This window comes from Gadus macrocephalus, chromosome 14, assembly GCF_031168955.1.
Source record: "Gadus macrocephalus chromosome 14, ASM3116895v1".
NCBI classification, from domain to species: Eukaryota; Metazoa; Chordata; class Actinopteri; order Gadiformes; family Gadidae; genus Gadus; species Gadus macrocephalus.
The window spans coordinates 22,478,795-22,543,445 of record NC_082395.1 but is presented as its reverse complement, the minus strand read 5'-3'; the positions used below and the strand labels follow the sequence as shown (position 1 = coordinate 22,543,445).

The following is a 64,651-nucleotide window of genomic DNA, read 5'->3' as shown; positions in this document are numbered from 1 at the left end:
CAAGAATCAGACCAATGTTATCTGTAGTGGATGCAGAGACACTGATTCATGCGTTTGTCTCGTCAAGACTTGACTATTGCAATGCACTGTTCTCGGGATTTCCGAACTCTACTACAAAGAGTCTACAGCTGGTACACAATGCGGCAGCTAGATTGCTGACCGGAACGAGAAAGTTTGATCATATTACACCTATTATCGCCTCTCTACACTGGCTACCAATAACTTTCAGATCAGACTTTAAGGTGCTATTGCTAACCTATAAAGCCTTGCATGGACTATCTCCATCGTACCTGAAGGACCTGATCATTCCTTATAGTCCTTCTCGGTCTCTCCGGTCTTCGGGAGCCGGCCTTCTTTCATTGCCGAAGGTTAAAAAGAAATCGGCTGGACAGAGAGCGTTTGCCTATCGAGCCCCCTTTCTATGGAATAGGCTGCCATCAGCGATCAGGGAAGCTGACTCTGTGGAGCTATTCAAGGGGAAGCTCAAAACGCATCTCTACAATCTTGCATTTGGAGTGTGAATACAACAGATGCGTAGTGAAGACTACTCTGTTTGCTTGTGCTTTTGTTATAACATTATACATTCCCACTATGTACTTTTTCCGTTCTAATTCACTATTCTGTCTGTTCTAGCGTGTTGCGGGTGCTGGACTGGATGCCTGGACTCTCCTCATGGATAACCAGCCAGAACCCCATCACCATTGTTTTTTATATGTTGTGCATGTATTTACCTGTGTGTCAATTGTGGCACCCATTGCACTCCTGACCATCCCTGGAAGAAGGGATCCCCTACACTGCGTTTCTTCTCAAGATTTCTTCCTTGCTGATTCAAGGGAGTTTTTTCTTGCCCGTGTGGGGGCATGGGTAAAGGGGGGTGTCACAAATATTTGGCCTGTTAAGCCCTTTGAGACAGTTTCTCAGTGAGTGCTGGTCTCCGCCAGGGCTGTGCCTTGTCACCAATCCTGTTTGTGATATACATGGACAGGATATCGAGGCGTAGTCGTGGTGGGGAGGGGTTGCAGTTCGGTGGTCTGAGGATCTCGTCACTGCTTTTTGCAGATGATGTGGTCCTCATTGGATCATCGGCCTGTGACCTTCAGCACTCACTGGATCGGCTGGCGGCCGAGTGTGAATCGGCTGGGATGAGGATCAGCACCGCTAAATCTGAGGCCATGACTCTTAGCAGGAAACCGGTGGATTGCTTACTCCGGGTAGGAAATGAGTCCTTAGCCCAAGTGAAGGAGTTCAAGTACCTCGGGGTCTTGTTCGCGAGTGAGGGTACTATGGAGCGTGAGATTGGCCGGAGAATCGGAGCAGCGGGGGCGGTATTGCGTTCGCTTTACCGCACCGTTGTAACGAAAAGAGAGCTGAGCCGCAAGGCAAAGCTCTCGATCTACCGGTCGATCTTCGTTCCTATCCTCACCTATGGTCATGAGGGCTGGGTGATGACCGAAAGGACGAGATCGCGGGTACAAGCGGCCGAGATGAGTTTTCTCAGAAGGGTGGCTGGCGTCTCCCTTAGGGATAGGGTGAGAAGCTCAGCCATCCGTGAGGAACTCGGATTAGAGCCGCTGCTCCTTTACTTAGAAAGGAGTCAGCTGAGGTGGTTCGGGCATCTGGTAAGGATGCCCACTGGGCGCCTTCCTTGGGAGGTGTTTCAGGCACGTCCAGTGGGGAGGAGACCTCGGGGAAGACCCAGGACTAGGTGGAGAGATTATATCTCAACACTGGCCTGGGAACGCCTCGGGATCCCCCCGTCAGAGCTGGTCAATGTGGCCCGGGAAAGGGACGTCTGGGGCCCCCTGCTTGAGCTGCTCCCCCCGCGACCCGACCCCGGATAAGCGGATGAGGATGAGGATGAGGATGAGGATGAGGATGAAGCCCTTTGAGACTGTAATGGTGATTAAGGGCTATACAAATAAAATTGAATTGAATTGAATTGAATTGGGGGACCACGACATGGAGGAGAAAGGGATTGTTGGCGGCGAATGTCTCCCGCTTGAGCCCCGCTGAGGGACCACCGCCGGAGGCGGAGGTGCCTAAGCGCTGCCCGGAAACAATCCCATTCTCCTCCTTGTCGCGGTTCAGTCTACTTCACATTGATGTGGACGTTGAAGAACCAGGAACGTCGGAGAACCCAACGCGGTCGTTTGAGATTCATAATATCGGCTCACACAGCTTTTGGCCGTGATAATGTATATTATATGATATAGATATCTATCTAGGCTTAATGATAATATTTAGATATAGAGCTCCAGGACTCCCATGTGTTCTAGAATATTAACAGAACACGGCTAATGGCTGTGTGCGCCTCGCCATTGCGATACATCCACTGTAAACAGAGCGCGTGGTACCGTGGCTGCAAGCTGCTCAGGGCCACACCCCCACCCTCCTCCTTGACCCGCCTCGCTCCTCCTCATTTGCATTATAGCTACAGACACCAAAACAGCACATTTGGGGGAAGCTCAATGTGCGACTGGCTCGGAGTGGCTGTAACTCTGCACCACGGCTGAATTTCGGGAACGTCTTTGAATACTGTGTTAGTTGCCCACTAATACCTATATTAAAGAATACATAAAATAGCATGTCATGGGAACTTTAACATACTTAACATACTTAAAAACAAACAATTAATGAAAACAATGATATTGATTGATACACACTTTCGGATTTTTCTAATGATTAATGAAGAGAATGTGAAACATATATAATGCAATCTGAATTAAATTGAATCAGAGAGAATCCACTTAATCCTGCAACAGGGATGTCTTTTGCTCCATGCTTTGAACTTGTTGACCCTGACACTCTCAGGGGTGTAGCTCAGAATTTTCAGGGCTTCCTGTCCAAGGCTAAGATGGACTGCTGGTCCAACACTAACATATGTTATCATTGTCTGGATGGACCCTCTCAGACTACTTCCCAGGCTGTCTAAAAGGTGTGGTAATGGTCTGCCATTACAGGGCTGATTCTAGAAGTAAGCTACATAGTTTAGGTTTATAGTTGAGTACATTCATTCTTTCTAACTTACTTTTATTCTGACAGTGTGGTGCAGTTTATCAATGATGGCTGACGAATCCTTAATTAAAAAATGCCATAATTCAAATGTAGACTTCAACCTGGTTTCAGACAAAGAGTTTGACAAGTTGTACTAAATGCACCTGTGTGTTACCGGGCCTTTCTGATAATTATACAGAATTGAAGGGTGTCATTTTCACTCCATATTCGCTATTTAGCTTGAAAAAGTACCCCAAAAAAAGAAAGAAAGCAACCGAATAGTTGTGAATTATGTGGAAATGATGAGACTAGCGGCAGGCTGTCGTCATTCAGAGTCCCCCTGGGCGGGTGTGAAACCATATCAATCAAATGTGTGTGTCTTGATCTGATAATGGATCGGATTAAGCCCAAAGTGGAATTACAATGTCAGAGAAATTGGCGTGTTCAAACAGTCGTAAATGGCATTGACCCAGACGGGTCCCTCTTCAGTTCAGCTCTCTGCTGGGATCTCTCAGGGGAAGACATGATATGAATATGAAAGCCCTTCAGATCCAATCTGCATGGATCCCTTCTGCTCCACAGAAAGGAGAGGACAAAAAGGCCCCCGGCTTTGCCCCCGACCTCAATATGACCCAGTGTGGATTGTTACACAGGAACGCTTTACCTTCTTAAAATCATACCCCTCAAACAGACATCTGGAAGAGAATCATCCATGGGCACGCAAGCACACACACACACACACATGCACACACACACACACACACCACACACACACACACACACACACACACACATGCACACACACACACACACACACACACACACACACACACACACACACACACACACACACACACACACACACAGACACACACACACACACACACACACACACACACACACAGACAAATGCACACACACACCCACACCCACCACACTACCGCACACACAGAATTACTCATAAACACACACACGCACGCACACACATGTAACACTTTACACACACAGACACAAACACACACACACACACACACTCACACACACACACACACACACACACACACACACACACACACACACACACACACACACACACACACACACACACACATACACACACACACACCAGCACACACACACACATGCAGATAAATGCACGCACACACACCAACACCCACCACATACCCGCACACACACACACCACATAACCGCACACATACATCAACTTCGCATATACAAATACACACACACACACAACCACACATGCACACCACACATATAACACCATACACACATAAAGACATACCTGAACACACATAAACGTATTCAATACCCCCACACAAACACACATACACACACCACACGCCCGCACAATCACATCAAATGATCATATCAGAATCAGAATCAGAATCTCTTTATTGTCATTGCACAAAGTGCAACGAAATTGGGGAAGAGGCTCAAAAAGGCTGTTACACACATAAAGTCCTCATACACACACACAGACACACACGTCCCAAAGACGTGAGAGCAGCGATAACAATGAGGAGAAAACAAAGGTCTGTGTGCAAACGGTAGCGGCTGAGGGCTGACGTGAGGCTGCTCGCTGGAGGAGCCGTACCCTTGTGCAGACCCTCACTGTTCCCCCAAACCATCACACAGGAAACCCAGCACAATCACATTCCACCAGGAATAAAACAAAACCAGAGAGAATCAACAAGGTGTCTTCTGGTGTGACGAGGAAGCGGGAACAATGAGATTACGGAGCCGCCCTGAACTCGGTCTAGGCACCGGGATCCACCCTGGAGGAGACCAGGGGTGCATCCACAGTCTGCCAGTGGAGGTGTGTGTGAGGGAGCGCGAGAGAGAGAGAGAGAGAGAGAGAGAGAGAGAGAGAGAGAGAGAGAGAGAGAGAGAGAGAGAGAGAGAGAGAGATGGATTGTGTGTATGTGTGTGTGTGTGTGTGTGTGTGTGTGTGTGTGTGTGTGTGTGTGTGTGTGTGTGTGTGTGTGTGTGTGTGTGTGTGTGTGTGTGTGTGTGTGTGTGTGTGTGTGTGTGTGTGTGTGTGTTATGTCTAATTGGGGTTCTGAGGAGTGAAAGAGATATGTCCAGTATCGGCAATAAATCCCATAGCAGGCTCCAGGTTTGGCCTGGTGTGATGCATACCCCTAACAGTTTATTCAGGAACTCTGTTCAGGTCATTAATCTACGAGCTACAACACGGCCTTCATGTCTCACTTCGAATGGCCTTACTCATCAGGTGTTCAGGAAAGCACTACAGGGCCACCAACTGATGTTATTCAATCCAAAACATGAACTTTATTTCAGGTGGAAATTAAATCTTCCCCTTATGCTGTGTTCTAGGCTCATTCACTCGAATTAAGTCGTATCAAAATTCAATATTTAAATTGCACAACGATCTCACAGGTGTTATCTTTATTTTGGTAACAGGGTTACATATTACAGCCCTTGCAGTTGTGGAGATATGCTCTATTTACTTTGGGTTTGTTATTTTCCGAAAGAAACTCAAAAATATGCCTGGTGATATTATTAGTGTTGTAGAAGCTATGTTTACATTGAATACTACTGACCTCAGTACGGTGCATCTTACTTTCCTCCCTGACCCACCACCGGTAGTTACAGACCTCCTATCTGAACAAGGTGGCTTTCACCACGGGTAAACATGTATTTTGCGACTACATGCTTAACGGTGAGATGTTGTGTTAGTTAGTATTGTGTGTTGAGCTATTAAAGAAAATGTCTAAAGGAAAAGCCAAAGGTCAAAGCATGAACGTTCAGCGTGTCTTTCACTTTCGGAGCGCTATTCAGAACACATGCTCATCATGTTTGGGTTAGCGCAGCTCGCTCTGAAATGGAAGCAGTTGATCAGAGCATCAATTAGAAGCACCGGCTGTCGGGGCTGACCTTTACCTCCTGACTCCACCGTGAGTCCCGCTATCCGATTAACACACTCACACAGATACACACTCACACACACATCCAGGCACAAAAACGTATGCATGCACACGCACACGCACACAAGGACTCACCCATGCATTAGGTGCACACGCTCACACACACAAATAAAACACAAATGCGCACACACAACGACTTGCACAAGCACAAATGTGTACCCACACACACACACACACACACACACAAACACACACACATTTGTCTGAGGTCCGTGCATGGTCCTGCTCAGCCATGGACGCTGCTCGCTGGTTCTCTCGCTCTTTGGACCTGTGGAGAGAAAATGTGATTAGGGATCGTATCGCCCACAATCCTCAGAGACAGGATCACCCCCAGGCAGGACGCAATGGATACAGCAAGACAGAGGAGGAGGCGAGAGAGAGATAGTGTAGAGAGAGGGAGGGAGGGAGAGAGCGAGCGAGTGAGAGAGAGAGAGAGTGGGAGAGAGAGGGAGGGAGAGAGAGAGAGATAGAGAGAGAGAGCGAGAGAGAGAGAGAGAGAGGGAGAGAGAGAGAGAGAGAGAGAGAGAGAGAGAGAGAGAGAGGGAGAGAGAGAGAGAGAGAGAGAGAGCGAGAGAGAGAGAGAGAGAGAGAGAGAGAGAGATAGAGAGAGAGAGGGAAAGGAGAGAGAGATAGAGAGCGATAGAGAGAGACGGGAAGTGAGAGAGAGAGAGAGTGGGAGAGAGAGAGAGAGAGAGAGAGGGAAAGAGAGAGAGAGGTATAGCAAGATTGGGATATGGGAGAGAGAGAGAGAGAGAGAGAGAGAGAGAGGGAGACACATCAGACAGACAGACAGACAGACAGACAGACAGACAGACAGACAGACAGACAGAGAGAGAGAGAGAGAGAGAGGGAAACACATCAGACAGACAGACAGACAGACAGACAGAAAGACAGACAGACAGACAGACAGACAGACAGACAGGTAGGGGCAGCGGAGGAGAGACAGATCTGCGGTGGGTGAGCGAGGATAAACAAGGGCTGCCGCGGCGGTGTGGCCCTAATTGATTCTTTGCCATCTCATCAATTGTGATTAACATTAAAGCGGGCCCCGCACGTTGTTAAAGGTTAAAACAAATTGAAGGTGGACATTACAGCTGGTAATAGCTGTCTAACAGCAGGCTTTTAATGAAGCGCCCCAGTCTGCATCATTCATCTGGAGGACCGGCAGCCCGCGTACTGTAGCTGTGTGTGCGTGTGTGTATGTGTGTGTGTGTGTGTGTGTGTGTTTGTATGTGTGTGGTTGCGTGTTTGTGTATGTGTGTTTGTGTATGTATGTGTATATGCGTGTGTGTATGCATGTTTGTGTATGTGTTGGGGGACGCGTGTGTGTACTTTTTAGACTTTGGTGCGAGTTCATGCACTCAGACTTCATGGCAGTTGCTGGGTCAACGACCAGCTAAACACAAGATGATGGATGCAGAGTAAGTAGTAGGCCTGTTCACCTTGCATCGGGACATTGAATCATAACAAAGGGTTTCCAATGATGATTCCAATGATGCCAGTTATGATAATGAGCACATTCCAACTCAACTGATATATGCGTCCAAAATAGTTCGACATATCTAAAAGTAATTCCAAAGTTAATATTTTATATGTTTCAAGCTTGATTCTGTATGATTCAGTGTGATAGAAAACCAGATGCACATATAGCTATAACATAGAATTCTAAATATAACATAAACAACCCTTACCCCATACAATATCAGTGGTTTTATGAAGGCCTTTAAGAGCAATGATTACATCATGCTTTTATTACCGAAGGATGGTTAGTTGTTGAACTGTAATTCTTACATATCTATATCATGCAAGACTTTGTGTGATAATGAATAATCACACCACATTCCAATACTTTGATGAAAAGGAGAGATATCTGGGGGTATTTTATAGGGAGTGGAAAGTGGGGAGTAAAACTGGGAGAAGTATGAAAATATGTTTGCAGTGAAATTTGTTTTCCGAACAAAACAAAATAATAGAGACCAGGACTTTGACAAAGAGCATTTTATTGCGGTTAGAAAAACTACAAAAAAAAACGACATTGGCCCGACAGTTATCTTAGGGGTCCTCTTTAAGTGTGTTACAGATACAAATGACCTGCTAAACTCTAATTTACACAGGAGTGTGAAAATTCCACGATCGATCTTTTCTTACCGGCAAGAAATAGATCAGGGACATGAGAGGATGCATGGGCATCAACCAATGCTCATATATACAAATGTTCGACAACTATGATCCACGCACAAACATATGCACTCAGACACAGATGACTGGCGACACCTGGTGGCGGTTTACAGAACTGAAGATGGAGGGGGCTTTCATTTATGCATACATTTCAAGCCTCATTAAAACCAATTACAAACTCGCCCAAACTCCTGTAACAAGTTTCCCCCTGCGGTGACACATACACAAGAGGAGAGAGCTAAAAATGGTCTGCTTGTTTTTCATTGCAGAAAGCAAACTTTTGCTGTGTTAACAAAAAAATAAAAGAATCACATAATTGCCTTGCAACCCGCTAAATTAATAGCAATGCTGCGAGTTAATCTAAAACCAGAGCCCCGTGGAACATGCAAAACAAGCAGCTCTGCCTTTTTGCTCACAAATTGCCCTATTTTCAGACGCTGTTCTGCGTTTGTAGCTGTAAAGCCAGCGCGCACTTCTGCTGCCTCAGCGAATAACTCCTCGGTAGAAATGCAAATAGAAACACATGCAAAACAAAACCTTTAGCTAATTATACAGCCGTCTAACAAGGTCTGTCTCCCTGAGCACGGGAAGAGGAACGAAGCGCAGAGTTCACAGCGTGTGCGCTCTCTCCCTCTGCAGATGTAGCATTAACAAGGTCCCCAGCGGGGCTGTGCCTGATTGGCTATACCTTAATAAAGCACATGCTAATTAATCCGCTGCTTAAAAAGAAGAGGATGCTTACATACATACAAATATTTGGCAATGTTTTTTTTGTTTTATTTGTCTCTCTCGGTTATCTACACAGGATTGTAGCGTCCACCAAGCTTTAGCGGTGAATGTCATAGATGCAAACCAACGACAGTGGCTGAAGTGGTATATTAATATGTAAATATATGAACAGTATATATTATGTATACGTAGATATATATTGTGCTGGTGAAGTTTAAAAAGAAAAGATGGACTTGAACAGGGAAGATGTGGAGATGGACTCATTGTGACCGACACGTAACGTGAGGTGTAGTGCACTAGACACATCGCTGTGTGAACACACACACACACACACACACACACACACACACACACACGCACACACGCACACACACACACACACACACACACACACACACACACACACACACACACACACACACCCTCAGGACACCCCTAGCCTGAATGTAGCATGATAGCATGAATACATGCTATCATGATAGCATGAATACATGCTATCATCATCATTATTATTATTATTGTGTCACCTCTACCACCCTCTCCCCATTGAAGTGGTGTTCTCTTAGTGAGGGAGAAATAAAAACCCCACGAGGAGCCCTATGGAGAGCTGCTCGTTGGGCAGTGGCTCGGACTAATCTCTCAAAGGCACTACAAAAACAAATGAGGATACAGAGACTCTCGCTCTGGAAACACTTAAGAAAGAGCAGCGCGTGACATCCCCCCAGGATGTGCGAGCGACCGTCCACTTGGCCTCTTTGTGTTCACACCATCCCAGTCGTCCCGAAACGTTTTTACAAAAGCTAAAATGTCAAGAATGAATTAGTGCAAAGGGACCGGTTTGGTGTGTGTGTGTTTGGGTGTGTGTGTGTGGGGGGGGTATGTGCGTCTGTGCGTGTAAATGTGCATGTCTGCGTGTGACTCGTCGGTGAGCGATGTCACGCGTTGGGTTCTCCAGAGTCCCAGAGTTTCCGAGCTCAGTCGTCCTTCTTGTCCGAGGCGCTGTCGGAGCCCTGGTCGGCCGGGCCGGGCCCCTGGAGGAGGGCCTCCTCCAGGGGCCACTCGGGCCCCTCGTCCCCGGAGACCTTCAGGGCCTGGTAGCGCTGCAGCTCCAGGTAGGTGGTGAACAGCTTGGCGTACTCCGGGTGTGTCAGGGCGAACGCCTCGAACTCCGCTGGCAGGGACACAAACACGATGTTGTGGTAAATGGACTGCATTTATACAGCGCTTTACTGACCAGTGACCCCTAAAAGCGCTTTACACTAATGCAAACATTCACCCATTTGTGCACATATGAACACGGTTAACCATGCAAACCGACAGCCAGCTCGTCTGGTACTTTTTTTATTTTACTCTAAATCTAATTAAACAGCCTTAGTGAGAGACTAAACTGAGAGAGAGACTAGACTGTATTAAGAACCCATTAGATAAACCGTTCTCACTTTAGTTACGACCGTACTTTACATCAACCAAGACTCCAGATATAGCCTCCTATTGTCTTACAGAATTATAATCCCGGCCCAGCTCTCTTTACCCTAAACCTCTCATCCGTACTGTATAACATACAAACAAGGTTTTAAATCATACACAACTACTGACTGAGTCTATGATACAAACATCAAATGAAACCCAGAATGGCCACAATCTCATCTCCGATGGCCGGCATCCGTCAGCCCGGAGCGGGATGGAGGATCCTCCACCCGATCTGATAAGCGGACCCCACCCGGCCAGAAGCAGGCCTGCACTGACCGAACGTGATGAATCCCGAGGCGTCGGCGTCGATCTCTTTGAAGAGCTTTGTCATGTTCAGGTCGGACACGCCCAGCGCCGAACGCAGCAGCGCTGAGAACTCCAGCCGCGTGATTCGCTGGTCCTCGTCCGTGTCGAACAGCTGGGATTGGAGGAGGACAAGGAGGAAGGGAAGGGTGTTGGGATTATAAAGCATGGAGGGGGGTCCTATGTCACACTGCTCACAGACACAGAGGGGGAGAGAGAGAGAGGCAGAGAGAGAGAAGGGCAGAGAGGGGAGAGAGATAGAGAGGGAGAGATAGAGAAAGAGAGAGAAAGAGAGAGAGAGAGAGAGAGAGAGAGAGAGAGAGAGAGAGAGAGAGAGAGAGGGAGAGAGATAGAGAGGGAGAGAGAGAGAGAGAGATAGAGAGGGAGAGAGATAGAGAGAGAGAGAGAGAGAGAGAGAGAGAGAGAGAGAGAGAGAGAGAGAGAGAGAGAGAGAGAGAGAGAGGGAGAGAGATAGAGAGAGAGAGGGGAGAGAGGAGAGAGAGAGAGAGGGAGAGAGAGAGGAGAGAGAGAGAGGAGAGAGAGAGAGAGAGAGAGAGAGAGAGAGAGAGAGAGAGAGAGAGAGAGAGACAGAGAGGGAGAGAGATATAGAGGGAGAGAGAGAGAGAGAGAGAGAGAGAGAGAGAGAGAGAGAGAGAGAGATGACAGAGATGAGTGGAAATGGAATGTGTGTGTGGAATGGGGGATAAGAGAGAGAGAGAGAGAGAGAGAGAGAGAGAGAGAGAGAGAGAGAGAGCATTTCTTTTGAATAGTGTAGAGACTACTTAAATTAATGACATCACCAGAAAACAAACAGCGGAAGAATCATGAAAAATTACAAACAAACAAGTGAATCCAACACTGTTCCTTGGGTCTAAACTGATGAAAAGGCTCAGAGTGACGTGGCCGGTGTCGGAGTATGCAAACAAAGACAGGAGCACATTGTTGACGTGACCTTATAGCTGGAGTCTGAGAATGCTTTCCCTGTTCCTCTGGACTGGGTTAGCATACGCCGCGGCGCTGTTCCAGCACTCACAATCACATCTGTTACTTTCATTTGAGAGTCAGTCTCTTGAGTGTTAAAATAACACTTTACTGTGGTCAGATATTAAGACCAACGCCATTATAACCAAGTAGAATTTAAATTGAGATATGGATTTCTCAATTGTACTTCTAAATTAAAATAAAATGGCTGAAAGAATTTTTTTTCTGTCTGTTGTTTTCCTCTCAAAATGGGAGAATATCCTGCTTGAGTTATAACAACCAAATAATTTATCACCACATTATTTCACTTGGTAAATATAAAGTTTGTGAGATGCAAATTTCTTGCCCGGACACGCAGAGGGAAACACACACACACATACACACACACACACACACACATACACACACACACACACACACACACGGACATGCACACACAGAGACACACACACACACAGGGACACACACACAGGTCTATCTACTCAGTCCATGAAGAGGGTCCAGCTCACCTTGAAGGCCATGCGGAGAACGTCCTCCGTGTTGGCCGGGCGGCAGAGCATGGTCACGCCGATGACGTACTCCCTGAAGTCGATGGTGCCGTCGCCGTCCTGCACAGGGTCAAAGGTCAACACAAGCTATGAGCTGAGCGAGAGAGAGAAAGGGGGAAAGGGAGAGAGACACTTACAGAGATACAGAGACATGGTGAGGCATGTGGGTGGATGTGCTGTTGTTTATACTGTCTGTCTGTAAAAGGTCAAGGGGTAGGAGTACTCGAACGCTCACATCGATCACACAAAAAAAAGTGTTTGCTTATTTAACAGCAATTCTGCTTGCAATACTGCAAAGTTACCCAAAAAACATACCCTTCATTTTTTGTGTACAACAATTGTTTTGTGGAGAAGCCAAACTGCAGTAAAATAAGCCTCTACCATCCATATCATGATACATATTTGGATGTGCAGATGGCAAAGTTGAAGTCTGTATCTTCATACGCAAAAAATATGTACACACACACACACACACACACACACACACACACACACACACACACACACACACACCCTCCCAGCCTCTTCGGCTCCTCACCCGGTCAAACAGAGCGAACAGCTCCTCCAGCGCCGGGGTGATGGGCAGCTTTAGGAAGCGGGCGAACTCCTGGATGGAGATGCGGCCCCCTTTACAGGAGCTGGCCATGACGGCGAAGCCCTCCAGCTCCTTCTGCACGTTCTCCCACTTCAGGCTGCAGGGGGAAGAGGACAGGCTCAGAGACAGGCACCCATGGGAAACAGGCACCCATAGGATACACACATCCATACGACGCATGCACCCATAGGACGCGTGCACCCATAGGACGCGTGCACCCATAGGACGCGTGCACCCATAGGACACGTGCACCCATAGGACACGTGCACCCATAGGACACGTGCACCCATAGGACACGTGCACCCATAGGACAGGTGCACCCAAAGGACACATGCACCCATAGGACACGTGCACCCATAGGAAACATGCACCCATAGGACACGTGCACCCATAGGACACGTGCACCCATAGGAAACGTGCACCCATAGGACACATGCACCCATAGGACACATGCACCCATAGGAACTGTGCACACATAGGACGTGTGCAATCATAGGACACATGTACCCATAGGACACGTGCACCAATAGGACACATGCACCCATATGACATCTGCACCCACTACTGCTGAGATGCTGTTTTTGTGTACATGGTGAAAATGATTTTGATGTTTGTTGAAATTCTGTTTCCATCCCGACATCAATCAAAAAATGTAATGTTCTGATAAATAAAAATAATCTAATATGCTATCTGTCGCTGTCGCAGGCCTGTAATAGCAACGTCCAAATCATGTCTTTCTGCACGAACATTACGTGAAGCATAACAAAAGAGGGGTGTCTTTACTTGAGCTTGCGGCTGATCTTGGTGAACTCCACCAGGCCGGCCTCCATGGGCAGAGTCAGCTCCCCGGCGGAGATCATCAGCCGGCAGTCCTCATACGTGTGGTCGGTGACCGGGACGCCCAGGGCCCTGTGACACAACACTGGACATGAACTCTACATACGACAACACTGGACATGAACTCTACATACGACCACAATGGACATGAACTCTACATACGACAACACTGGACATGAACTCTGCATACGACAACATACATACGACAACACTGGACATAAACTCTACATACGACAACACTGGACATGAACACTACATACGACAACACTGGACATGAACACTACATACGACAACACTGGACATGAACTCTACATACGACAACACTGGACATGAACTCTACAAACGACAACACTGGACATGAACTCTACATACGACAACACTGGACATGAACACTACATGATACGACAACACTGGACATTTACATTTAGCAGAAGCTTTAATCCAAAGCAACTCCCAATAAGTCCATTTGTCAGAAGACGTTGTACGGTCAACCCCTTCCCAATATACAACCAAGATCGCTAGGATAAGATGCTACACCATTTTAAGTAAAAAGACGTGCAACCGACAATAAGTGTGTAAGAGGGGTGTGGAGTGGGTAGGACATGAACCCTTCATACGTGGGGTCTGTCTTCCGTCCAGGGGAGTTCATATGTATGAAGGTTATACATGTGTGGGTGGTCACTTGACATGTGTGTAGGCGGAACAAATCAAGAGTCGTGTATTGAAGATTGAATGTTTTCGTACAGAACGGCGATACAAGGTGCTTGATAAGTGAAACAATGCTGGAGGAATAAGAATTTAGATTTAAGGAACGGAGCAACAACATTTTACACACTTGGTTCTAAACTCATGAGGACAGTTTGAATGTATATCTCTAGATCTGGTTTCTCATTAACTTAATTTAGAAAGAAAAAGATTATATTTTCCCCCTAAATCGCTCTGTATAATATATTTTAGAACCATCTCCATGTCCTCTATCAGAGACATGCAGCATAGTTCAATCATGTGCACACAGATAATACTTTTTTAAAGCATATATTTCCCAACATGTGAAGAATTTGAACCCATCACTCACTCGGCCATCACTCTGCGCACTGTGCTGGCAAACAGGGGCGCACTCTTTTTCTCTTCCTCTGTGGGGATCTGGGGAGGAAGGAACTACCACCACACCGGGAACAAAGGTCAGTCTGGAAGAATGCAGGTTAGTTAATGAATAGAAAAAAAGAGGCTGTGAAACATGTAGGTGTACCTCGATCTCCACGGTGGTGTACAACTGACACAGCGTCAGAAGAAGCAAGGTCTTCCTGAAACATAAAATAGGCAATAGTTAATCATTTAACTCCCATCGAAAACCTTTATGTGTACACATTCAGAATTTCAAGAGTTAAATGATTAACTATATACTCAATCCAAGCATGCAGTTTGTTAATAATCACAAAACAATACAATCATGGCTTTCTACTGCCTACTTCCATGTAACTTTCCCCTCTCACTATAAAGGAGAACAGGCATGAGGAAGTAAAGGCTTTCGTTTCCACACAACACTCGAGTTGCATTAGAGAAACATTCAATGAATTAAAATGTAACTGATGAGAAGGCCTAACAGGGTGAGGAGAACGATTATTGTGACTTTGTCACAATAAACGCTCCTTGCCGGTGTGAGACTTACGAGCTGAAGCCTTGCCAAGTCCAGGTCACCGTGTCCTAGCAGAGGGAGGAAAAGAGTCACTTATTACTTAGGGGGGGGCATCGGTAGAGGACGTGTGAGAGAACACACAAACATTATCATACGTCAGCCTATGATAATCAGCCTACGACAATACACTGCATAAAGTCAGAGGTATGTTGAACGCAGCTTAGCACGTAGGTCTTAAGTCAAGTCATGCTCAGACTCCTTCTACTGCTAGAGATCTAATGCGTGTGCAGGTTTGGTCATCAATATAACATGAGGGCTGAAACTAAACAAGACTCACCAGCTTATTGGGGTATCTCATGATCACAGGCTGCACAGGGACCCCAGGGATGAAGGCCCCTACAGGGGGGGGGGGGGGGGAGAGGAGAGAGACATACACACCACCACACAATGATGCACAATCAACACACCAGCCCAGCTCAGTCGCATCCTTTATCTTTATGCATTTCCAAACATTTCCACATAAGCCACAGATATTTCTATCTGTGTGTTTGCTTTAACAATGTGCAGCTCACCAGGTCACAGAACAAATCATGTGTGCGGCTCACAGCTACACGGTTCTAAGAGCTGGCTCAAAAAAGAGCCATTGTGTCTCCAGACCACATTAGTGGCCTTTTGCCTACATGTGTTGCGGATTTGCATGAGGCTGACTCCTGCTCCGATAGGATACAAGGTTTATGGGTACTAGAGTAAATAGAGAAGGGGTTTCACGGTCACAGAGATAGATAGATTACATGTCTAATGTGCATGTCGTTTGCCTTTTCTGTATAGTCACTTCTTGTGTGGAACTATACTGTCTTTGTGAACTCTGGCGAAACCAACAGTGAAACTGATGCCGTTCATTACCTAACTATAGAGTCACATGAAAAGTCAAAAGGTTTGTTCGGTGTGACTCAAAACTAGCCTGGCTAACGCCAGACCTCATCTCAATCTACATTGAGATGAGGTCTGGGAACCACACATTCATTTTCTCGTATTTGAGGCGTGGTTTACGATTGCCCGGAGCCGTTTATTGGGCGCTACGAATGTCTATCATGAGGCTGTACGTAGCTCATAGCCAATCGTATCAATTATACCAGGTGACGTATTTAGAGCGACAAAAATCTGAGGAAGAAGACGATGGGTGTGTCGCATAGACGTCGTCATCGTCTTGCCGTTCCTCCCCGTTCTGTGATCGGTTCCCTATCTCAGGCGAAAATTTGATCCATGGAATCCAGGCTGCCTAGCAGCGCAAAATGAAATCGCTCGCAAGGCAGCATGGGTATACCCAGGCTAACTCAAAACTTGAGAAATGTAAAAGAAAGGAAATGCTATAATAGTATTGCACTAACTTTGATCAGAATATAAATACATATTTTTCATTAAAGTAGAATGAAACATACCCAGTTTAAAGGTGATGAGGCAAGAGCGATTTGTGCAGGTTCCTTCTGGAAATATCAGAACCTTTAGATAAGGAAGAATAACATTATTAATGGTTAAAATAACCAAGCAAGCACAGCATGTTAGGATAACAGTATTCCAATCAAATACTATTATGGATTAACCGTACATGCAAAAACCTACTAACAAATGATCAGATAACTGATGTGCTCATCGCTTTACTTATTAATAAATTGTGACGCCGTCCTTGTAATAAGCAAATATTTAAAATACTATAGACCACTTTTTTCCTTTCACATTTCAGAGAGTGAAAATGATTCAGTGTAATCAGTAGGCTGTGTTGAGTGTTCTCACGCCCAGGCAAGGTTAGGCAAGCACGAAAGGACCGAATGTTATCGGTGTTGATGAACAATATCAAATAAGGAAGAGGTGCTTGTGCTGCTGCTAGAGGATAGAGGCCACCGACCACATCCTGTGTTTCACAGAGCTTCCTTAAATCTTCACAGCTCACCCATCTTCCGCAAACCACTGCTTCCTAAGCACACAAACTAGGCATTATGGATCTTTGCTGTGATTGAATGATGACTTTACTAGTACATTGGTGACTTTATATTCCTGGTATATACTTGGACTTCGAACCTGAAGTATTTAAGCACATGAGATGTGCTTTAATACTGTGTGTGTGTGCGTTCGTGCATGCATGTATGTGTGTGTGTGCCTGCGTGTGTGTGACAGACCTGGGGCCAGACACCTTCTGACTTGGCCCTCTTCTCGATCTCTCGGATGGTGTTCTTCCTGGAATCAGTGCGCTCTCTGGATACCAGGACCGGCTGGAGACAACGCACACACCCTACGTCAGGAAGCACACACACACACAGAGACACACACACACACACAGACACACACACACACACATACACGCACACACACATACGCACGAGTCAGACTGGTTAGGTCATTCATTCATGCTGAAGGGCTCTAACACATACTATTTCCTTATTTGGACATTATTAGTCGACAAGAAAGAAGAAGCTCTCACAATGATGACATATTAATACATAACACACACACAAACAGACGCACGCACACACACACACACACACACACACATGCATTCACACACACTCGCACACACACGCACACACACACACACCACCCACGCACACAAACACCAAATGTAATAACAGCGGAGGCGCTGAGAATGTCTCACGGCCAAAGATGGGCGTGGCCAGGTTCTCCACGCGGGACACGGTGGAGGGCAGGCCGGCCACGATGCAGACGATCCCGTCGAAGAAGGTGGAGTGGGGGGCCACGGCCAGGATGGGGGCCTCCCGGCTGCTCACCTGCTTCCCCTTCACCACCACCCGGAAGCCCATGGCGAAGTAGTAGGCCCGGCCCAGCGGAGCCATCACCCGGCGGCACATGAACCTGGGGACGGGGGCGGAGAGATGTCAGGCATACGTCTGGATAGAAATATTATATAGATACACCGCAGTGGTGCAACGAGCTCCCTGCCGAGGTCAGGCCCGCGTAGTCGCTCACCAGCTTACGCTAAAGGCTCAAGACTCACTACTTCAGAGGTCACCTGGACTCCGCAGAGCCTCCCCCAACACACGTATTGTACGTTGTACGTCCTGGCACTTAAAAGTAGTACTTAGCATTGTGCAGCGTCTTATCCTAGCTATCTCTGTTGTGCACGGGGAATGGGTTAACCTAACAAGTGTTGGTACTTGTTACTTGGATCTATGAACATCCTTACTGTACCAACAGTGATGTATTGTTTCTCTTTCTTCCGACAAATGTACTTCGCTTTGGATAAAAGCGTTTGTTAAATGCCCTATGTAAACGATAATGTGAATATAGTGGAAAGGCTTCTCACGTCTGCTTAATAGTAAAAAGTAATGCAATATGCAAAAAAAGGCAGAGCTGACGGCGAGGTATATCTGCATAACATAACAAAAAAAACGACGACATGATACTAATAATAGTATTGTTTGTAGAGCACAGTGCTTCCCAAGGTGAGGACATGACATTGAGCAGTGCTTGGACGACCACAGGAGGAGACTGATTAGATGTACAAACAATGTGTTTTTTATTCATGTAGAAAAAGAGGTGGTCATCATGCACAGTGTTTCACAGTGGGGTTGGTAATTGGAAGTAGAGTTAGACCTCTAAGTCATCAGACAATTGAGAACATCAGAAACGCCTCCTTGAGCAAGTCCAAGACTCTTAACAAACACCGAAGCAATAAAGGACTGAAGTGTCGCAACATGACTGTAATCCCCCCTGAGTTTCTGTTATGAAGGGAGCGTAACACTGGGTTAAGTGTTAACCAACATGCATTGGTTAGAAATGTATGGTGTTGTACAACCTAGCATAGTGGTGTCTTATGCGAAATGATTAGGTCATAAACATGATTATGATTCCATAACGTTGGAATGAATGATTCAATATTTTTTTCATGAGAGACCGATTTCTGTGCTGTCGATGACTGACCTTCTGCGCCGTGTGTATACGTTTCTGCTTTATGATCCTTACAGTACTGAAGTACGCTTATAGGGAAGATAATATATAGCATTGTGTAGCATCTTATCCTAGCTATCTTTGTTGTATATGGGGAATGGGTTAACCTACCAATTGTTGGTGCTTGGCACTTGGTTATATGGACATCCTTACTGCACAGACAGAGATATATTGTTGTTTCTCTTTCTTCTGACAAATGTACCTAGTTTTGTACCTAGTGTACCTAGCTTTGGATAAAAACGGCCGGTAAACACCATAAATGCAAATGTTAATGTCTGAGACAGTTGGCTCCCCTGCATGGCTGTGTTTACATCCCGGTTTACCTTCTCCAGCCCGTCATGGGCTCCACCGAGCCTTTCAGGGGGTGCTTGAAGGTGGTGATCACGGCCACGGGCCAGGTGATCATCAGCACCAAGGACAGGAGGATCCCTCGGATAGGCACCAGGAAGATACCAAGGAGGACACACTGAAACGAGAACACAAACACATACATAAATACAAAGACACAAAAACATATACACACAAACACATAAACATACAGAGACACAAACACACACACACACACACACACGCAAGGAGAACTGGCTAGAACCGACACCTCTCAAGCGTCTGATAATCCACATCGCCTTGAGGTTTACGGAAACCAAACAATGGTTGCTCTTGTTTGCACTGCACGCATTACTAGACGTTTGAACACGGAATTCCACCTCGGTTAAAGTAGCAGCGGGGCTGCACGGCCCTGGGCTGCAGAGAAGCATACCTGCGTTATAACATCAACAAAAGAGCCGCACACAGGATAGCCCCATGTGGAGCCTTGACGCGTATTTATGGGTTAAATACAAGCATGGTGTTATTGCAACATATTTGCACGACTAATTCGGTTGAACAACATACTCACTTTTATTATATCGGCCTTGCTCAATTTCGTCTCCTGCACGAATGGATTAATGACGGCGGGCAGAAGCAGCGATTGCTGCCTCGGGAGAGCGAATATTCTCTGCGGCGGCATTCTGGCGGCTGACGGATTAAAACGCGTGAAGTCGACCCCACGTACGGGCGATTTGATGCTCTTTCTGCAGGTTACTTCCTCGATAGGAGCCCTGCTTACTCATGTTTTAGGTCTTCGGTGCGTAATGCAGTCGCGCCCGGCCCAGGACTGGCACGACCTCGGTGCGTATGGTGGTCGGGTTAGGCCACGCCCACCATCTGGGCTCGGGTCCGAGACTCCTTTCTGTACATTTATATGGTTTCGAGTTTAATGAGGGCAGTTTACACGCTGGGTGATTAAAAATTGGAAATTAAAAAATAAACTCGAATATAAAAAAAAATTGTCTCATATATTCATATCCATACGAGACAGTTGCATTTAAACCAATGATCAGTTTGTCTTCCTTTGTCTTTTCCCCCTCTTATGTATTTTATTATCAAAGCATATTTTAATTTGTATAGTAGTACAAATATGAAGGCTAGCCACAGGAGCGAGTGATTAATGATGAAGATAATGTAATCTGCTTCAAAGACATCTCACTACGCTATTGATTAAGGACTTACAAATCACTGCTGAAAAGTATCCAGAAGAGGGCGCCCTTTCATCAGACATATGTTTGTATCAGATTTAACTTCTTTTCCATTTTACATATTCCCAAGAGTAACTACTGTTGTCAATCTCCATATATCGGTGTACTTTTGGCCAACAAGGACATCATGACGTTACAACGTAAATTATGTTGACCATTCATCTTTAATGATGATGACAAAGTGCAAAAGCAAAACAGAACCAAAACAATGTATACTGGTTAGGTGTTTTCCCAAGATAGGAAATGCTTGGAATAAAGATTCCTCTTTAAGTTCTTGCGCTCTGAAGACATTATACAACAAAACATTTGTAATATCCTATACAGGTCTAGTAAAAGCAACCTGTGCCTTCTAATCTATGCCTACCGAAATCAGTCATTTTAATAATTTGGTCTCCATGTTTCAATTTCCTTAAAAGTCCTATACAAAGTGCTAACCAAACGAAGTATTGATTATGAATACAACTTTTTTGGCATTCAGATCAAAAGTTAGTTTTATAAGATACATGGTCTGGAGTATAAACTATATGCAGGACTATGTAAGAAGCGATTTCCCTAAAGCACCATTCTCGGTCAAAACACATTGTGCAAATTCTTTCTTTTTTCAAAAGCATTACACAAACAACGAAACAAACACTTACTGACACCTTCTAAACAAACCAATTCATCTTCATACAAGATCAAAAGATTTAGGATCTCAAAAACACATGGTTTGGAACATTCTTCAGAAAAACCTAATTTGCAATACAACGGCGAAATGTCACACACAATACGTCACTGCCAGCATCAATGTACCGTAGACATACCTGATGTCTTATCCTCTTAAAAACAAAATTTCACAAATTCAAAACAACAACAAACAGGGGTTAAAAAATGCACCGGCATAACAAACAAGGAGCCGACATCACACGGTTAAACAACATATCCAGTCGCCTGGAAAGCCAATGAGAGAAGGCGAGAGCTTCGTTGTACTAAGCTAAAGGGCAGGGTTATATGGACGGGACGGTAACATGTCTCTCATGTGGCCTTGCAATTACCAGGCCAAATCGTGGCCGTTGTGCGTGTGCGTATGTGTGTGCGTGTGTCGCGCCATTCCGGGGTCACCCTGACAACAAAGGTCATCGCAGGCTGGAAGGCGGGAAGGGGCGGTTGCTCGTAATGCAAGTGTTTAGCAGCCGAGCCAGTCCTTCCCGATGTCGCCCAGCTTCACGATCTTCAGGCTACTGTCGTCCAACTTGAAATAGTGGGCGCCCTTGAAGAAGTAACTGTAATCTGGGGAAGACAAAAACGGCAAGAAGACGTGTTACTTACTGGGTTCAATCGTCAATGTAACCCTACCGGCTCCTGAATGTATCTGAATTCAGTATCTGAATTCAGTGTCTGAATTCAGTGTCTGATTGATGTTAATAGCAAAGGAGGAACCTTTTCTACTCTTTGACTTCAGCAAGGGCATCACATATGAATTAGACAGATGACAAGGAACGTTCGACCCTATCAAACAACTGCTCGTGCAGGTGTTGTTATGCTGTCTTATGCTGACACAATGTATTGCAGGATAAAAGGGAAGGTAGAAACAATGGATAAATAAATCAATCATGTGGTTTTTCCGGGACCACAACTCAGTGTCTCGCTAAAAGTGTCCTGCCAGAGTCCTTACAATTCACGCTGACATGACTTTAAGAAACAAACAAACAAAACGAATGGCCGTGGTGGGTGAATTATGTGCGATGGCGATATCAGCCTGGGCGGCCGCACCCTTTTCCTGTTATTCCTTCTCATCTGATTATGCACACACTTCCTAAGACATGGTTTCTGTGGAGATGGGATCAGCCAGGCTAGCAGGGCTCTGGGCTCAAGCAGAGTTTTATTGTTAGTGGCAAGACGCCAGGCCTGATGAAGGGGGGGGGGGGGGGGGGGGGATTCTGACTGCAAGGAATGTCTTGTTTGTTGCTGCTGAACTGGCAGAGGCAACATATGCTAATTGAAGCTAGCCCTCACTAGCCTTGCTCTGGTTCTCTATAAGGGCTCTGTTCCTTCCAGACACCATGTTTTGAAAATGGTATTTTCTCCAATGCAGGGTCTGCTACACGCCAGTCAGATGTAGAAACGTTCTTGACCTTGCTAACTTCCTACCGTACAGTTGTAGTATTTACATGTATATTGTCTTCACTATATTCATATAAGTACTCTGTTTAGAGAAAGCTATGCGTTCTTCATGAACGTGTGTACGTTTCGTGTGTATACACTCACACACTTTGTCACTAGACAAAGCTTTTCATGTTCCCCCACACACTGTTTTCCGTGACTTACCGATGTTGTTGAGACTGAAGGCAGCGTCCATTCCGTCGGGGATGCCGTTCCACGCGTCAGCGATGAGTTTAGGGAAGCCGGCATCCATCTTCTTTTTCTCCTCGTTATATCTGAAGACACAGAGACATAACACGATATGGGGTAGGTCTGGCACCCCCCTCTACATGCCAGAACCACACAGTATTATTACAATTGCTCTACAAGTTGGTATTGCACTAAGAGACAACGACTCCAGTGCATTGCATGAGTCGCACGTGTAATGGAAGTTTCCATAAGACATGTTGTTCACGAGAGACTAAGATACCTCGACCCCTTAGTTATCATCCGAAGGAACCATCTCAGTGTTTGTTTTCCACGCTTATCGCCCTTGAGGGGAACCGAGACGCAGCAATACCACAAGCTTCCTCCTGGAAGGCCAGAGGAACAGCGGCATCCCTATCTGCAGCTGGGCCCTCAAGGACGTCTTCTGCTCTAACACTGGAGCGTTCCCACTCTACGGAGCTCACTACAGCGCTCCGACCTTTGCATGCTTGTCGTGTTTTGTGGCCTCTCTGCACAAAGACTTCTTTAATCCTCTACTATTTTTACCGTTCTGTTAAAACAAACCCTTTCTATTCTGAGATGTGTTGTCAATACAGTTCGAAGGACTTCCACCACACACGTACATATGGTTATAAACGCTCCTCCAACTTATCCAACGCAAAGTTGCGGCCTGAACGGCATGTATGTCATCTCAGGTACGGTACCTCCAGAACTTGTCTCCGCTGAACAGGTAGGTCTTTTGGTTCTTCCTGAAGCTGAAGGCCGCGTCGATCTGCGCCACATCGGAGGGCAGGTCCAGGCTGGTGATACTCTTGGGGTAGCCGCTCTCCAGCTGCTCCGCCCGGTAGACCCACATCTGGTCTCCTACACACAGGGTCAGACACAGGGAGGCAGTTAGACGCACAACGTCAGACACAGTGAGCTCTTAGACACACAGATCCAGAGTCATGTTTTTGGCCTCATGTAAAAGTCGTTTTTAAGCTTTATGTAATGGATCACATGCTGAGAGATAAAAGTATGATTAAAATATTGAAGTAAGTTGTCTAAGAGTAACAAGATGGCGGCTGGAGAGGGAAAACTAAATACAATCAAATACGTGACATTACAGAAGACTAGGGATGAAACTCAGACAAAGAATATCTGAAGGGAGCGGTCTGTTTCCTGCGTGGGCGAGCAAGACAATACGTTTTGTTACTCCTGAGTCAAGATGGTATGAGTGTACAATCCAGAGAATGTATTGCATTATAAACCACAGATGAAGGTCCCGGTCATGCTGACAATGACCGGCACTAAACCCCACATCACCGGGAAAACAAAGACATTTTTCCAGCGGTACGTTCCTATGAACTAAATCAACCTTTGCAGGAAGACCCTTCCCATTGGTGTGAGTGTGCAGAATAGTCTTCCATGACTTCACTGCAATGGAACAGCATCTGTCAAGCCAGTCAAGGCACTAAAACTAAAGTGATGCGCGTGCAAGAAAAACAAAATCTCACTCTCTGGCAAGGCGCTTTCCAACAAAAGACTCCTCTTCCCCCGACACAGAGGAACCATCTCTACTAACCCCGCCCCTCCTATCACTTATTGTATCTTGTACGTCCTTGCACTTAAAAACAGAACTTAGCATAATTTAGCATCTTATCCTAGCTATCTTTGTTTTACACAGGGAATGGGTTAACCTGTTAGTGCTTGGTTCGATGAACATCCTTACTGTATCAACAGCGATATATGGTTGTTTCTCTTTCTTCTGACAAATGTACTTATTGTTGATTGTAGATACCCTAAATGTCAATGTACATCATCTTAATTTAACGGGTGGATCCCTGCACATGCTGCTGCCTGTAAAACATACCTGCAAAGAACACAGTCTTCTCCTCCAGAGGGTTTTCGTAGGCCGCGTCGATCTTGCCTGGCAGGTCGGACCAGTAGGTGGCCACCAGCATTGGGCCTGTTGGCTTGCTCCTGAAGTTAACCGACCTGAACAGGAACCTGAGGGGGAGGGAGAGGACAGAGATTAGAGGAGGGGGAACAACAGAGAGCTACACAAGCTCTGTAGGTGTGAGTGTGGGAGGGGGGAGTTAAAGTGGGAGAGTTTGAGTTAAACTTGAGAGAGATGGGGGATGAAAGAGTTAGACAAGAGGTGGGGGATGAGGTATAGAGTTAGATAGAGAGAGAGAGAGAGAGAGAGAGAGAGAGAGAGAGAGAGAGAGAGAGAGAGAGAGAGAGAGAGAGAGCGAGAGCGAGAGCGAGAGAGAGAGAGAGCGAGAGAGAGAGAGAGAGAGAGAGAGAGAGAGGAGTAGCACAGGCCAGCCACAATGCTCTGATTCATGAGCATCTGGTTCTCGTTATGGTTAGGGTTGCTGACGCCAACGGAACAAGAGTCATCTTGCCCGGATTTCCAAATGCACAACTGCGCAACACAACAGCTCCCCAAATTCAGTTTGCCTGACCTGCAATTTCTTCATGAGAAAAAGGGATCCTTACGACAGATACTGGGTGGATGGGGACACTAAACAGACATCTACACTCCCAGTGCCCTGGTGACCGGTGTCAGAGCCGTAAAGACACAGGGCTACAGAGTTAGGCCCTCCATCTCGCAGACAAAAGACATTAGCACGTCTTCTTCAGAGAGTTTTATGAGATAGAAAACTGTGTTAAAAAAAGGAGGCAATTTAGAATGACGATAGCTGTTTTAATGCCATTATCCAAAACCCACGTTGCTATTATTTAATTGGTGGGTTGGACACCAGTTTGCTTTGAGGCAGACTACTTAAGTGTAAGGTGAAACCTCCAGACGATAAACACTGTTTTTCTGTTTTCTGAGCTCAGCTGGTTCCCAGAGGGTTACTCAATGTACCTATCATGTCTAGATGTGTCAGACATCACCGTTCTTCTGAGCCAGGGGTCGGGGATCGGATAGTCAGAACAAGCACTGTTTTCAACTGAGGAGTAATTAGCAGTAAGGCACGTTTCTATATATCCAGCCAGGCGGGACCATTCGATCATTTTTGAACCAGGGAGGGTGCAGTAATTGTACATTTACATTCAGGGCATTAAGCAGACGCTTTTATCCAAAGCAACTTAGAATCAGTACATTTGTCAGAAGAACGAGGTATAACAATGTATCGCTGTTGGTAAAGCAAGGATGTTCATAGAAACAAGTGCCAAGCACTATCAATTGTTAGGTTAACCTATTCCCCATCTACAACGAAGGTAGGATAAGATGCTACACAATGCAAAGTACTATTTAAAAATGCAAGGACATACAACATACAATAAGTGAGTAAATAAAGTGCCAGGTGTAACATACAATAGGTGCGTAATTATTATCATTGCATTATTTATATGTATTGAAATGTTCTTCTGGTTGTTTGACCTACTGTTTATATTGTACATTTGTAATCTATTAGGCCTATATGTATGTTGTTATTAGGGCGTCATTGAAAAAGAGAGCCTGCTCTCAATGGCCGCCCTGAATAAATAAAAGTTAAATAAAAAATAAAGAGGGCAGTCGAGGCGTGAACGCTACACCTCCACGCAGGCCCGCCGCTCCCTATACGCAGAGTACGTAGGTCACCAAGTACCTGGGGGGAGGCACCAAAATTTAAGTTTAAAAAAAATAATATATATATATATATATATTGTTACATTATTGAATTACAAAAATATATTTGTATGAAGAGGCCCACCGTTGTTTTTTCTGGGACCACAACTCAAGTGTGTATTTGCGTCTGGACTTCGGAAATTGAGAGTAACTGAATGAGTTTGCGTCGGATTTATTTTTCGTCGATCAGGACCCGTTGCGTGTGCGTGTTTCGGACAGCGTGGCCACCAACGGGGGAGCTTCGACCAGGAACCCCGCAGTGAGTAATTAATCTGGGTTCCTTTACGCGCTGTTGGATGTGGATACTCTATTGGTATCCCGGGTCTTCCTCCAAACCGTTTCTATACGTTGTTACCGCCGGTAACCGGGCTTGGCTGATTGTAGCATTCGTTTCTGTTGCGTTTGCATATGCCGTTTTGACTTCACTGGGGTTAACGAGCTGAATGACCGGCCTCATTGAGTGTGTGTGTGTGTGTGTGTGTGTTTTTGTGTGTGTGTGTGTGTGTGTGTGTGTGTGTGTGTGTGTGTGTGTGTGTGTGTGTGTGTGTGTGTGTGTGTGTGTGTGTGTGTGTGTGTGTGTAACTGGCGAAAGATTATTGCATTAATTGGTGACAGAACAATGTTGTGTGGCGAACAGGCCATGACGTGAAGACTCTGGCAACTGCGTCTGAAACCTATCAGGGTCGAATCTGAAACCTATCAGGGTCGAACATCAACTACTGGTAAATGTATATTGCGGGATTCATCAGGGTCAAGCATCAACTACCACTGGTAAATGTATATTGCAGGTTTCATCAGGGTCAAGCATCAACTACCACTGGAAAATGTATATTGCAGGTTTCATCAGGGTCAAGCATCAACTACCACCAGTAAATGTATATTGCATGTTTCTCAAAATCCCTCAAGGCTTTTTCTTCCATGGCTATGACTCAGATTCAAAGATCAGTTAAGTAGACAATTGGCATCACGAGGTATCATGACTGCCATCGATGGTGTGCTGCTTTGTCACTAGTTTGGTTTGCAAAGGAAAGGACATCCCCTGGATTAAAGAGGACCATATGTGCAGTGCCTCATTGGCTTAAGGCCCCTCTCTGGAAAAGTCATTTTCTATGAGCCAATTAAACTTTGATTTGATTAGGCTGCACAACTTATCAATGGCTTGTTTGGTAGTGCAGCACAAGTGTCGTCTTGCCAATACTCTCTTATGGCACAGTTGAAGGTCTCAACATCAAACCATGAGGAACTGATGACACTCATTCTGGACTGCACACTCTTAAGATGTTGGCGAAACGTCTCTCGGGAATCTTCAAACTTACTCAAACCTCAACAGCATCTGTTCAATTTGAGCACCAAACTGTACAGACTTATGAACATGCAGACTGTTCTTGATCCATCAGTTTACCACACTGGACCTTAGGGAATCTTTCACTGACTGAAGACTGACGAGGGGGCCTGACTGGACGGGTTAAGGTTTTGTACCATGTTTGCTCGTTCTTTGAACCTTGGTCGAATTTTTGGCATGCTTGAATTTGGAAACGTTGTCATGGATTTGCTGTCGTACTTGCTGCTGTACCCATGGACACACAACTCATTACTAATTTACTTTTATTTTTCTACGTTCAATACGTGTGTTTATTGAGGCCTGATTCATTGTTTACAGTATTTAATATTGCCCCTGGCAGGATCCTCTAAACATGCAACTGGTTTGTGGTAATGTTGTTGAACCCCAACATCTGAGCTTTTCATTCAGTGTGGTAAATGGTTTGATCGAACGTATTTGTACTTTGCATTTGTAGTCTAATATTGGTAGATTGCAAGCCAAAAAAATTTTCACTGGAAAATCAGCGGTTGTTTTTAAATCAAACTCATTTATTGTTTTGGTCATTATTTGACAATATCATAGAAGACCATTTAGAAGATTTGTACAAGCATTGACGACAAAGGCAAGTAGTTTACCAATTAATAAAAGTTTAACTAAAACCCTTAAGATGGCCAAACATGTTTTCACCATCTACTGCTTTGGGTTGTGTCAAGTTTCCTGGAGAAGCACCTTCCCAGACTGGCCCTGCACACTGAAGACTTCAAAATGTCCCCAAATGGTAACTATTAGCATGAACGTTATTTTTATGTGACTCGTGGACCCTGCTGGTTTCAGTCTGTTGTAACTAATGTTTCACCAGTGATTCCAGAGCATTCTCTGGATCAACTGGTGGTCCTGCCAGAGGATCACTCCATTGAAGTTCTCCACCTCGGAGGTAAGGGCTCGATTGAACTGCGAGGGCAAAATCCCAGCAGGGTTGTCTGAGGTCTGGAGTGAAATTCAGTTTGTAACTCAAAATTCTATCTTTCAAATCCAGGAAGGTCGGTGGAAGGAGCAGAAATCCTGACGTATGGGGAAGGGGAAGTTACTGAAGAGCATTACTCTTAGGTTTTGCTTGACTCGCCTTTGCCACAAGCAGCCTCAAGGGTACACATCTTAAAGATCCCATGACATGAAAATCACTTTCTGAGGTTTTCTAACATTAATATGAGTTTGCCTAGCCTAGCTATGCTCCCCCAGTAGCTAGAAATTCCATTGGGTGTAAAACGAGCACAAGGCATTCTGCTCCGCCTTTGAAAAAACGAAGCTCAGACTTGCCGTTTTGGAATTTTCCCCGTATGTCGTCATAAGGGGAGATGGCCCCCCCATTCTCTGCCTTGCCAGCCCAGAGAATTTGGCCCGCCAACGAGCTACGACCATCCGCGATTGTCTCCCGCCGGAGCCTCGCTGCCAAGGGACCACCGCCTCGGCACTGCCCGCTGCCGAGGCGGTGGACCCACAGCAGCGGGCACCATCGCAGGTAGCAATCCCCTTCTCCTCCATGAAGTGGTTCAGTCTACTTGAGATTGATGTGGACGTGGAGGAACCAGAGACGTCGGAGAACCCAACAAAGTCGTTTGAGATTCATAATATCGTCTAGAGGCGCACACAGCTTTTGGCCGTGATAATATTTATTATATGATATAGATATCTATGTATAATAGGGGTGTAACGGTACACAAAAGTCACGGTTCGGTACGTACCTCGGTTTTGAAGTCACGTTTTTTTTTCACAGCAACAGTGATAGTAACACCTGGATGGTGACTTTTCAAATGCGTGTGCATGTTAAAGTGCTGTACGTAGACACGGAGAGCCTTCTCTGTAGCCGGAGAGCCTGTCAGAGACCCTCACCGTAGGGTCTCTGACAGGGACTAACGGAAAGCTACTGTCTTAAAATCCCTTTTCAAATGGTTTCAAAGGACTCAGTATCAGGACTAAATGTGACTGACGCAGATTGGACTAAGCTTTCTGCTTTCTAATCGTTAGGATTTTGTGAGTGACACCCTTTAGGCATCAATAGTTTCCGCGGGTATATTTGACATTGTCTGTTTTTGATATTATTCTTATTGAATATGAACGGATGTCGGGGTATCTGCTTCAGGAAACAGAAATTCTGGGAAAGTTCCAGAAGCGGCCCCAGACTGATGCGTTACCCTGCCAGAGACTCTTCCTCCAACCCCTCACGTTGCCTACCATCTTTACTTCAAAGAGGACCGCCCCCCCCCACCCCCGTCAGCACAAGTGAACTATAATATGGAAGTACAACACAGAGTTGCAAAGACTAAAGTACCGGTTCATAACATTAAATCTGTCTTATTTGTAGCCAAGCAAAACCTTCATCTCCCTATTTTACCCTAGTTGATACCACTGTCTTGCCAAACGAGCAGAGAAAAGCATGTGATGTGTTTTTATAGTCTGAACATCAGTTTGTTGAGATCCAGCAGTGAATAACTAGACTGGAGCAATCCCATCACGATGTCGGTAAGAAAACTGAAGCATTCAGGGGAGGGACATTGAGTTCAAACATACTACCAACATCTTCAACACTAAGATCCATTTTTTTATCCTTGTCATGTTAGCAATATTGGTAGTTACTAGGTCGTCTGCCTTAAGCCTTGGTGTAAAAGTTGTGCATGTGCGATTGAAAATCAAACACAAGGATGAGTTATTCCCTATGTTAGAATCACTGCGTATTAACTAGCATTTGTCTTCTACCTCTCACTGACATTTTTAATTGCATCTGTAGCCTTAACCTCTTTAAACACATCAGTGAACATTAATCAGTGAACATTAATAGTTCATTTTATCCAAGCCTGCTCATGGCTTACTTGAAGTAGAGCAGTTGTGCATCTGCAGGATTTTAAACTGTTGAAATCCACATGAGACAACCTTTTGGTCTTTGGGGGGTGTGTGTAGGTGATCTTAAAGGGGACATATTATACCACCAGGTGTGAGTGTGATTAGCCTTACAAGCCGTTTCGAAAATCTGCCCCATATGACATCACTAGTGGGCGTGTCCACCTAGATCTGTGCTGGATAGATGAGCAACGTTTACTTCAGTCCACTGGGTAGGCTGGTAGACTGATCTATCCAGCACAGATCTAGGTGGACACGCCCACTAGTGATGTCATATGGGGCAGATTTTCGAAACGGCTTCTAAGGCTAATCACACTCACACCTGGTGGTATAATATGTCCCCTTTAAGAGCTTTATACTTCAGCTTTACTTTAAGACACATACCAATCTGGTTTAATATCCGTATCCAGTTCCATGTCCACGGAAAGCTCTTTAACTCAGGCAGTTGGAGCGCAACTTTGGCAGGGAGAGGCAATCCGATCTTTAAGGGGTATTTGTGCTCAAGCTGTGTGGGTGGCTTCTAGGGCTGTCACTTTTTCCAAAAATGAAATTCGAACGAATTTCGAATGTCCATAATTAATTCGAATACATTCGAATACATTCGACCCCCCCCCCCCCCCCCCATAGAACACGACAACAGTCTTGATTTTTAATGTTGCTCTCGTATAGCCTACCTCACGTATACCTACTGAATTCATAACAACACAGGATAAAAACACATCTTTGATAACACATTTGTAAACACAACAAGAGGAAGCTCCGACACACAAGTGCGGCTGTCTTTTACACATTAACAATAACTGCTCGGAGCGCGATATGCGGAGCGCATGTCGTCCATGGCACACACAGCCTATATAAACGAACAATCTGTCAGGCCGACCTCCAACACGGCATGCTGCTCTTTTTATTCCTTACGGAAAGAAAATTACAAGTAGTCTCGCAGCTCTCCGTTACCGTTGCAGCTGCTTGTGTCAGCCGTGCTGTATAAGTCCCCAAACAGGCTGCCCATCGCGCCCAGCGCAGCAGCGGACTTTTCTCCCTGTCGTGTGCGATCAGTGTCGGTCTCCGTTTCAGTGAGCTCGTGTGAGAGGCTTTCAGTCACGAGATGTTTCTGTGCAGGGGAAAGGTGGACTAACCGGGAGAAGCGGGGATCCAGGAGGGCCGCTTTATTGAGGAGAAGCCACTCGCCGCTCTCTTCTTTATAGCGCATTTTTACAGTTCGAATGGAGAATTACACTTCGAATTCGAACTTTTCACCCCACCTTCGAACGAATATTCGAACTTCGAATAAAAAGTGACAGCCCTAGTGGCTTCAGGTCCTCGTAAACACTCTTTGGGGAGCAACGCCAGGAGCTAACTGGGTACATTCACTCTTTTGGGAAAGGATTGTGCTCGCCTGTTTATTTTGGATGGCTCCTTTATGAATAATAATGACAGATCGAGAGGTCTGTGAGAGGCTGCAATGTGATGAAAAGGAGAATGTATTCACATGACAGCACTATGCAAAGTCCCAGGAAAATAAAGAACACCCATTTGATTTTCAGTTAGAAGGATATGGAAGTATAATTAAACTGTCAGACAGAAAGTACACAAATATCTTAAAGGGGACATATTATATCACCAGGTGTGAGTGTGATTAGCCTTACAAGCCGTTTCGAAAAAAATCTGCCCCATATGACATCACTAGTGGGCGTGTCCACCTAGATCTGTGCTGGATAGATCAGTCTACCAGCCTACCCAGTGGACTGAAGTATACCTTGCTCATCTATGCAGCACAGTTCTAGGTGGACATGCCCCCCTAGTGATGTCATATGGGGCAGATTTTAGCCTTACAAGCTAACGGCTTGTAAGGCTAATCACACTCACACCTGGTGGTATAATATGTCCCCTTTAAAGCACTGGCGTTCGCACTAAATTGCTCATGAGGAATTATTATTGATGGTAAGGAAATGAAAAGCCATGAGAAGAGTATTCCTCAATTCATTAAACTTAACAGTAAACTATGAGACTACTGAATATTAGGGGTGTGACGAGATCTCGTGCCACGAGATCTCGCGAGATTAAACTTGACGATATTACCCGTCGCGTTAAAAATCTGTCTTGCGAGATTTCTGAGCTATCCAAACTTCTATTTGTGGCCTGTAGGGGCAGTAATGCGCCTTTGATACGTCTAGCCTGCCAGAACCTTACGAAGGAGAAGGAAAAGAAGAAGAGGAGGAGAAGGAGGGGAAGCAGGGGAAGCAGCCATAGGCAGCCAGAATGACGTCGGAAAATACCCGTATTACCGTCGAAGATGCCCCCGCCACTTTTAAATGATTTGTTTGGCAGCATTTAGGGTACCCGGCGGAAATTATGAATGGCAGTAGAGTGATAAGACATGGACAATACCTAGTTGTCAGTGGTCAGAATCTGTTTGCACTATTTGCACTCTGTATTGATGGAGTAGAACTTTGATTTGGTTTTGCACATAATAATGTTTGCACTTGAAAAAAAAGAGAATTATTTCATTTAATTTATTTTACTTCAACTTTTATACATTTTAGTTTTAGTTTCAATTTCATGAATGTTAAGAGTTATAATAAAACGTTTCAAAATGCATGTGCAACTCGGTTAAATAAAAGTCTGTTGGTCCAGTCATATATTTTGTCATTGTAGTTTTCTTAAAATCTCGTCTCGTCTCGATCTCGTGAACCGAATATCGTGTCTCGTCTCGTCTCGTGAGCTGAGTGTATCGTCACACCCCTACTGAATATTGATTAAGTCCCAGTCGACTGACCATTTATACCATCTGGACATGAATTCTGCACGACTTCTGTTCAGATGCATGTTGGACGTCAAGGCCTGTCGGGCTGCCTTACCTGTCCTTGAAGAAGAAGGTCTCTCCTCTGATCTGGGCCACGGCGTCGAACACCACGGGCTCAGAGCAGATGTCCATGGGGGTCACAGGACCCTGGGTGGGGGGCAGGGGATTGCCCCCAGTCCTGATTCCTGGGGTGGGGAGAGATACGCTGCTGATGTATAGCACAAGACGCGGAGAGGTCACCGCGACACAAGCATTTAGCCGCAAGGCACTCAGGGGCCTGTTGTCTACCAACCTGTACTCAAATGCAGGCGGATTAGAACAGGTATACCAGCCATACAACAGTTTAGTTGCAGCCTGGTCTAAAAGGCTGCATTCCTGACTAGGCTGTGACTTAGGTTGGGTTTCGAGAGAAGGTGAACTTTGACGAAAAAAGTTCCTCACAGTCCAAGCTGCTTGAAGGCTTTCTTACCGTAGAGATCCTGGATGCCTTTGACGTCGTCGTTGGGCAGTTTGAAGTTCTTGGTGTAGGTGTAGACGGGGGCCATCAGCGCCCCGGGGTCCTGGGAGTGCTCCAAGCCTAGGGCGTGACCAAACTCATGAGCCGCCACCAGGAACAGACTGTAGCCTGGGAGAGGTGAGGAGTCACAAGTTAGAATGCAAAACGAATCCTTTCTGGAACGCAATATGACGTAAAGGGCATGTTTCCGTCGATATTCCCAAATAATGTGAAGATTTAAAATAACATGTGCATTGCATAACAGTGCTGCTCCTGATTATAAAAAATTATCCTAACTCAATGTGCATTCACTGTCTGGCCTCCGAGTTTCCACATGCAGCAACATTCTCAGTGTTCTCTTTGATCACAGCTAAAAGTGCTCCTATTGGTGGATAGAGTCCGCCATCTTCACACGTATAATTAGTTGAATTATCCAAAATGTTTGAGCAGAAGCAGAAGTGCACGGCAGACTGCTGTGATTTGAATCAGTCCACCGTTGCTCTACTCATCATTGTAGCTTCGACCGTAACTCAGCGACGCATCGCTAATCCTCCGTCTTTGTTTCAGCACGCCCGTCTCCCCCCACCTTGGTCGGGACAGAAGCCCCACTTGCGGTCGTCGTCGTAGCTCTTGGTGGAGGCGCACCACATCTTGCCGTCGCTGCGGCCGGCGGCGGTGCAGGCATCGTAGGTGTCCCCCAGGAAGGTGAAGGGGAACACGCACGGACTCCCCTCAGAGTTCCCCCCGACCGTTGACATTGCTGAAACACAGAGGGTAGATCACCTGATAGGGGTTGCTCAGTGATTCAGTCCTGTGTGGGTGTGTGTGGGTTTGTTATTATTCTAAAATATTACTGTAGCCTTCTTGCCAACCTTGAGACTTAAAAATAAAATATGCTACATAGATGCGCCAGACTGACAGACACAAGAAATGGGGGTACTTTATTTTACGATTGGGCGGGTTCAGGGATCTGATTATTGGTGCTCAGTGAAATCTGGCAACACTGGTCAGACGTCTTTGCGTAAGTCTCCAGCTTTCTCCATCTTTGTTTGTTAATTGTGTGGTACCCAAAACAAATAGTTTGTCTTGTGTCTTGGTTGGTTTGGTCAGTCTTTGTGGTCTCTTTCCCAGCATTATCAAGCGTTTTCCATTGCAGTTGAACTACAAACTGAGAAACATGAGAGCCATAATGGAATTACTTATTTTCTCCTAGCTCTCCTTTTATCTGCCTCTCTACCTCAGAATATTACACTCTACAGCAAATGTAGCAGACCAGATGGAAAATATTTAAAGTCATTCCATGCAGTAGACCACAAGTGAATATGAAACCAGAACTCATCTGTGGATTCATCCAGAGACGATGATGAAAAATACAAGTTAACATTCAAACACACTTCTTGACCAACAATGTACACACATCCATGACAAAAACAAAAACCTTAACACAACGCAGAAATGTTTTCACGTTCTAAATATTTCCTATCAGGAACGGTAAGATGAGGTCAAGCAAAGGGTAGTGTAACGTACTATACAGTACACTTCAGTAACATGTGTACATCATGGCGGATCTAGCACTCACCGGTCTCTGGGCAGAACCCGTACTTGGTGTCGCGGTCGTAGTCCTCCGTGGTTCCACACCAGCGGTAGCCATCGTCGCGGCCCTCGGTGGTGCAGCCGTCATAAACGGTCCCCTGGAAGGTGAAGGGGAACTTGCAGGGCGCGCCGTCGGCATTGCCCCCCAGGGTGAACAACACTGCAGGAACAAGTCCAGAAGGCTGCTGGGTCTCGGAGGAGGGCATGGTATTCTTCATATACATACTTTCTTTCTTGGAAGTTATAATGTATTTCTTCTAGGGTTAACTTGCATCGGTTATACTGTTTACATGCCTAGTGTTCTAGTTAAAACAAAAACATTGTTCCTGCCAAAATATAGTGAAGTCTCCAACTTGAATTACTTTACAATCCAATAAGTCAGGATAGCTCCCCAATTATGGGGTTATAAATTGTGGCTTGGCTTCATGAAATACTTAATATCCCCCAGGTTAGTATGCCCCAGAACAGTTGTTATACTATTCATGGTCAACAATAAACAAGTGATACAACATGCACCAAACTCGCTGGTTCTTTCCAAAAGGAACAGGACAAAAGGTCCGAAACTCACGCTCATGGGGACAGAAGCCATATTTGGCGTCGTTGTCAAAGTCGTAGGTGGTGGAGCACCACAGGAAGCCATCGTCCCGGCCCTGTGGCGTGCAGGAGTTGTACTCTTTACCCTGGAACAGGAACGGGAACTTGCAGAACTCCCCGTCTGCGTTGCCGAACTTGACCTTCACCACTGCCAGGAAATCAGAATTACGTGGAACGTCAGGTCAGAGTAGGGAGGGGTGGAACGTCAGGTCGGAGTAGGGAGGGGTGGAACGTCAGGTCGGATTAGGGAGGGGTGGAGCACCAGGTCGTGGTAGGGAGGGGTGGAACGTCAGGTCGGAGTAGGGAGGGTTGGAGCACCAGGTCATGGTAGGGAGGGGTTGAACCTCAGGTCGGGGTAGGGAGGGTCGGATCATTAGGTGATAGTATGGAGGGGTGGTACCCCAGGTCATGGTAGGGAGGGGTGGAACCTCAGGTCGGAGTAGGGAGGGGTGGATCATGAGGTGGTAGTATGGAGGGGTGGTACCCCAGGTCGTGGTAGGGAGGGGTGGTACCTCAGGTCATGGTAGGGAGGGGTGGAACGTCAGGTCAGTTCGGCGTCAGTTTCTCCAGAGGGGTGTGATTTGAACCACAAATAGTAAAATCACTAACACTCATTCAAACAACAACAAACACCACTCATTCAGGCAGTACCTTGGCCATCCCCTAGGGTCCATTGCTCGTCATCATCAAAGTGGGAGTCCCCGCCGATCCCCGGCCCTGGGGCGAAGGCGTGAGCTAGGAGGCCGTCTTTACCGTCAAAGGGATAGCCGTCTCCGTGCTCTGCTCGCCACACAGTCAGGAAAAACGTTGTGGATTCACAAAATAAGCATACAGTACAAAGCTTTCAAAAGGCAAAGGCTGCAACAAACACACATATATTTACAGTTTGTTTGTATGTTATTGCTAGGACTTTTACTTCAATGTAGATTGCTTCCTTTAGTTTGAATGGGGCACTACTACAGGGCTCTACAGATGTAATGCAGGAAGACACCAAATGCCGAAACAGCACGTTACTATGCATACCTGCATATGCATAGGTCATGCATAGGTCATCTCTAGGTCATCTATCTTTTTTTCAGTTACCTCATTGAAGTAAGTCTAGAATGCGCTGTTCTCAGTTATGGTACAGCAAGGAATTTTCAAGACATGGAGGGTGATCTTCTTAAAACCGCCTGCCCTTAGATCAACATCGATGACCACATGTCCCTGGAGTTTGAGGTAAGGAGGTCTAAGGAAATCCCATAAGCTTCCCTATAATAACAACCACATGTTGTTTATGCACAACTACAACTATGTTTATGCATGGTCAATAAAGGCTACAGGCTAATTGATGCGTCAAAACCGTTGAGGCATAGTTTGTTTATGTATCGGATTCTTTTCTGCCCGTTATAGTCTTACGTTCTGAAGGCAGACCAGCTGAAATCTGGACGTTTCACTTTCTTTCTCTTTAACTTTCAATCATGTTGCTGGAGGCCAATAAACACGTAAATGCCAAACAAAAACTCTGCCAGTAGACTAGCTACTATAGAAATACCCGTATTCAATAAATACACTTGTGAAACTAGTTTAGGACAGGGCATGCCTTTTTTGGCTTCCAACCCAGGCTCTGAGACATCTCCTGTTGGATCCCAGACAAACCCTACTGGACAATAAGACTCGTTAGCTAATCTGTAGTGTGTGTTACGAATGAGCCTCAGCTCCGCAGAGCAGCAGGCGGTGCGTACCGTTGCGGCCGAAGTTGATCATGATGTCTGCCTCTCCGTCCATTAGGCGTGTGAAGGTCAGCGGGGTCACGTCGCTCCACACCTTGAAGGCCCTGTAGAAGGCGTCGTTGATGGTCTCCTCGTCCAGGTCGGGGCTGTGGCCTAGGATCCTGAGGGAGCAGGGAGAAAGACCTGGTGAAGGGCTTAACCACACAGGCTGACATGCACCGTCTCCAGAGGAAACAGACTTTAGCAGATTCATTACAGAACCATAAGGTTGGTTTAGTGCTAAACGTGATCTAATAATAACATTATTGAATACTCAAATAATTTTATAATAGCTTGTATATCAACTGTTATAGTCTCAAAGTCTCGAAATGTTTCCTTCTAATAAAATTCTAAAACGAGGGACTTTATGAAGTCATCTATGCATGTTCTTTATATATATCGGATGCAGTTGCAAACCTTATGCATTTACGTACATGTTTAAGGAGATTTTAGATGGTTTACAGGAGGTCTGACCATGGGATCGTGTCATGAAGAACACTAAACAAACCCAGACATTAATACGTCTCTGGCCATGTGTTTATGCAGACAGACCCAGCCAGCACGGTCTAATAACAGGCTTCCAGACGCGGGGGAGAGCAGCCTGTGGAAGCCGCGGTCAGCCATCAGACCCTTTCGTACGCCTGTCTGCTCTGTACATTCCTGAACATACTCCCTGAATTCCTGAGTCGTTATCGTTCTAGAATCACAGAGGCATGGCCAAAACACGCCTCGCACCGCACCCTTGTGTAAGCAAGAACCACGATGCAACGGCTTTAGAAAGCAAGAGGAGGAGATGTTGCGCCCATCTCACAAGGCAAGCAGCAGACTGGGAAGGCTTTGGGAAAGTGGGAGGAGTTTGTTATGCAGGACGAGTCAACTACAATAACATAAGAAGTATAGATAAAAGAATATATAGAAGTTGGGTTAAAAAAAAGGCATATATTGGCAAACGAATATGGCATAAAATGGTCAACACCATTAATCTCCCCTCATCAGCAATTACATGCGAAATCTTCAAGTTAAAAATAATTATTTGATCAAAATCCTTTTTCTGAACTCAAGCATATCAACGAATTCTCTCCCAGGATTGTGTGTAAAGTGTGAGTAAAGTGCTGACCTGTACGTGATGGCGCTCTTCTGCCACTGGGGCTTCCTGTGGAAGAAGTTATAATTGGCCACATCTGGAACACCGCAGCGGGGTTTCTTCATGATCTCCACCGTGTTGGAGTCGATCTCTCCTGTTTCGGGCAGTTTGAAGAACTTCTGCATCTCCTTCAGAGTGTCTTTCAGCACCATCAGGTTGCATCTGTCTTTAGGGCATCCGTAAAACTTGTTCAAGTATTTCTGGAGAAAAGATGTGCATGTAAAAATATATTTCTTTGCACAAAAAACCAAAACAAAATGGAAATCCCCACCAAGTGCAACTCTTTAGCATTATGTTGTGCACGCGTCGCTTCAAAGTATTCAATATATTAAAAATGTATTAGGCCTACTTACCAGAGCAACTTCTTTGTCTGTTACGGGGGTGCTGTCGTCTCCTGGAAACCTGATAATGGGCGACGGGGCAGCATAAACGTTGTAAAGGGCAATGCATTGAAACAATAACACTAAGTGCGTAGGCCTACTAAATACCGACGGGATAGCCATGACTGCAGACTAAGGAGAACTTCTGTAGATAAACAAACTAAATAACGACGCGCACTGCAGTTCCTGCCTCCGGCTCCTTGTGTAGATATATTTTTCTTCCAGTCTACCGGGACATCCTTCACCTCAGATCCATGCACTTTTCTAGTTCTGCTTGCACATGCACTTTCCTCGGAGTATTTCGCAATCGGGATCCTGCGCAGACTCCAGGTCGGGGAGTAGGAGTCGTGCAGCCGTCAGTGTCTTGTGGCAGGTCTTCCCCTCCGCCCCGTTTTTAGGTCAAGCATCACGATGCAAACATTAGCTTCACTCAAGCGATGCAGATGGTCCGAGGCACAAGAAAGTTGGTTTGCTATTATGATTTATTGAAGCAAAGCCCATTTTGGCTGCACAAATTAAATACAACGGGTTTACGATTCACGCAGAAGACATTGCTGGCGTATTACGCTGAAAGATTACAGACATTGATGTCTCATTCGTGCTGTAGTTGAATGATTAAGTTGAAGCATTACATTACAAGTTTAGCCTACATCGTCAACTGCTTTAGCACCCACCACTAAGTTCCTGATAACGTATGCCGGGCGGGGACCTGTCATCTGCAAAAAGGGCAAGATCTCAATTTTATCAAAAACACTTAATCTTGATTGAAGCATTTCAGTTAATATATAAGTTCAATGTATTTAAATGTCGCATATATAGAAGCTGGAGTCTAGTATTCATTGAAATGTACATTTTACTTGTGCGTATTTACGTGCGTGTTTATGTTATTCCCCTGAACAACTGCTGTCCGTAGTGGGGCTCTCTAAATCGACGCCACTTCGACCTGGGCGGGACTTTACGTCCTACGTCACTCGCTATGGGTTTGCATGTGTGAGCGTATCCGTTTATCTCAGGGATCTGTGCGCGAACTCCCTTGCACTACAGATTACGAGCGTCAGTGTCGTACGCGATGGAGGGTGGGTGACATTCCTACAGTCTGTGATGATAGGCTATATTTCTACAAATGATTTACTATTACTAGCGATTAACATGACGAAACAACACGAACTAAGCTAACATTAGACTATAGCCATACCAGATAACGCCATACCAGCTAACCCTAACTATTTCTATTAAACTCTGAACCATTTTGCAACAGGCAACTGTGTGTTGGTGCGTCTTATTGCTTCCCACGTCTGCATCTTTCCCACTCCTGGCTAAGTTTCAGCTTGTGTACTGTATATCAGAAATGATCACCCTGTACCACACTGCTGACTTGTTGATGTTTTGTGAGCACTCACGCATTTCTCTAGGTATCTTAAGTTTCCTACTGGAGTCATCAAAACTTTAAACTTTGTTATTGTAAGAAATATTGTGTTGCAAAAACACTTTGTGTCTTACCCTTAGCCCCAGTAACATTTCTTCATCATAAACTACAAGTTACGCAAAATGGCATACAAACATCCAGTCCAATATGAAAGAAAAAAGCTAGCTTCATTAAGGAATTGAACCCCTTATCCCCGCGTTAATGAGTTGTTCTCTGACCACTAACCCATCAGGTCTTAGTAGCCTACATGCGATTCAAGAGTTAACCACTTGACAATCTTTAAACTTCGGTTGCCTAGAAATTGTAAAGACAGTGATGTGTGTACATTATTCGAGTATCCGTCACTCGCGATGTGTGTGCAGTCCAAAATGAAAGAAAAAACCTTGCATCACTAGGGAATCGAACCCCCAATCATCAGTTGGTCGTTGGTAACTGTAAACAAAGAGATCGCATTATGTTTAACTGCTAACTAACACACGGGTTTATGCGTTCACTGAACAAAGATTATGGAAATAAAAGACCACTATTCCATCAAAAAAATCATCAGAACCGTTATTACCAACCCCATAGGCGTCGATTACGGGGGACGGGGGGGACATGTCCCCCCCACTATTTGAAATACGAATTTTGTCCCCACCACTTTTAAAAATGTGCAAACCAATTGCGACTGAAAAAATCCCCACATACTCAACCGAATTCGTCGAGTCTAAAATCATGCGATAGGCGCGCACGAAGACATCATTTATTAGATAGACCTACCTAATAAACCGTTGGAACACACACGACCGGAACCCATAGCTATGGAAGCATATATGTAGCAAAATTCAAATGGCAATGCAATTTGCAATTTGCAATTCAATAAGTAATTACGTTATGCAATTGACAATGCATTATGCAATTTCATAATGTAATTTGTAAATACGTTATTCAAAGTGTATTTTAATATGCAAAGTGACAATGCAATCCTCAATTAAATTTGCAAAAGTTATAACAATAAAAATACAATAACATTTTGTCAAATTCTTTGAGTTCCTTTATTCAAATTGAAAAGCTATAGCGTCCCCGTGATTGCAATCCACTTCGCCACGCTCCGTGTGTTGCGATATTCAAATGACATTTCAATCCGCAAAACGGAATCCAAAACGGAATCCAAAGAGGAAATCCAAAGAGGAATCCAAAGAGGAATCCAAAAAGTCAATATGCAAAGTGGCAAACGTATCAGCCACCAGCGGGAACTACGTCACTTTCTAGTGTGTCAGACTGTTTTATGTGTGGGGGGAGGGAGTTCCAGAGCCTGGGTGCTGAACAGCTGAATGACCGGGCACCCATTGTAATGAGTCGTGATGTGGGGATACATAGTAGTCCAGCAGAGGTTGAGCGGAGGGAGCGGGAGGGAGTGTATTCTTGGAGGAGGTCCCAGAGGTAACTGGGGGCTAGGTTCTGGAGAGCTTAGTAGGTGAGGAGTGGGTGGAGACGGTGGGTCTCCCGACCCTATGTTTCGCACCCAGTGCCTGTAGCACTTTGGAAATCTTTGTGTTTACCACACTGGCGTCAAAACGTACCCGTGAGGATAAGTCGTCTATCCTATCTCCCAGAACACGCACTCTATCTACTGCATCTGTGTCTTCAACACGATTGTTCTCTCCTTCAATTTGTATAAAGGAACTCAAAGAATTTGACAAAATGTTATTCTATTTGTATTGTTAGAACTTTTGCAAATTTAATTGAGGATTGCATTGTCACTTTGCATTTTAAAATACACTTTGAATAACGTATTTACAAATTACATTATAAAATTGCATAATGCATTGTCAAATGCATAATGTAATTCCAAATTGCATTGCCATTTGAATTTTGCTACATATATGCTTCCATAGATTGCATTGTCACTTCCAGGAACAGTGCATCCGCAATCCACCAGTGCTCAGCGGCCAAGACTGGTATTGCAGCTGTTTAAGCGGGCTGTGGACTTTCTTTAATAGGTCCATGAGTTCAACTCTTTGTATAGCAATATTAAGGTGAATGCTGCCATCTTGCGGTAAACAGGTGTTACTACTCGTCTTCATCGCGCCTGCCTGCATTGTCCCACTGAAGAGAACCAAATGTATGATTAACCCTTTATTGTATGATTTACTATCCAAATAATAATAATTAACTAACTTGCACAAAGCATACAAATTTAACTACAATTCTAAAATATTTATCCGTAACTTTGAATATTATGGATTATGGATAATAGCCTATTATTATTAATAGTATTATTTCTTAACAAATTCAAAGATTTATTAAGAAACCATGAAGGCTAGAGCTACACGCAAGGAATGTCAATGTTTTCTTGGGGAATTAATTTGCATGGATGCATATTTTATATAGTGGACAGTATTCTATGTTTAAATAATTGCAATGTAAATTCACTGTTGTTAAGGCATAGAAGAATGCCTTTACTATTGCTACCCTCTGGTGTCTGAATTAAGTATTGCCTAAGTATTTTTCCCTGAGCCTTTTAAGGCTATTTTTTTGTACCGAGTTCAACGGTACGCCTCATGATTTACTTTAAATCGTTTTGGCATCTCTTTGTTTCCACTTCCATCATAGATTACCGCAGTGCCTAAGAAAGGACTTTTAAATAAAGAGAGACACAGAATTTTTTTTGCAAGGAGATCTGACAGATGGATAGCTTGCAGAAATGATTTTGTAGTATATCTTGCAAAGCAATTTCCTTCTCTTAGCCCGAGTAAGTTAATTTATTAGTTGCAAGGCGACTGCTGGTTGCAGATTGAACGCAGACGCCTCAACTTCCAACAATATCCAGAGCATGTCAGCTGCAGGAAGAGGGATTTATTTTATGTGCTGATGTACATGCTGCCATCTTGTGACTGACACACACACTGCACACACTCCAACACACAGACACACACACACACACACACACACACACACACACACACACACACACACACACACACACACACACACACACACACACACACACTGCACACATACACACTCACTGCACACCTACACACTGACAGGCGCGCACACACACACACACAGACATACACACAGTCACACACACATACACACATACATACACACACACACACACACACACACACACACACACAGTCAAACACACATCTACATGCACACAGTCACTGAGTCAACCCATTAAATGTACATAGGTCTGCCTCTCCAAATAATAAAAGAAAAAAAGGAGAAGAGAGAAGGTGTGGAGATGCCAGAAGTTGGGCCGTGCTTGATGCCCTTCTAATGCATACAAATGCAAATCTGCAAAGCAAACAGGCACGATGAGATTGAAATGATAAAGTTGGATTTGCATGTAAATTGATTTCTTCGCTCTGCCTCCATTGAGTGGCAGGGCTCCGTTTGAATTAAAGTGTGTTCATTGTGGGACTCACTAGGGTGTTTTGTGTTTGTTTGTGCCTGTGTGTATCCACACGCACAGTTGTTGTGTTTGTGTGTGTGTGTGTGTGTGTGTATCCACACACACAATTGTTTGTGTGCGTATCCAAACCCACAATTGTTTGTGTGTGTGTGTGTATCAACACGCACGTGTGTGTGTGTGTGTGTGTGTGTGTGTGTGTGTGTGTGTGTGTATGTGTGTGTGAGATAGAAAGTGCATGGTTGTCATCCAATAACGTTGTCGCTCCTCTTGCCCTGATTGCGAACTGTGTCTCTTTCCTTTGTGTTTGTTCGGGAGAGCAAATGGATTATTTAAACACGATCATATTTTCATGGAATGTTTTACATCCATTTAGCTAAAGTATATCACAGTGTTTACACCCAGGCATTATGAATTGTGCATGTTACCATCATTACAGCCACTGTCTATATAATTTTAATGACTCCAAGTCCACGGTATATGTACTACTAATGCAACTAAATGCAACACTGCAATATGGTGGCTCTGGTCGCCAGCCATACCAACTCATGTCATGAATTATTACCATCAGTGACATCTTTAGGCGTGCCAATGCAGCCGTCCCCTCTGGGAAGGAGTTGGACATTCTGAACATAAAGGCCGGTGGTGGCGCGTCATTCCAGTTGGCTGTGGATCTACAGGCCTGCGCGGTTGACTGCAGTCCAGCTGAACAGACCCCGGCTCTGGACGGCCTCACCTCCTGCTCATACCCTGTCCTCTGGCTCCTCTGGCTCGCCGTAGGGTCTGGGGCCAGTGAGAGGCCCTCTGATGGGTCATCAAACCAAATAAAGGTATCTGGCTTTTATCTGGGCCAGGAATGGCTAATGTCCCCATCTCATGTCTCCGCCATCTCCTTGCTGGTGTGTGTGTTTGAGGCAGCACATGCTGTGTGTGCCGGAGACATGGGTGTCGAGTAGGCTACACGCGCATACCCAAGTAGCTAGTTAGCGAATGTCGCTAATTGAGTTCGACACGGCGTAGTTTAGAATCAATCTCTCAGAAATGTTTGTCGTCTGCACTTCGATGGAATGATTAAGCGGCGTTTGCCGGGAAAATAAATCCGTCGAACAACGGCATCAATAAATCTGTTTCAAGAAGAGTTAATTTGGCTAAGCAGTGTGTTACAGAACACTGCGACAAATATTATATCGCTCTGTTTCAAACATTCCGACGATGAATTATTGAACATAAATCCATTATCTTGCCCATTTCTTATTTATGAGCGCGACAAGGGAGACAAAGGATGACTCCAACATGTCCAACAGTAATTATTGTTGCGCATTGTGTCACGTTTGTACCCACGCGATCCGATTGCCAAGACAAAACAGGACAAAATTGTGATGCACGTTTGTGAGTTTTTGATTGACAATTTGAGTACACGCGGCCCACAACTTCAGCCGAGGCGAGCGGCTTCTTATTCAACAGCGATTCTTCTCACTCGCGTGGCGGCTCCTCTTCGAAGCGGGCCCGTGTAAACACTGATGCAATAATGCATTCCATTATAGCAGAGCGCAGCCGCGTCTCCTGTGGCCCCACTCCGTCTCAATAATAGGTCAACAGCTGTATTTAAAAAATTAATCACATTCTTGGCAGTCGCAAAGGTTAGACCGAGATGCGATTGGAAGCTGAGATCAGCGGCGAATCTCGGCGGGGACGAGGGAGAGTTGCGTTTGATGAGTACAGCATGTAAATGATTTGTGTGTGTTTATAGGACACGGGGCTGGGCTGGCCCCTGCCTCACTCCGAGACAGTCTGCTCCGCTCCGCGGCGGAGGCTGGCAACAGCAAATGGAAATAATCACGCCTCCACCAGTTCACAACTCGCAACACAGTTGTGGTGTTGTTTCCCCCTGATTTGATTCACCTGTTTCCCTCACTTTCTCTCCTCGTTTGATTAGTGCATTTCTGGGTCAGTCTAGCACTTTGTTTTCTAGCCCCAGTCTCTCCTCGTGCTTCTGTTTCCAGAGAGCGTCGCTTCTCAGACCGCGTTACCAAAGCAAAGTCTGCCACCGCCTGTTTGGATGCATAAATCACAGAGCAAAAGTAAATCAATCGGTTTAACACACATGAAGCCATTAAAAAGCTGTGTTGGGTTGGACGTTGATGCACACGCGATGGAAGTGAGGAAGGACGTGTCGATGAAACATGAAGAGCTACCTTGGATTGCTCTTAGCAATGCTAAAATATTGAAAGGGCTGTCTTCCTCATTTACCTTGCTGCAGTGGCGGCATACAGCATGGCCGAGGAATTCATTGGAGAGGCACATGCATGATGGGTGGTGCGGTGGCAGGAATGACGGTGGAGCTATCTGGTGGTGCTGTATAGCTGCACCCTGGCCAAATCTGGCAACACTGTCCTCCACCCTGGGCGTGATGTAAGAGAGTGAAACGCTGTTTTCGAGGTCCCTGTCTACCTGCCGCAAGGCGACAACCCCTGAAAGAAGCTCCGCCACATACGAGCCGTTACGTGGTCAGAGCAGGTCGGCCTTGTGTAGACCTACGTCACTCTTTCTGTTTCTATGTCTTGATTTTGTTCCAGGATGGATGAAGGAAGCGTTTATGGCTGCTTGAGCCTAATGGGAGTGTTTTGACGAGACACTTCAAACGTTGTTGGTGTAAGTACTGAATCCTACCCACCGATGAGATTCAGATTAGTTTAGGTCCAATCATCTTGGAAAACGAGCGCTGACTTTTAGGGATTTATCCCGATCCTTTCCCTCTACAAAAATGTCAGTTCTGTGATTCCCTGCCAGTCGTAGAAATGAAATGAAATGGCTCTTTTACTGTTGCATGCTACGTGGATCTCCTCACATAGCTAAGGGTCCGTGCAGTAAGCCCCACGTGTGAGAGATTGTGCAGCTTGTCCCGCGAGCTCTGCTGACCCTCATTCAGAAATAACCTAATACAGCCCAGGTAAGCACACTTAATCTGTCTCGGGCGTGTGTACAGACAAACGGCCTGAATTTGATTTGATCGGTATCTTCTGGATCCGTGCTTAACATCAAACAGCGATTTCCAACAGCTGGGCTTAATATGAGTTGGGTGTTTTTTCTTTTTTCTTTTTCTTTTTGATTCAAACCTTGGCACATCTGAAATGGTTCACACGAATCCTGACATTCACCGTATTGAAGCGGCTTCCTGGAAAGAAGTAATACCCTTAGAGCTCAATAGGGCATTATTATGGCTTGGTCGGACCTGCACAAATTCCAGACAAAAGTGAATTTCCTTCTCCCTGTCGGTAACAACCTCGGTGTCACCTCTGAAGGTGAAGTAGCATGATTCGATAAAGCTGTCTCTTTTTTCCCTGCCTTGACCTCTGGTCACCTTGTTAGTCCCTGAGAGTAGAATTACAGTTTGTGTTGCCCTATAGCAAGCCCCCAGAGCCGTCCTTTAGAACAAATCTACCGCACACATAACCCCTCAATACACAGGCACGCTCCAATGACACAACCCCACCATTATGACGCTGTTTTCACAGCTAAACCGGGCCCCCCTTCTCCTACTAATAATAAACATCAGCTGGAACCCCTTGAAAGTACTGTAGGTTACCTTGTTTCTCCCTATTAAGGGGGCACCTTTTCTCCATCGCACACTACCGGAATCAGCGCGGTCGGCTTCTAACCTCAAAGGGGCCGAGTGTGGACGGGTTATGCACGGGAACTGAAAACCTGCCCGGTGTGTGCGTGTTGATGTATGAGGCACTGTTGTGGAAATGGAAGCCAAGCCGTCTCCCTTTGCCGCCACCTGTGATCTTCGTCCGGCCCTCACGGGGGGGGGTTCGTCTGTATCCCACAGGCCCCCTGTCGCCCACATCCACACGGCACAGCACGCACGCCGACACCACCTTCCAAACAGGGATGTATGCAGGATATTGGAAAGGACCTTTGCCAGGAATTGAGGCCCACGGGCGGTTTGGGGGCGGCAGCAGCGCTGCCCTGAATGATTGTATCGCCTTCCCCTCCCTCGTTAACACGAGGACCTGTTGGCAGGATGTCTGATGTGGGCTGACGCCGCCACAGCCTGGGATGAATGTTTACTGGAATCATTTTGTGAGAGTTGACGGGTGGAATAAGTGGAGTCGTCCGGTGGGGGTGTATCCCTGTGTAGACACACTGGCACACAACGGATCCAAGTGGATATATCATCTCCATCGGAGTAATGTGACAACAAATGTGGTCATGGTACAAGTTGCTCCAACAATGCCGTTATGACGAGCTAAAACGTCCTTATTATGAGTTGATTCATGGGGTAAATCTATATTCTATTTTCCGAAGGATAATTAATTATTCTGTGATTTGCTGGCAGGGTTTTTTACGCCTTTAGAAATTAACTTCTCCCTATTTACTGATTCCCATTCTTTAAGCCATAAGCTTCAGCTAATGCATCGAGCTATAATCTTTGCAATAGACGAATCGTATTTCATATTACGCAAGACAAATGTATTCATATTCCATGTTTCTCCAATTTTCCCTGTCCCACCATCTGTGTCTTACATTGGACCAAGATTAATCTGCTGATCCCATTGAGGATAGGGCAGGTGTTTTAACATTGACAGAGGAGTCAATTGGAGCTGAAATGAAGCCCTAATCCGCCACATCATATTATTTTCTATTTTTAATGAATCAGGGACAATGACCATCCACCGATAATGGCATCTGCTTTGGGTTGCATTATTTATTGTGTGTGTGTGTGTGTGTGTGTGTGTGTGTGTGTGTGTGTGTGTGTGTGTGTGTGTGTGTGTGTGTGTGTGTGTGTGTGTGTGTGTGTGTGTGTGTGTGTGTGTGTGTGTGTGTGTGTGTGTGTGTGTGTGTGTGTGTGTGGAGGCCCCAGAACCTGCTCACACTGGGTTCATGGTGGGAGTGCTGTCAGCACCGATGGGCTATGAAGTTGTATCGAGTGACCTTGGACCGAATGTTGAATCATTTAAGAACAGCTATCCTCCCGTGGACGAGAGAGGGAGGAGGGCGGGCGAGAAGAGGACAGAGCACTGGTGTGGCCGACTGGTTATTAAGGCCTGTTTGGATTGAGAGGCTAGGGGGGCAAAGGTCAACCTCCCACACGACCGCTGTTGACCCAGTTTTCCTCCATCTTTTGCCACGAGGACCCGCTGATTGTTTTCATTTCTTTCTTCCCGGAAATTGAACGGTTTGAGCCCAGCCTTTGTTTCATTGCTTAAGTCAAGGTCAACCGGTGATTAGAGTCCTGAACTGATGAGCTAACTGTCACCGTACACACACACACTCCGGGCTCAACTCACCGCTGGGCCTGCTCCAGCCGCGGTCTAACACATGCCCTCCTAAATTCACTTATGTAGAAACACTTGTCTTCCCCAAGGCGAGCCCCCGCGTGTAAAGACAGAGCCTGTGGACGCACAGACAGATTGCAAACTAGTGTTAATGATCGGGCTGTCAGGCCGGGCCTGTGTTGCTTAATCTCCCTCTCGCAGCGCGCACCATCAAAGTGATGCAAATGGAAAGCTGTATTGATTCCTGCAGCTTCTCCAGTCCTGCATTCATATCACTTAGCGTATCTGAAGTCTCCATCTGCATCCATAACGCCCCGTCTTTGGAGCGGAGGCAGAACGGGCGTTTGAAAGGCTCCCCTTTTAAATAAGTATCTGCAATTTGAAGTCGATTTGCCATGGTATTTTCTGTATATTGTAATGGGATATTTTATTAAATTGTGTTTTTATGTTAGCATGTTTGTTTAACACAGTTAAAACCATTTTTCTTTAGACACGTAATAAGTTAGTTATTAAATTGTAGATATCTCTCCTTCAAATCTGATTAAATTCCGTGGCTGGAGGATCAATGCAGATTATCGGGCCTCACGGTTCGTATTCAGAACAGATGGTTTTGCCACAAAGTCCCACGCAGAAAACCTGTTAATCTCATCCACACAGTTCACATAAAAAATGTTTGATGGGATGTTGATCTTGACACCTATATAATAGCACTAAAGCAAAAGTAAATATTGGTCTCTAAAATCCTTTCTTGTGTTCTGATGTCCTACTTTCTGACAGGCTTGGGCTGATAATCTACGTGACCATATTAGTGCCATTACATGATCCCATCAGACCCTAGTGGTCGTGGATTGGCTCTGTATTCTGTAAAAAAAACGAAAAGAAAAATAAAACATCCGGATCGATGAGCCCTCCTTCACAATAAACCTGCAGAGATGAGGACAGCCAGGGGGAAATGAAAATGAATTCCTCACCAGTAGCCGTGTGCTCTCTACCATTTCCCCTGGTCACCCAGCAGGCAGCTCTGCTCTGCAGGGTGATTCATCCAGCACATTATCTCAATAATGATGTATCTCAAGACGTATGGCTTTGGATGTTTTTAAATTATATTTATATAATGGGTCGTGGGATCACCTTTAATTTCACAGGCCTTGGCTGCAAAGAGCCATTTTGTTTGAATTCTAATAAGCAATCTGCTCGGCTGTCCACCGTGGTAAAGGAGATGGTGAGACGATATTAATATCAAATATATGTAAATGTAAATATGCAGATATCGTATTAATATTGTGTAAATAAAAAATACAATAATAAAGATATATGTTTTGTATTTATTCCTGTAAATTGTTGGTAGTATTTTATATAATGCATACATGTTTGTTACATACCTAATATCTTTGTATGTATATGATCGATTATGGGCATACTTTGCTTTTAGGCTGTTAAGTTGGAGTGATGAGTACTCAACACAAAGTATATAGTCTCTATTCAGCAGGCTATGTTCCCATAAAATAAACAAAACACTTACATTTGCAGATTTGATTGTAAATTACATTCATTCAATTACTAAAAAGATGTTTGAGCGGCGGGCAAAACGACAGCAAACCAACCACGCAGTGAGAATAACACTGACATCTAGTGCCGTGAATAGTGGTCCTTCTAATGGATGCTGAACAACAAAGGTTGCATTTCATGATGTGGGAGCAGCCTGATGGCTACCACACCGGTGGAAACCACAGCCGACACAGACCCTCTGTCGGCGGGGGGTTTGAAGTGGAGGATAAGAGACGGCTAGAGAAAGCTTCTCCACACGGAGCTGCTCCGCTTCCTTCCTCCTCCGTCCTCCCGGCTCGTCCACAGAGTCCACAGAACCGGAGACTAAGTAGGGGGAAATGTCCTGCTGCTCCATCGTTTTTTTCACCCTCCAGTGCTCGCAGGCGCGCAGGCTCTGTCATCCTGGCTCAACTCTAAACAGAACCAGTGTTGTTTTCTCTGCTGAACACCACCGCTGAGCGCTTGCACCGGCGTGTCAGGCCGGTTTCCCCTGGATAATTTCTGACATGAGAGGCCTGTTTCTCCCCCGCTCTGATCCCAGCGCTGCCCCGACTGGCCTGGCCTTCGTTAGCCGGGGCTTATTGGTTACACATGGCCACAGAGCGCGCTGTGTTATCCCCCACGCCCGAGGTGCTGGGGAAATTGCTGAGTCTTCCCCACTAAGACAGGTTCCTGGAGGGGGTGCTTCCTGGACCCGCTTGGCACGTGCGGCCCGCCGTCCGTCTGCGGGACGAGAGGTCGAGGGCTTAAGTTGAGTGAGGGCAGGCCGCTGCCTCCTCTTCCTCCTGACGATGATGATGGTGATGATGCTGATAGAAGTGGCCCATCAACGGGCTTCACCTGAAACTGATGTGTCCAGAAGGCAAGAGAGGAGAGATGCTGCTTTCACACCAAAAAGAACCAAGAGCCAGTTCCGGGCTGGTGCTAGGGCCAGTTCCAAACAGGTTCCAGCCTTATCCCACTTAAGAACCAGTTGGTTTCACACCGGCCAGAGCTAGCCATGGAGCCGGCGTGAGCAACGTCATGACGTCACTGCAAACGTCTCCGCTAGTGAGCTTGGACAGAAGCATACGGCCGACATCTTTCTTTATTCTGGGTGGAAATAGTAATAGTTACGCCATTAAATGCGTTTATGGAAACATTTTTAGCGAGAAATGTGCATTTTACTTTCATAATGTTCGCTCTGTGAATGTGAAGGATGTTTGGTTTGATAGTTATGACGAAGAGGGAACGCTCCGTTCACTTGCATGGACATGGACTCATCTAGCTGCGTTGGCGCGTTGAAGGTCGATTCAATCCGTGTATGGTTCGTTCTTTGAATATTCCGATTTAAAACAAAATCAGAAAAAAACAAAAAACCATACACGGATTCACGTCCATTGTTTACTTCGGTGTTTTAAAAAAATGCCGGTCTTCGTTGGTCTTCGTGTTTACGAAGGTACGGATAACTCCGCCCCCTGCCCCCGGCGTAAAAGCGGTTCTAGTTCTAGCCCAGCTCAAAAGTGGGGCCAGAGTTGAACCGGTTTTTAGGGGCCGGAGCCGGTTCTTTGGCGGTGTGAAACCAAAGCCCTGGCCCTAGCTCCGAACTGGCCCGGAACCGGCCCCGATTTTACGGCGGTGTGAAAGGGGCAACAGAGAGCAATCGGCCTTATAGCAGCCATCTTGGTTAAAAAAACTAGCTTGGTGGAGGAACTGAATGGCGGAATTCTGGATTCAGTTCCTCCACCAAGCGAGTGTTTAGAACCAAGATGGCCGCTAGTATTTAGAACCAAAATGGAACATTAGAACATTTGGAGGATACTACAATCTTGAAATAGACAAACTAAAAATACATTTTCACATGAAAATGTATGAAATACCAGATCTTCATGAGATGTGCTTTGATAACTGATGGCTCAGCTAGCTAGATTGCTAGCATGACGATGTCATGGCAATAGCCAAAAAAAGCAATAGGCCTGGAATTTAAAAAATATAATCCCGGCAAACATCCCAATAAAAAATGCAACACATTTTGAAATAATCTATTGCTGACAAAACGCCTGCATATTAAATGCGTGTTTCCTTTTGTTTATGTGTGTAGGCTATCCCTGTGCCCCGGGTGAAGATGAAAAGTTTTTGCCGTTTTCATATTTTCTTCTTTTTTTTTTTCCTGTTGGACTTGTAACCTCTCCTACCCTGCCGGTAATCACCCCAGAGCCCTGTAATCCCGGCGCAGAGATGCCGCCAGGGGAATATTACTGTTCATATTATTAATCTCCTCCCAAATTCCTTTCTGTTACCGAGATGAGGGGTCGTTGCGCGCCATGTTCTGGCGGGTATTAAGTGTGCTACAAGAGATTCATGGAGAGGTAGATTTCGCGACGTGTCGGGGATCAAGCCCGAGGTTGTATCGCTGGTTTAAGGAACACCCGCAAGCACACACAGCCCCAAAAAAAACAAAAAAACGCATCTCCATACTCTCATAAACAGCACGACATGAAAGGCTCCGAGGACCCAGCAGGGGCTCCGATCCGCGGCGGCAGCCTGCGTGACTCCTGTCAGCGGGAGCGAGCGCCGGCTAAAAGCCTCTTTGGGGTCCCAGGGCTGTGATACCTGACTTAGCAGCAGGTAAACCCCCAACCGCAGGGCTGAGGACAGCTGCATTGTCTCCGTCAGCTGATCAAGGTCCCCGCGCTGCGAGCTACCCACCGTCGCCACGACACCCTTCCTCCTCGACTCCAGAAGATGAATAGGGATGAGGCAGAAGGACTTTCAGGAAGACGTTTTCTCTCAAATTTCCGGGGGTTATATCTTTTTTAATTTAGCGCTGCTTTTCATCAGCATGTTCCTGAGCGTTGCTTCAATTATATTTCACATCACAGTGTGAGGATTGGTGCTTTCTCATTATGCTGTAATACAACGGCGTGGGTGTAACTAAGCCTTTAGTAATTTCAGCATTAAACTAGCAAAAGCGATGTAAAAATAAACACATGGAAAGTGCTTTGAGGTTTGTTCATGTACACATCTCTCAGCTAAATGCACTGACCTTTTCCTTGTGTTTTCCCCCTGCTTGTACCTGCTGTTACACGGTGCTGCTCAAGCATCTCTAACACAGCTAATGCCTGAAAGTGCCTAAAGGCAACAGCATGTTGGCTAATTATTTAGCATGGGGAAGTAAGCCACTCAAGGATTCAAACCAGACCCCCGTCTCGCCCTCCCTCTTCCCGACACTCAACACCTTTATGCATCACTTCGTTGTAGTTGTTGTTGTGTTTCCCGCTGATGGCTTGTGCGTGTACTTGCAGGAGATGTCTGAGCAGGTGTGGAATTGGATGCAGTGCGCTGTGGCGCAGCCAGTATTTATGCAATCAAGAAGCAAGCAGGCGGGGGCGCCGCAGAGCCGGCCGTGTGTGAAATCCTCTGGCAGAATTGACAGCGGAATGACGGATACCTGTAAAATTCATTCACGCCTCCGCCGTGCAAAGGGGATAATTCTTTTTTGTGTTTATACAAAACACTGCGCGACACCTCTGAAATTGTGTCCCCCCTCCTGACGGCGAGAAACCGAGAAAAAAAACTGCAAGGCCCATCTGAAGTCAGACCGATGTAAAATGAAAAGAGGGTCCTTCGCTGCCACATTCAGACTGTTTTGATGTCTGGGAAATGCACACTCAATTATAGAGGCAGTGCTGCATGTAAAGCTGTTTGTTCAGTTCCCCGAGCAGAACCGCCGGGCCCAGGACCTGTAATGGAAACGCGTTCTATTGAAACACCGAGAGATTTACATGGCCGCTGTTTACGTCCCACCTTCACAATGCAAAAAACATGGAGATGTGTAGAAGACAATAACAAACGGACTCTCTGATGTCCCTCTGTTGTGTCTCTGAGAACGGATCCGCTATCTAGAGAACAACTGTCCAGGAGAAAATACAGTACATGGAGCAATTTGTAATGTAGCATTGATCGGTGGAAGCCACTGCCTCTTTATTCCTCATCTGAAGGTTGTGTGGTGTCTTATGAGCCAATTTTCCTTCTAAAGCCTCATATTAGCTGCCCTAAGGTCACCAGGCAAATGTCTCTCCCCTTGAGGGTGGGGGGGACACTTTCAGAGTGCCACTTTGCATACTCCACACCAACACCTTAACCTTGACCGAGCAAAATCCATTCTCCGATAGGGGTGGACATTTCCAACGGGGCCATGGGCTGCAAGGCCTTGGGGGTTTGGCGGTAATTCCTCCCCCTTTCCCTTATCTCCCTGAATGCCCTGTTAGCTATCAGTACGTGTACAGACCACCAGCCATGCATTCAGCCTAATTATTCCATTTCAAGATAAATCTGGTGTATAGTGTCATATCCATCATGGCTGTCACCTCTTACGCCAAGAGTAGGGCACTGAATGAAAGGTATTTTCCTCATATGCACTTCTATACAGTCATCAATTTTGAGCAGTCTGTTCATTGTTTTGCCTGACAGACGTGAGCTAATAATGAACGATGCAGGACGCCCCGGCTAAAAGGAACAGCCCACGCCGGAGCACACAGGCGCAGTTGGCCGAGACAGGACCAGGCCAGCATTACGACTGGACTCAGGGAATCCGCATGACAATTGGCCCGGCTCGTCTCAAGGTCACGGTGTTCTGTACGTGTTCGGCCGATGTCAGAGATGTGTAGCGATCAATAACTTCCCCTGTTTGATCAGGAGAAGAACCAGGGTACAAGTGTTAACAAAGGGCCCGAGCGACAGCTACTGCATGTCTACAGCGTGTTTACACTGGGAAAGGACGTGAAAACAGGGGTTTGGCCCTCAGACGGCGCCCAGAGAGTTGCCCTGAGCCTTGTCCCCGCCTTGTTGGACGGTGATGAACACCACTTGTCCACTCAGGACGGACATAGAAAAGGGACTTAGGCGCCGGGCGGGGATGATGTTTTGATAACACGTCATCCCGACAAACATTGGATTACACTTGTTATTCCTCATGTCAAACTGAAGGATGGTTTTTGGGGCAGATTATAGGCAAAGCAGGTTATATGATGTACAGGGCGAAAAATATTAAGGCAATATTGGGGTATTTTGAGAGATTGAAAATCGCCTTCATGTTATCTGTTCGTTTCCTGGGGCTGTGTTCTTAACCTTTTGCACAAACATATACTGCACTTTATTCAATAAAACATATGAAATGTTATTGTTGATAATAGTTGCAGTAGAATAAACATTCACTATTGTGACATTCTGGAAGTAACACTTTTGTATGTAGCCTATGTATTTATTCAAATGTTTTTTTATTATAATTATATTATGTAAATTAAATAGCATCAATATTCCTAGAAGATAACCAACTGCCGTAGCTTTGTATATTACAGATAGTAAAACCTGCCATCCCAGCTCTCACAAAAGATAGCTGAGATGTTCAGCAGTAGACACCCTATCCAAAAGGCTGAGATGTTTAGCAATGGACACCCCATCCAAAGGGCTGAGATGTTTTCATGCATGGGTGCTCTCTCATACATTCAAAGCAATTGATTCTTTTCAGTGATGTTTAAATGGCCAGGCATCAGTGACTTGTACTCTACATCATAACAGCACTGCAGGGGCGAGCGATAATGATGATTCAGAAAAAGAAGAGACTGTTACCTGTAATTGAATCTACGGTATTCAAAACTGACTGAGATAATTGAATGGCTCCGTTGTCGCTGCGCATAAATGTTAAGCGATGCGTTTACCCGAGACTCTGTGGTGCGTGCTGTTTGGTTTGGAACTGTATTATTATTATTTTGATTATTAATATTGAGTATCCCGGTTTGTGATGCCTAGTCTTGTATGATATTGTGTTGTGGTGTGACCAAAGAAATATGAAATGCGGCTTTCGATAGATCCCCTTAGGCTATGAGTTTGAGAATGTAATTTAATCACTGGGCTATATCCAAAACGATCACCAAATCACCAACATATTTTACAATGTGTCACAAGTGAAAATGCACCTTTGTTGTAATGAAAGTGTCCTCCAAGATGCTTTACACACATTACATACACAGGCAGACCCTCTCTATACAGTGTTTATGGAAAATTCATCATGAACCTACTGTACACCAACACGCACAAATGGAGAATTTGAATGCATTCAAATACAATGGAGCTCTGCTGTACACAGTCTTTATTCGCATGGTGCTGGTAAACAACAGAGAAGTTATTTTAGAAATGAAGCAATTAGTGCAGATCCAAAATGAACACAACCCCCTTGTACGGCAGCACATGGTGGTGACATTTGCATGCCTTTGAATAGCCAATCTCTGAGGGCTCTTGCTTCAGATGGAATTCTCTATGCCATGCGATCTTTGTTTTAAACACAGCAAACAAACACATGCATCGCGGTGGGTGATGGTGGAGAAGAAGCTGCTTCACACACACACATGGCTGTTTCTCACACACACACAAAAAACACATGCCCATACACGTACAGACACACACACGCACGCACACACACGAAAGAACACCCGCACACACACACGAGTACACGTTCGAAAAAACAAGCACTCATGCACATACACGTACACCCACACACACACACTCTGACATATACAAACACGCACATGCCTTCATACACATGCACGTACACGCACATACACATATGTGCGTGTGCGTGCTATGATGTTTCGGTCTCTTTCCCTGTGAGTCCGCTCCTGTTCTATGTTGTGGTGTAGGCCTACTTCACTTTCTGAGCTCTCTGTCGGATGACCTACAGCTGCGGAACACGTAACTCATCACCGTGAGTGTCTGCACGCGCTTGTGTGTGTGTATTCATGTGTTTGTGTGTGTGTGTGTGTGTGTGTGCATGGGGGGGGGGGGGGGGGTTGTGGGTCCTTTCTTATTAGACGAACAGAAATGTGGGGGTGGTGTGGGGTGTGTGGGAAGCGTCTAAAGTTGAGTGGCGATCTTTTCTTTGGTCTTAATTAGAAACCCCATCCATCACGGAGGCAGCTTTCTATTCATCGGGCTGATTGGGGACATGACAAATGAATGTGGGAATAAACGGGCTGTCGGCTGGAGAGGGAGATGGATGTCCTCTCAGCCGTCCGACTGGGAGAAGTACAGTTAGCGCTGGCAAGAGGCCAATGCCCCTCCGCCTGCTGCATCTTTAAAGATCCCCCCCCCCCCCCCCCTCTGCTGCCTGGGGGCCAACCCCACCAACACAAGCCTTCCCACCCCCATCTTCCCCATCTCCCCCCCAGACCCATTTATTAGTAAATGAACCCAGCGGCAGAGACGTGCTCGAACCCACAACCTCCAACCCTGCCTCGCCCCCCCCCCCCCCCCCCCCACTAGTGCCTCAGTGTCAGGCCCGGGCGTAGAACCGTGTGGAGTAGAACATACGCATTCCTTTGATGCGCGTCTCTGTGAAGTCACTTCCTCAGGAAGTTGGTTCGAGACGCAGCGTCGGCGTGGAGCGGCGCCATGCGTAGCGGGAGAAGTTACGCGTTAGTTGTTTTGTCCCGATGTCACTCTAAAACGGAAACATTGCAGAATTAGCCATGCGTTAACGTGAGGGATGGGATACTGTTTGGCGTGTTTACAGCGGAGGCCAAACGTGACCATTGATGTGTAAAGCAGCACCGTAGCAGAATGGGAGCTACTTAGCCCGGCGAATTAAACACTGTAGGAAAGTGGCTTGATTGACACCCTGTGAGCCATCTCCTTCTTTAGACTTTATTAGCAAATTCACTTTGATCCCGTTATAGGGCAGACAGTTGAAAAAAAAGAATAATGTCATAACCATGAATGCACCCGTGCACCTTTTATACTCCCAACCCCCTCTGCACACTTATGCATAGACCCAGCTCCAATGAAAAATTGGTTTTTCAATTACAAGGTTTGCCTCAGCTCCCTGGCTAAACAAAGACTTTCTCAAGGATCCGTCGAGCTGAATTATGTGTTACCTCAATATCCAATTTAATGACTCTGATTTTATTTTATTGTTTTTTTTTCTGTCTTCATTGTATTTCTTTAAACGACTGCATCTGGCAAGTGAGCAGGCGTGCATTGACAGGAATAGCACTGATTTCACTCACAAAGCCGTGCGTAATGATCACGTCCGAGACCAACACTGAATAAGCAGCATGACCACAAAAAGCTCTTTACTGATTGATTGAAATTGTAAAATTGATTAGTTCATTTGATTCGGGCAAATTTATGTGATTGAATTAAGTACAGAACAAATGACAACCAATCTTTGGTAAAATGGCTTTTGAAATAGTCCCTAACCCTTTCTACCATTTTAATGTGTATTAATCATAATTTATTAAAGGCCCAAACACTATTACAGTTTCCTAGAATGGCCCCCTCTCTTATTTCAAAAGTTTCAATAATCCAAAATTGTTTCACACCAACAATAAGATACATTAGTGGATGAATATATTTTAAATATACCTGGCATAGTATTGCTCATATACATATATATTCTCCTCCCACCCCCCAACTGTCAAATAACCAGCCTTTTGCAGTATTGCGAGATCTCATAGTTCCACTTTTCTTAAAGCGAGTACATCAACGGTGTCATTTCATATTTGAAGAATGAAGGTGATCGAGCTGCATGAAAAAAAAAACAGCATCACTGTCACATCGAGACGCTTTAGTCTCAAAACAAAGAGAGCGGGAGAAAAGAGGATTGTGATCGCAGGTCTGTGGCATATTGGCACAAAAAAATGAAAAGCTCAACCTGAATGATTTATCTCCACCCCCCCCCCCCCTACCCCCCCCCACAGCCTCCCCCGTCCGGGTCTTTGAAAGGCAGAGAGGCGGTCTCCCCTCGGCTGCTTGTGTTGGTAGGGGAGGGGGCTTTGGGGAGCGCAGATCCATCCGGGGAGGGCAGTTCCTTCTGTTTTCTCCGTCCAAGACGGAGTGGGCTGTGAAGCTGGTGTCCCTCTATGTAGTCGAGGCAGAGATAGACAACCAGTACAAAAGGGAAAGGCAAGCGCAGTGGTTTTGGCCCGAGGCTATATCTTTCGCGGGGGCTCCCCGAGCTCCAACAAAGTGCGCAGACACTTTCCAAAAACACAGATACATTTTGTTAGGAAAGAAAAGAATAGCTGATAAGTAATGTCAACTCGTAGAAATAAAAAAGAAAAAAATGTATGCATACTATGTTTCAGTTAAGTTCCCCGGGTGATGAAGTCCTCTTGAAATATGAGACATGACGTTTCCAATGATGTGCCTTTTATTAAAGCTAAAAGGTAGCGTTATATAAGAATACATGAAACAAATCTTTCGACTGCTGCACCGGCGTGTGAACATGTGTGATGTTAAAGGAAAAATCTTGCAAACTCCTTGGCATTGTTCCTTGTCTGCCTCGTCTTTTCACAAGAAGGCTTTTTTTTTTGTCATTCCTACCACAGGGGCAGAATTGTGAAGACATCTGTTATGTTATTAATTTCACATAAATCTTAAGCTCCTCAATGCTTAAAACGGCGCTTCATTCAAGCTGAATTAATGAAACATGATTGTAAGTCCCTCACGTGGAAGAGAGCTGTCGTACAATATTGAGTTGCTTGTAATCACTGTGTAATGTCAGGGCCTGCCAGGGGGGGGCGGTGACGCGGTCCTCCATGGAACAGCGTCTCGCATGAGATCTAGGCCCCAGCGCTGCTCTCAGGCAGGATTCAAACACCATGACTCTGAAGGCCGGGGGATGACTCACTGGTCTCAGACCCGGAGTACCACAGCTCACCTTGCAGCCTTTCACTCTGTATTGATTATGAGCTGCTATGTGTGTCAGGTGAGAGTGTGTGTGTCAAGAGATGGAGAGAGAGTGTTTGTGTGTGCGACCATTTGTGTGTATCGAGGGGGAGAGTGTTTTTCGGTGTGTGTCTAAGAGTTGACACTACACAAAAAATTCAAATGCCACAATATTTTAAAATATTTCAACCAGGAACGTGTTTGATGCAATGTTAAAAAATAATAACATCTAGGCCTTTAAATGCCAATTACTTTTTTAACACAAATCTGCCACGACCCCATCTGCATGATGGACGACCTCACATCCCTGGCTTGAGGAGCCCTGCATTAAAGGCTGTTCCACTTTAATGCACCAATAATGTTGCAATATTTCCTAAATGCACATGTTTTAAATTGAGTTTGGAATATCTTCACCTCCCTACTGTTTGCATCAAGTGTGTGTTTGCATGTGTACACGTTGTGTTTACGTGGGTGAACTTTTTGTCTCTGTGTGTATGTGTTAACATGTACGTTGGTGAACATACTACTGTACAACCAGCCCCCCCCCCCCCCCCCCCCATACACACGCACCCATCTCTGCATACTGATGAGTTCCTTGAATGATGCCCTCTGCGTCAGGGCAGGGGGACCCCAGGTCTGACACATAGACGCCCCACCGTTACCTTACTTTCTGTCAAACTGCCCTCCTCTGACGTTGAGGGGGGGTGGGGGGGGGCACTCGGGGCGGTACATCAACAGGTCTCTTCCTGTCACAGTGTGTAGCGTGTGACACACTGCCCCTCCACGGTGTCAGTGCATCAACCGCCCTTCCCCTGCCCCCGCCTGCCCCGTCCAAGACTAGCCCCCACCCTCCCAGAGAGAGGCGTTCTCCCTGCACCGTCAGGGTGGACCACACAGGACGTCTGGTGCGATACACTCAGTGGCGATTCTGGGGGGTGGCCTGGGGTGGCCAGGGCCACCCCTGAAAGCTCATTGGCCACCCCTGTGGCCACCCCAGATTTGATAGGTAGTTGGTCAAGTTCGTCAACACAAGAAATAAGAGAAATGCTGTCAATCAATGATGACAGCTGATCAACTGATTTAGGGTCAGTTTTTACATTTTTAAATAACACAGTAATGGTCGTACTGAGGCTGTGAGAGCTGATTTCTGCTCGGCGGACATTTAGCTATGCAGGTCAGGTGACCCATGAGATATGCGCGCTGCACATGCTGCTGGTCCGTGAAACAGGAGGACGACAGTCCTTTTATATTGTTCACGTTGTCACAGTGACAACGTGAACAATATAAAAACGATAAAGACGCTGAAATCTGTCGTTGAGAGGTATGGTAATTTAATGTTTAGTTATATCGTAGTTCCCTCTGAATGTGTAGGAAAACTTTATCCAGCACTAAGTAGCAGCTAAAAGACGAACTACACTGCACTAGCTAACTTAGCAGCCTCCAAACCAAGTTAAGCATGTAACGTTAGTGTTTTGGATACCGCCATGAAATATGAAAAGATGTTTTCTGGACTGAAGACTGATGGTGTTTTTTGCAGATGTGTGTGTTCAATAGAGCTAATGTTATATTTTTGGCCAACCAGTGTGTGAAACATAGCGTGACAGTCTAGATTTAAGTAGCTATAACACAAGAACAAGCTGTGACTTATTTGTTGCATTCAAATGCCACAAATGCTTGAGATGCAATATGTGTTAATTGTGTTATTAAAAGTGAGTTGTAAGAGTGGTAGTTATGTAAAAATAAACCTTTGTAGATCCTATAAATAGACATAATTAGGCACATTGTTGACACCTCCTTTCTTTTTGACATTTTAATGGAGTCAAAGCTGTTATTTAAGGGGTTCCAAGTTATATTTGGTCTGGTGGCATTGCATTGGACTTTAAGTCTTGTCTTGTGGTCTTATGGCCTATGTGAAAGCATTTTGTAGCAGGAGAATGAGCAAAAGCAAGAACTAGCTACCTCTATTGCACTTTGTTACTATTATTAGAATCCTCTATTGTTCATGAGAGTTTGAAGGTTTACATAACATTACTTTATAGTATATACTTTGCAGTTAAGATTTGTTTGGTTTATGTTACAATTGTTTATGTATATTTATCAAGTTAATTTGTGATTCTAAGGCTTAACTGTTTGATTTAAATAAACTTCATAATTTATGCTGAATCAAAGCCAACGTTTATACCTTCATCAGGGCCCTGGACATGAATACTGTCTGGGTTGAAAACCCACTTTTTGCACATTTTCATACATCACAAGGCATCCTATAGAATAACATTATTCAGTCATCAGGCCATCCTCTGTGTCACCTGTATTGTTACCTATGTTTGCTTTACTAATTTAGGTGCCATCTTGTGGTTAAATATAAAACACACCAAAGCAAAGAACATACCAAAAAAATCTAATTCCAGTATCTCCAACAAATTAGATCTAAGCTAAATAATAACATAAACTGAGTATGTAAAGAACAACAAATATTTCTGTTTTTTTCCTTACAAGCTTAATTTATCCTTTGCTTACAGATACACTTTTTAATAAGGTCTATCTTAAAGCATTTTGGTTTGTTCTGTTGCCTGGATTGCTGTGTTTTATGTAACCACAAGATGGCACCTCAATTAGTAAAGCAAACACAGGTAACAATTCAGGTGACACAGATGATGAGCTGATTAATGTTATTATATAGGATGAGTTAAGAGCAGTTGAATTTTGCTACTCTAATTTAACTTGTGAAGAGATGAGGACTTTAATCCACTATAAGGAAATGGCTCTTAGAAAATGTGTACCCTATTCTGAACATAATTACTGATTAAAAATAGACATGTTAAAATAACCAGATTCAGACAGATTCTGTGTGTATCAAAATTTTCAGATTCAGATTCAGATTCAGAAGACTTTATTTGCCATGACATGTAAACACGTTTGGAATTTGTTTTGGTACAGTGGAGTTTACAACAGGACAGACAAGACAGGACAAGACATTGCAAATGTAAATAAATAATATAATAAATGTAGAGTGCCAAAGTGCAGAGAGCTCACGTGATTGGGTACAACAGACCATTAGATCACTGGATCACTGAGTGGGGAGACTGGTCAGGGGGGGGGGGGGGGGGGGGGGGGGGGGGGGGGGGGGGGGGGGGGGGGGGTGGGGTGGGGCAGTGCATTTAGGAGTCGGATGGCCGTGGGGAAGAAGCTGTGCGAATGTCTAGTTTTTAGAGTCTTTAGTGACCGCAACCTCCTGCCTGAAGGGAGCGGAGCGAAGAGACCGTGGCCTGGGTGTGCTGGGTCCGCCATTATCTTCCTGGCCCTCCCCAGAGCCCTGCTGTTAAACAGGGCCCCAAGGGGGGGCAAGGGGCATCCAATCACCCTCTCCGCCGAGCGTATCACCCGCTGCAGCGGGGAACCAGGTGATGATGGCGGAGGTGACGATGGACTCGATGATGGCCGAGTCCATCGTCACCTCCGCCATCATCACCTGGTGTCTATTTTACCAGCATAGACACCTTTATTTGACAGTTATGAGACAGGAAATCATGGGAGAGAGAGGGGATGCAACATGCAGCAAAGGACCGGGATTCGAACC

The 64,651-nt window shown here is 45.5% G+C and overlaps 2 protein-coding genes and 1 long non-coding RNA gene across 3 annotated transcripts; all 3 read right to left on the bottom strand.

Moving 5' to 3' along the window:
• Window positions 1–7,949: 7,949 nt before the first annotated feature.
• On the bottom strand, window positions 7,950–20,394 carry LOC132472529 (lysophosphatidylcholine acyltransferase 2-like). The gene is made up of 14 exons (XM_060072195.1): window positions 20,102–20,394; window positions 19,527–19,669; window positions 17,891–18,108; window positions 17,418–17,530; window positions 16,683–16,743; window positions 15,581–15,639; window positions 15,277–15,311; window positions 14,857–14,911; window positions 14,683–14,765; window positions 13,554–13,679; window positions 12,714–12,867; window positions 12,137–12,235; window positions 10,620–10,761; window positions 7,950–10,044 (listed from the first exon to the last, which is right to left on the bottom strand). Exons 1-14 carry the CDS (start codon window positions 20,210–20,212, stop codon window positions 9,848–9,850), a joined length of 1,596 nt encoding a protein of 531 aa, XP_059928178.1. The 5' UTR covers window positions 20,213–20,394; the 3' UTR covers window positions 7,950–9,847.
• A 531-nt stretch (window positions 20,395–20,925) lies between these two features.
• On the bottom strand, window positions 20,926–40,069 carry mmp2 (matrix metallopeptidase 2). Its single transcript, XM_060072194.1, has 13 exons — window positions 39,684–40,069; window positions 39,304–39,530; window positions 38,160–38,308; window positions 37,087–37,215; window positions 36,410–36,583; window positions 35,828–36,001; window positions 34,835–35,008; window positions 34,222–34,377; window positions 33,808–33,937; window positions 24,982–25,118; window positions 23,834–23,993; window positions 23,088–23,197; window positions 20,926–22,049 (listed from the first exon to the last, which is right to left on the bottom strand). Exons 1-13 carry the CDS (start codon window positions 39,831–39,833, stop codon window positions 21,946–21,948), a joined length of 1,974 nt encoding a protein of 657 aa, XP_059928177.1. The 5' UTR covers window positions 39,834–40,069; the 3' UTR covers window positions 20,926–21,945.
• On the bottom strand, window positions 31,060–32,705 carry LOC132472530 (uncharacterized). Its single transcript, XR_009529096.1, has 2 exons — window positions 32,650–32,705; window positions 31,060–31,114 (listed from the first exon to the last, which is right to left on the bottom strand). It is a non-coding gene; the product is annotated as an uncharacterized LOC132472530 (long non-coding RNA).
• Window positions 40,070–64,651: the final 24,582 nt, after the last annotated feature.

Coding starts and splice junctions, on each gene's coding strand:
- LOC132472529 (XM_060072195.1), bottom strand. CDS start 20,212: ATGCCGCCGCAGAGAATATTCGCTCTCCCGAGGCAGCAATCGCTGCTT. Junction 18,109..19,526: donor CCCATGACGGGCTGGAGAAG/GTAAACCGGGAT, acceptor CCCCGTCCCCAG/GTTCATGTGCCGCCGGGTGA. Junction 15,640..16,682: donor CCTCATCACCTTTAAACTGG/GTATGTTTCATT, acceptor CCCCCCCTGTAG/GGGCCTTCATCCCTGGGGTC.
- mmp2 (XM_060072194.1), bottom strand. CDS start 39,833: ATGGCTATCCCGTCGGTATTTAGTAGGCCTACGCACTTAGTGTTATTG. Junction 39,531..39,683: donor CAGACAAAGAAGTTGCTCTG/GTAAGTAGGCCT, acceptor TCTTTTCTCCAG/AAATACTTGAACAAGTTTTA. Junction 37,216..38,159: donor GATCAACTTCGGCCGCAACG/GTACGCACCGCC, acceptor TGTGGCGAGCAG/AGCACGGAGACGGCTATCCC.